At 32.3% G+C, this 72,089-nt stretch overlaps 1 protein-coding gene across 1 annotated transcript; it reads left to right on the top strand.

The window, feature by feature from the left end:
* Positions 1 to 27,611: 27,611 nt before the first annotated feature.
* Dbp73D (putative ATP-dependent RNA helicase Dbp73D) lies at positions 27,612 to 71,050 on the top strand. Its single transcript, XM_035354773.2, has 3 exons — positions 27,612 to 27,756; positions 41,966 to 43,798; positions 70,868 to 71,050. The coding sequence occupies exons 1-3, from the start codon at positions 27,716 to 27,718 to the stop codon at positions 70,962 to 70,964; spliced, it is 1,971 nt and encodes a 656-aa protein (XP_035210664.1). The 5' UTR covers positions 27,612 to 27,715; the 3' UTR covers positions 70,965 to 71,050.
* Positions 71,051 to 72,089: the final 1,039 nt, after the last annotated feature.

The following is a 72,089-nucleotide window of genomic DNA, read 5'->3' as shown; positions in this document are numbered from 1 at the left end:
AGAATCTAAAACTTTCATTAAAAAAAAAAATGCAACCTGTGACTATTTTTTAGATAATTATCTGCTATTAATTTCAGGTTAAATATATTTTAAATGATTCTTTAATAAATTACAATATTGTGAATTAGTCAGAAATATCACTTCTTAAAGGAAAAACTGGAAAGTACACCCAACAGGTTGCTAAGAAAACCTAAACAAATTCTATTTTTAAAGGCTTTAATGTTATGCACCTGAATTTAGATTTCGAACTATTTCTTAATGATTTTCTGCACGTAGTAAATTACGGATATCATCTTTATAACTTTGAAACAAAAAACTAACAATAGCGAAGTATTTCATTATAAATTTTATATATTTTTAGTGGAAAATGCATGCACGGAACAGCTTAAAAACACGTACGTTTCACTGCCCTAATGCAATGTTTTGAAGTTACAAACATGGGCGCCGCTTGTTCGGTGGAGTTTCATTCCCCGATAGTGGAGGAAACTGCGAACCCTCCCTCCTTATATTCTAACCTCCTTGGTATAAACTAGTTTTTGTGATCATACACCAAGGTCCGTAGAAAGAAAAGGTTAGCTCCAAGGAGGTTAGAATAGATGGAGTAAGCCTTCCCCGTATGTTCCCATGCAATGAAAATGAAGCCATGATACGTCACGATGCGTGACGTCACGACTGATATGTGTGAGTCGTCAGCCATGTTTTTGCGACCCTTTAGGGTTGCAATTTCGGTTGGGGGCCAATCTTTGGCTCTTTAGCCGTATTAGTTAAAACTTTAATTATTTAACATTTTAGAGGACCTTTTAGAGAATCTTAAGTTCCGATTTTTCGCACTCATATAGAGATGTGTGACTTCTCTCTCGTAGTTTTTTAAAATGACGGATTTCTCATATGATTCATGATGCGTTTTTAAAACATTTTCACATATACTTCAAATTCATATATAAGTTACAAACACTTTTTTGTCAACTTACTTCTGAATTTTCAGTTTATACTTTTACATACATGCATAATGTTAGACAACTCAAAATGTACTTTTTGACAAGAGATTTCCCGCAGCTGTATTCTTAATTTCCATGAGGTTATAATGGGTTTGAAATCACGTTTTCATATTTATGTAACTACTTTTCTTTTATAATTCAAGGTAGTTTCATGTATTATATAAAAATTATAAGCCTTTCAATACAGTACTTGTATGATAATTCTTAATATCTTAACTATACCATTTCAGTACTGATGGAGTTAAGCATATTACTTTTATTTACATTACATGTTAAATTATTTAAAGAACATTAAAGCTGTGGCTACAAATTTGTATGAAGAAAACTTCAGTAATTTTTAAGTTTCTAAAGCTTTTCTTAATCAAAAGTTACTTTTCTAAAATTGTAAGCAAATTTTATATGATAAGTGGATAAATACATGCTGATGCTTTAATATATCTAGCAAGTTCGCATTTTAAACTTCTGAAAAATTTAATAGCTTGTCTGCATAATAATTCTTGTTTTTCATTTTTAATCTACGTCTTGTTTATCATTTTTAATATGCAGTTTGAAGTTTGCTCACATGGAATCAAATGTCTATTATTGCAACAATTTGGTTAAAAATGTTATTTTGTGTGCATATCCAGAAAAAGGTAGCTAAAAGCTTTATGATTTTAAATACTGATTTGAGATATACACCTTTAAATTTTGATGTTTTAGCAGAATGCTATAAAAACTATTTCAATGCTCTAATGGCTGTGGGAATCTATATTTTAAAAATATATTTTTATATAAATTTAGCAATGTAAAAATTCCATATCAAAAATACTATTTTTGTTCTTTATTTAGCTAAAAAGGAAATTTTAAAAATTAATAAATACACATAAATAAATAAATAAAAAATAAAAAGAATACCTTTCCACACAAAATTTAGACACTATTTACCGATACATTTGCTATTGAGAAAATACTTTATACAGTACATAGAAAACTGGTAAATTTATGAATTAAACAAGGGAAAAAACATACATAAAATTTAAAATTTTAATTTTATATTTGCTTTATATGAGTAGAGAATTTTATATTTGCTTTATAGAAATAGTGAATATTTGTTAAATTCAAATTTCATTCCTTGAAGCAATGGCACAAGAAAATTATTAAAATTAATTTAATTTTACTATTTTCTCGTGAAACAATGTTGTTAATATATTATTACACATATCTGAATATTTAATGATAATTCAGTACTCTTCTGTTATCGGGATGGAAATCAAAAATGTATGTATACACACATACATATGCATGGTTCATATATACATACATTCAATATACATCCATATAGAGATTTCTGAATCCGGTCCCGATAACAGAAGAGTACCAATAATTCTATAATTAGTTAATATCCTTATTAATTAATTTGCATAAATAAAAACAAAAGTATTGTTTAGCTTTAAATCTACATCTTTTGATAACAAACATATGCAAAATACTCGTACTTATAGTGAAAATAAAACAAAAATTGTTATTTTTCACTCTTTTTTTCTAACACAGTGCAAGTCATTCCATTATAATCAAATTTTATTAAAACACAGTAACTGGATTTTTTCCATTAAAGTCAACACCTTTATATAGAATATACATAAAGTCAACAGCTTTGTATAGAATGATATAATGCTAGACCTACTTTAATTGAAATTTTATTTATATGAATTTATGGGGAAATGCCAGAATAAATGCAAAAAAACCATCTGAATAAATCTTAGCCGACACTGTTATGATAGTATTTTTGTTTTCAATAAAATGTTTTTAAGGTATACCATTTTAGTTCAGTTTTCCCCCTATTAAAGGAGCTACCCTAAGAGACATATTTTATTTACATATATCTCATTAATATGTTAAAAATATAGCTTAAGTGAGTTTTATGTGCATACTGTAAGGAAGGGGAAAGCCTTAATTCAAAACCTGTTTTAAAGCAGTAAGTAAATAAATAAAATACATTGCTTTTCTTAGCATCTCAAAAAATAGTGTTTTGGCTTCTAAAAACAAATCCTAAGCATCACATCATGATAGATAATAATCTTACGTAAGAAGAAATATCTGATTAGGAATACATTCTTTATATTTATTTGATAAGATCAAAACGTATATGCAACATCACATTATGAAAAATCCTGCGAATCATTACAACACTGTAAGACATTGATTAGTAAGGTAAACATCAGTTGATCATTCTTTCACAGTAGCAATAAATTTTTCATTCAAATTCTTAAAAATATGCCAAAACAAATTTACGATTGGTGCTTAAGATTTAAGGTCACACAAAAGTAAATTTGATTTAGCAGAGCTTGATATCTTCCATAACATAAAAGTAACTGCTACATGATGGAAGTTTTTGTCAACAAAATACAAACATTTTATAAATACTTAACCTTAATGACTAACTTCAAATTAATCCAATAATGATGGAAACAATAATGTAATTGAGTACTGCAAATTTACTTTGTATGATATTTCTATGTAAAATCTGAAATTTATAATAGGTGAAGGACTTTACATTATTTAAACAATGAAGCCCCACTTCTGAAAGCGAGGACTTAGACAAGACATATAGGACATTAAAACATACATTACCATATTATTATATTACTCAAAATTATTACTTTCAATAATACTGTTCTTTTGCTTACTTAATGCATATTCCTATATATATGTAAAATTTAAAATTAAGCAAAAAAGTTATTTTAGTTTAATCCTGATTTTGAACAAACCTCTGTAGACTTTGAAGGCAATCAAATACAGGTTTCTCTTTTTTAGGGGCAAATCTGAAGAAATGAGACCTGTGTCTGATAGGCCTCGAAATCAGTAATTTTAATCAAAAACTATATCAAATTGAGGTTGCTTTTATGCCTCATTTTAAATATGATTATTATAATAAAATACACATTTAATTATATATATATAACAGCAAAATTTAAACAGTATTATGAATTATTATCTATTAAAAATTTCTATTTTTAATCTATTCTTAAGCACTGAAATTAAAGCTTAAATCATATAATGCCTGAATTTCAATATTTTGATTTATTTATAAAACATATTGGTCCATTTTTAATATGAAACATTTTTTATGAAAACTATAAAACTTAAAAAAACATACATTTTAAAAACTGGATATCATTGAATGGTAGTTTGGTAAACCCAATGCCTTTTACATGCTGTGGGGTCAACAGTTGTGTTGGATTAGGCACATTAAACAAGGCTTTAGTTTTTTAAACCCATCTTTCCTAGAACATTCAAACTGGTTTTCTTCAAAATGCACCTTCAAATTTAACAAAAGCATGTATGAAGTTTAACATTAAAATCAAAAACACTAGTATTTAATTACAGTTGCATGTACTAAATGAATTTAATCACACTATTAAGAATGAAATTTTGTGAAAAATTTTAACTTTTATATGAAAATAGGACAAAATTAAGAATAAATAATTAAGTTTATGAAGCTTCCTGAAGGACACAGAATATATTTATCTCACTATACAGAATAACCTAAACAATTTATAATTTATGTTATACTTACCAATTTTTAAGACTGGCGCCAACTGATATATTTGGCGACAATACATCAGAATCAAAATACAGCATAGACCTTTAATACACTATTCGTACAGTAAAATTTAAATAAAAAAACGCCTATTACAATTCCAACCGAGACAAAGTTTACATGAAATATAGAATACAATTTTACAAACAGTATAAACTATTAGCAACGGTAAAAAACAGTATTGGCGATATTACAGTAATACAATTATAAACAAAGCTTTCGTCTTATCCGTACGCTACACGGCAGCCATGCTGGCTCATCAGTCGTGACGTCACACTGTCGATCCTTCCTCGGCTTCAATTTTGTGACGTCATGCTTACTCCATCTATTCTAACCTCCTTGGTTAGCTCACTTGGGGTAAACAAACGAAAATGCGTTCTCACCGTCTATTGGCTGTGACGTCACTGAAGTTCTCTCTCCTCAGATCAACAGAGATTTTCGCATTAAGCTGAACGTAAGCTTATGATCGACTGTGGAAACTCATTAGTTCTTTTTTTTTTTTGCTCTCAAATATAATTAAATTTATATAGTATAATGGTTGGTACACGCTGCGCGATTGCATTATGCACCAATAATGCAGGCAAAATAAAAAATAATCAGCAAAATGTATCATTTCATAGGTATAGAAACTTATAGTGTGTTTTGATTTGATTTAATGTTTAAATAGTGGTGATATAAGTTCATTTTGAATTTTCGGGTTACTTACATTAATGCATTCATTAATATATGTAGAACTTCTATGCATTGTATTAGGTATATTTAAATGCCAATGGTCTTCAATATTGTTGTGAATTGTGACAAATGCATATAAATATAAAGCATTACTTATCAAGTAACAACATTTTTACTACTGAAGCAACTCCCAGCTATGGCTGCATAATGTTGAACAGAAATGTTTAGTGATGCATGTATCTCCATGGAAGCCATGACCAGGGTCTGAAGTGGCAGAACAGACAGCAGCTACTGAATTATTTTAAAAAAGGTTACATGGGCATACAAGTCCTAGTTTTTATGCATATCATTTTAGATTTTACGATCAGAGTTTTTATGGAGGTAAAAAGCATCAAAACATGTCATATACTGCAAGGAATACAGTATTAGGATAATTATATAATATCACATACACTTTCAGTAATCCAATGTAAACAAAAATACCATAAGCTTAGAAAAGCATAATAAAGAAAACACTATATCATGAATAACAGGGAAATTTAAATCTATGTTAGTTTATTACAATTTGACTAGATCACATGAAGTTAATGCGATACTAAAGATACAGTATCGCATTGATTGAAATTACACTGGTTATAAATGCATCTATGGCTAAAATCAAAATTCACAAAATACAGCGAGTTCAAGGGTGTGTAAGTACAAATCTATTAAAGATACATAGTTCTAGTAATCTGCATGTTTTACCCCGATGCATACAAGGGTGTCCATCGAGGGAATGGAGGCCTTCGTGAAGGCCTTTTTAAGAGAAATTGCCTTTTATCCCTATAACACATGAAGAAAAACATGAAACTCCCATGCAGCCAGCCCATTCATCAGGATATGAACCTGGGTTGACCTACCAGTGTTAGCAAGTTAAATGCTGGGCCACAGTGGGCATTGGTGAAATGTTGCACATACTTACAAATACAGTATATGTAATAACACTCCATACATAAAATACCATATGTACGATTATGTACAATAAGTAAGAAAACATCTGATACAATTCCTTCAGTACTCTTATGTGCAAGCATGTTATAATATGCATTGCTTGTAAGTGCAAATAGCATTAATATATAGCATTACTATATATGTACAAACAGTAATTAAACTAATGCAATTTGTAATATTATAAATACCATTATTATATTTACAGAAACTTTACACTTGAGTTTGAATATATTAAATGCAAGTGATGCTATGTACATAAATGCACTGAGTGTTTAAATAAAATAATTGTAAACATTGTGTACCATTAGTATAGTATCAGGTAGTCATAATTCTTTATGTTTAGGCCTTTCTCATTTTATAATAATCAAAGTACACAGTAACTTGTAGACTATAGCTATACTTTAGTGTTGTTAAACTGAATGTAAATAAAAATATGTAGAGTAGAGATAGATATAAATAATATTACATAAAATACACACAGTACCAAATATGCTTAAATAGTTTTAAATAATGTGTATGTAACTCACTGCATTAACTAACTTTTGTTACACATGGAAAAACTGCCATGCAACCAGCCTATTCTCCAGGAATTGAAGTCAAACCACCAGTGTTCAGCTGATGGGCCTCCTCAATTACTTAGAATTTGAGCCTATTGTACTGTTAATAAGGTACATACCAGAAATAAAATATGAGTGATACACGGGATACATGTAAGTAATAAGAAGGACTAACAACATTGCAGAGTACAGAAAACAACATATTAGAAGTCCACAATTCAGTTGGCGAGCAAATTAAGTTGTATTATTATGCTTAAAGCTATCAGTTCTGGATAATTTAGTTACAGTAATTTTGCAAAGCTAGTAAAGCAGTTCCTTCAGCAATCTTAATTTTCTAATTATTAAGGCTTTTTTCTTTCATATTATTTGAAAACAGAGTAATACACAGCATGCATTTAAACTTAAAGCTATTACATAAAATATACCACACATAAATATATTCAACTTTTATAAAATATATATGAAACCTTATTGTATTAAGTACTATTCCAGGAAATGCTAATTACATAATATCTAGAGTACAGTAAATACATGTAAAAGTTAATGCATAAAACAGGCATTAAGGCCATAAACACCTAATACTTCAACATCATATACATAACCTTACCATTTAAATATTTAGAACACAATTATGTACATTTAATTATATACTGTTATAGTAATGCAATGCCAAAAGTGCCCATTATCATCTCCAACAAATGAATCATCACCAGTGGCTGAAACTTCTGAAGATGCTTTAATGTATCTAGCTGGATGGATTGCTAGAAAATTTAAAATCAAGTATCCTGATCTTGGGCAGATAACTGGCAGTCAAGTAACAGACCATGACTATGCACCACCACCCCTTGGATTATTCATTTGTCCTATGGTGGCTTGACTATGCCATCACAAAATTTTAAACATAAAATTTTGCACTTAGAAATGCTGTTAAAGAAATTGTGGAAGGATGAAATTCCTAAATGTAAAGTTATACAGGGCACAGTAAGAAAATTAGTTGAGAAAATGGAAGGAGAAGGTTTAGGAAGAGATGTAATTGAAGCATTTGTAAAGCAGAGAATGTTCATTAGAATGAAATATAAAAATATGCATGAAAAAAAATTTAAAATTGAAGCAAAAATTTAAGAAATTATCAAAATTTAGGAAATGTATAATTTAAGAATATAGAAAAGTTTAAAAAACAAATATGCCAAAATTCTCTTGTAAAATATAAAATTTCATTTTCCATCTGTACTTATACTTTGTAATGATTTGTATTATGAATGAATAATGTAACTTAAGCAAATATTTTATTTATTATAGTTTTAAAATATGCCTTCCTTGACTATACAGTGCATCATGATATATTTCATTTATAAAATTAAGATCCATATTTACTAAGATTTTGTTGAATGTAGTGTTTAAAATTTAGTACCAATTTTGACTTTTGCATTTAATTATATAAATTTACCAGCAAAATGTGCAAAATATATTTGTTGGTATCTACAAATGTAATCATTATGTCTGTGGTGATATTGTATACAGGTCATCATACTAAATAAACATCCACCCTTTTTCCACGTGTTCACAGAATGTACAATGACAGTCAAATGATGTTAATATAAATTGCATAATGTTTTAATGAGTGCATTTAGCGGTGTATGAATAATATTTGTCCCCAACTAAACTGATAAACTCTAATTTTTTTTATTCATAGAATGGATAAACTGAATATGTTAAATGAAATGTAATATTTAAGTTATTATATAAAAAAATTTCTTTTTTAATACCAAAACAAACACATACAGCATTTAGTGCTATTAATATCTAGGATTTACTTCCCTGAAATAAAAAATGAGGATAACAATTCAGAAAATGACTACATGCTTCATTTCGTTATTATTTTTATACATTAAATAATACATAAGTGAAATAAATATAGAAACCTAAAAGATAAAATTCTAAATATACAGTATTAATAACAAAAAATAATAGAGGATATGCAAATATTCTTTGAATATCTTTTACTCATATTTTTAATATAAAAAGTTAACATCTTCTATCTGAATACTTTTGGAAAATTTTATTTTTTATGCTTGCTAAAAAGTAAAATTCAAAGGATTAAATGTAGTCTCAATTTTTATATAGAATTACGTGATGCAGCTGCTGAATTTGCTGATTAAGTATTACACTTCCTTTCAGTTATAGCTTGAATAGTTCATCTGTCCATGTTTCTTGTTGCTGCTTTACATCAAGAAATTACAAACATGCTTTAGAATCTAGTGACTTATAATTTTATGCAATTTCTTTTTTACCTATTAAAATTAATCATATATTACAGGAAAAGCTTATGCGAGTTAATCTGAAAAAAAAAAAAAAAAAAGCCACAAGTAAACTAAGATTTCTAAATGAAAGAAGTACTGCAGAAACAAATGGACCCAAAGTAGGCTTTAGCAAATTAAAATAAATTTAAATTTCAGCCAAATTAGATTCCAAACATTAGGGACAAGTTTGTAAAGCTTTATAGAATAAATGTTCTTAATTTGAACTTCTTCTATTGCAACATTTAAACATCATTACGTATTTTCCAGTTCTTGTGAAATGTGGGTTTTCAGTCTGTTGAAGCTAAAATGAGTAACGGTATAAACAGCTGAATCTTTAGCAAATTCTGTAAGGAAGTTTGAAAGACTTTCGATGAAACAATAAATTACTGAGAGAACTTTTCGTAATTAAGACTTATTCTACACAGTAAAGAATATTTTAGGTAGTTAAGTTTCGACTCCAAATATTCAAATTTTTACTTTTCCGATGAAAAACAGAAAATGTTTTCAAAAGGAAATACGAAACTACTATTAGGAGATGCTACAGTGAACTTCAGTGACGTCACAGCCGAACGAGTCGCTGGCTTTTCGTTTGCTTACTCCAAGTGAGCTAACCTTTTCTTTCTACGGACCTTGATCATACACCCTCTTGTCGTCGTTTGTTTATAGTGAGAAGTCTGTGGTTTTGCATTTGATAGTTTTCAACTTTTGGCCACATGATGAAATGCTGATCTCAATTTATTTTTCGGTTTTGTACTTGAATCTTTTGTGGCTCTTAACACATTTATTAGAACTTTTTACTCTTTTACAACTATTTATGCACTTTGTGAAGATTGTTTTTAAACCTTATTTTGATTTTTTTTTCGTTGACTGAATTATCACTATAGCCTGGGCCGGACTTTTATTTAATTTAGAATTTCATACATTTTGATATATTCATTATAAATTTTGAAGGATTGTATAATTGTAATATTTTATCGCATTGAATAGTATTTCGTTTGTATAATACATTATAAGTTTGTAAAAAGATATTTTTGTAAATGTTATTTTAAATTGCATTTGTTGTATAGGTTTGTATTTTAAATGGGCAGAATTTAAGCACACATAATATTGTTCCGTTTTTCTTTTCTGACACCAATTGGTACGTTATTTTCTTCCTTCACGTTCGCAGATTTGGAGTGAATAACGACGACTTGATGAAGTATCGAAACACACTTTATTTACCAATATTAATCAGATAGCTCCAAAACCACTTTTAAAGTCGTCGAACTGTTATAGACACGTTGACACGTTCAGCGACACAGCTTTCACACTGTCAGGCAATAACGATGGAGACAACTTCACTGCAAAGCACCAGAGCATAGCTCCCGACTCTTCGGGTCAGTCGTTCCCGGAGCTCAACACACTCTCTCGACGAGGCACTAAACGCAATACACTAAGAGACTTTTCGATGCACTCGACAGCCAACTTGGCGCTAGACTTCGACACACTCGCTCAATGACTGGCTATCAGCTCGCTAGACGAGGTACACACTAACTGACTGCGGACCAGCAGGGTTTATATAGCTTTCGGCTTGTGTTCGAGAACATTCTGGGCTAAACCGGTAAGAATTCGTTCCAGAAGGTTCTCCATCTGTCCATGGTATATCCCCAATTTTGTCGCCGAATATGGCAACCCTGCCTTCCCTTGCCATTTTATGACAACCCTAAAACTGCTTTGCGGGGAAGTCATCTTACCGCGCCTGTACATTTCGTAACAATATGTTTAAATTAATTTTGTTTTTAGAAATAGTTGTTTTTAATTTAATAATTTTGGAACCCGGCTACTTAAGTTACATTAAGGTAGAATATGCCTAATACTGAGTGTCGTGAAGAAAAGAAGGAGGAGGAATGTGTTACAAATGATGAGGATGATAATGGTATATTAATTGTGAATGGCCTTCTTAAAGTGGTAGACAGAATTAGAGCTCAGCGTAAAATTGGATGTGCGTTAACGGATAAATTGACGTTAGGATTAAATAAGATTTTGACTCTCTCTAATGATTTCAATGGAAAAAAGGGTTCTCAGGCCACTTGTACTCGTGTTTGTGAAGACGGAGTTGATTTAGCGGCAGTAAAAGACGAGATATTTAAGTTGAGAACTGATACGATAAATAAATTTGATAAATTACGAGGGGATGGCCCTGACATTTATGCTAAAATTGCTGCTAAGGGTATTGATGAAATTACTATCAGATCTATGGCTCCGGATGCGAGTGCTTATGATAAAATTTGTGGAAGAATTAAGCCTGAAGAAATTGGAATTAAAATTAAGAAGTCCTCTCTCGGTGAACATGGTGCACTAAGATTGAGATTAAGAGGAAGAGACGAGGTGAAGAAACTGGAAGAGGCCATTGCAGGTGATGAGGGCTTAGAGAGATATTTAGTCATAAGACGAAAAAGATTTATAAGCTCGCGTATTATAATATATAATGTAGATATCAGTATTACAAATGATGAGTTGACGACTCTCTTAAAGAGAAGGTCGTCAATGTATAAGGAATTGCGTTAAGTCCCTTTTCGTCCTGCCATTTAGAGCCCAGAATACTACACATCGAGTATTTGTTGTTAGTGGACATTGTCAGGTTAGGTTAGGTTATTTAATTTCGACAAAGCCTCGATGGCTATTTGCCTAAGGGAAGGGATGCCTTCGTGGAGGACTTTCTAAGGGAAACTGGTTCGTATACACGTTACACATGGGTAAAACCATGAAAGCACCCATGCAGCCAGCCCGTTCGCGGAATTCGAACTTCGGACCAAAATACCAGTGTTCAGCGACTTTTACCGCTCGGCCGCTGGTGGACTGGACATTGTCAGAGGGAATGTCTTAAATCCAAGAGTTTGAATCGTGGATGGAAAACCTTTGATCTCAAACTTTTCTTAAGAGCCAGACAATGTACTAAGTGCCTTTCCTTTAACCATTCAAGGAAAATTTGTCACTCTGAGATATGCTGTCCTAAGTGCACAGGTGAACATTTGAGTAAAGATTGCGGGGTTGTTGAGTTGAGTTTTATCAACTGTATTTATTCAAATGATAAACTTAAAACCACGTTTGACACGCATCATCATGCAATGGATAAAAATTGTCCATGTATATTAAATGAAGTAAACTTCTTGAAGGAACATTTGGACATTGAAATGGAATTATAAAATTTGTTTTGTATAAATATTGTTGTGTGTGTACGGGTTCGCTTGAATTGAATACACAAGTCCGATGAAAAATGAACAAAATTTATTATTATTACAACAAAAATGCTTAATTTTCCTCAGATATTCCTTCAGTATAACAATATCTCACAGTAGTTATCTTTTAGCTACTCAAATGTTCAAGAGAACGTAATTCAAAACAGCTAAAGAAAGCTAATCCGCGAATTCGCTACAGTCAACAAGAGCAGTTTTCTAAACAAATTCTTAAAGCAATAATAAACAAACTAAAATCACTACGAACTGAGAGGATTTCCTCCTTTTTATAAGATTTTAAATCGCGTACGAGAACTTTCTCGAAATAAATAAAAAAAAAAAAAAAAAAAAAAAAAAAAGATATTTATTTAGGTGCTACTTTGGTAGACGGTTGCACGGATTTTTGGCGATTTACGTTGGCGCGATTTTTACAAACGTCAGCCATCTTGAAAAACGATGTTTTTACGCATAGTAAAGTATTCGAAGCTTAAAAAATAAATAAATAAATATCGTTAAAAGTAATTGATTAAATTTTTGTTGAAAATGTCGTTTTTTTAAGATGGCAGGCAAGTGTAAATAAATACATTTAGTATGAGTATAAAATACTAAAGAAAGGTTATTATTACTTTCATATAGCAAAGAAGAGAATAAAAACACCGCTATAAAAACATTGTGCCAAAGTTTAATTAGATTAAAATATTACTGAAATTGAATATCGAATTAAAAACCATCATACCAACATTTAAAAGAATAAGAATATTATTAAATTCAGATACTTTAAAATACGCTTTATATAGAATATAATTAACATTAAAACATATGGACAATAATTATCTCAGCAATTTTTGAAAATAGTGTATTAATTTTTTTAACAAAAATTGAAGTATACAATTATAAAATAAAAGAAAAATATGTACTTACATTTTTTTAGTCATTTAACCTATTGCTTATTGATAAGTACCACAAAAAAAATCGGAATCATAATTTAAATAACATCTTTGAAGGAATTCGAAGATATGAATTAAATTTTAAAACGGCGCGGAAATGCACAAAATGACCAGTAACCAATCAGGGAGCTGATTACAGCTTGTTAATGCACAAATATTCTATAACCAATCAGAGAGCTTATTACATCACTCCTAGAATTAAAATTATTTAAAAATTCATACATAATAAAATCATTTTTTTAAATGCAAAATTAAATTGTATTTTAATATTTAACATCCATAAATAATGTTTAAAACATTAGATTAAATTTATACATATTAAAACCAATTACTTTTTAAATAAGGTGACGTCATTGATTACATCAACCACAATATAATATTTCATAAAATATGATAAACAATAAAATTTTTATTTCAAATAAAAATGCAAAATTAAATTGATTTTTAATATTTAGAAGCCATAAATAATGTTTAAAACACAGAATTTATGCACAATAAAACACTTTATTTTTTAAATAAAATGACAACAAAGTATCGGTTACCATAAATAACTTATTCAGCAATGGGTTTACCATAAGTTGTATTACTCGCCAAAAGAAAAATCGCCAAATTCCGTGCAACCGTCTACCAAAGTAGCACCAAACAAACTAAAATCACCACAAACTGAGAGGACTTCCTCCTTTTTATAAGATTTTAAATCGCACGCGAGAACTTTCTGGAATTTTCTCGAAATAAAAAAAAAGAGATATTTATTTATTAAATGTTAAATGTACGTGCTCTTGTATTTTTAATTTTCCGGCTTAGCTTTCCTTTAATATTCGTCACATGCTACACTGCACGGGGAATAAAACAATTTAATTTATAATTCAACTAACATTAGCTATTTAAATACCAAATCCGTAACACTGCCCCCTTCCCAAGGGCTACACGTCCCGGGCAGTGGAATCCCTGGACAGGAACCCAAACTTACAACTATGGCATAAATGCAATAACTAAACCAAATCAAATACAAAATACAAATTAACCAAAATACTAATCAAATACTAAATACAAGTCAAATCAAATACACACTTAGAAACAAAAAGGATCATGGTCTTAAACTATTTACAATTATTTACATTACGTACTATGGCCATAGTAATGAGCTAACCTGTTTAGGTGAACGACTTTAGGTTTAGAGTTCGAAGACTTACGGATCCGAACCACGACGTCATTCAGCCTGTTCAGGACTGTGTACGGGCCATCCCAAGGTGACTGTAGTTTTGGTCAGAGTCATTTCCGTCGAGTTGGATTCCATAACCACATCTTGTCTTTGTTGAATTGATCCTTTAATATTCGTCACGTGCTACACTACACGGGGAATAAAACAACTTAATTTATAATTCAACTATGTAAATTAAATGGTTTTCGCGTGACGAATATTAAAGGAAAGCTAAGACGGAAAATTGAAAATACAAGAGCGCGTGCATTTAACATTTAATAAATATCTCTTTTTGATTTCAAGAAAGTTCCAGAAAGTTCTCGTGCGCAATTTAAAAATCTTATAAAAAGGAGAAAAACCTCTCAATTCAGTTTCCCTTCGTCATTAGCTCTTGCCCTTCTGGACTCACACTTCAAACTTATTCTCTTTTCAGTGCCCAAAGAGCAAATATCTGATGACAGCCGGAACACATCAAACAGAATGTTTGATAATCTCGGCATAATTGTAACTTGGAACTCAATTCAGTTAGTCAGCTATTTTAGTTAGCTTGTTATTGTTTTAAGAGTTTGTTTAGAAAACTGCTCTTGTTGATTGTAGCGAATTCGTGGATTAGCTTTCTTTAGCTGTTTTGAATTAACGTCTGTTGAACATTTGAGTAGTTGAGATAACTACTGTGAGATATTGTAATACTGCACGATAATTTGGGGAAATTTTTGTTGTGATAGTAATAAATTTTGTCCATTTTTCATCGACTTGTGCATTCAATTCAAACGAACCTGTACGCACACAAGAGTATGTAGTTGGGTTCCGTATTTTAATGTATTACCTTTTTAATTTGAATATACGTTTTTAATTGTATATAGTTTAATATTTTATTTTTTTATGTATATTGTTAGTATAAACTTCAATCATTGCACACTTGCTCAGACCCAGCTCCAAGAGTTGAAAGATATAATAGGATTCTCACCTGACAATTTATGCATGCAGGAGCCCTATGCGGTTCATCAAGAATTGGCATTTATTTAAACCAGCCTGGAGATATCCTTACAATAGGGATGGAAGGACTGGTATTATTGTAATAAGATCTGACACTGATTTTACAAGAGATTATGAATGTGATATAATTACAGCAATTTTAATATATGAATCTTTTGGTAGATTGGGTATAATTACTGCATATTTTACAGCGGCCGAGGACATTAAAAGTCGACTTTTTTAGGTGGAGACTATTATACAGAAATATGATCAATTTATAATAACAGGAGATTTTAATTTGAAGTATACATGCTGGGGAGCTAAAAATATTGATGGTCGAGGAAGAGTTGTGTTTGATTTTATACTTTCAAATAATTTGATTTTATTGAACGATTTTAATTCTGTTCCAACTTTTAAGTCCACTGTTGGAGAAGGCTGGACTGATCTGGTCCTTGCTTCATCTGGCTTACGCTTTGGTCCTGATGCGCTCGAGGTGCTTACTGAGGAAAGTCTTAGCAATCACAGATATTTAAAACTGTTTTATGATCATGACTTTCGCGGCGTGTCGAAGACAATTTTAACGAGAGACATTTATCGTATTACAAGATATTGTAAAAAGCTGTCCTTTAAGATGCAGAAGTTTAAATTGGACATATATGAATTTATATGTACTTCTGCCAATCTGGAGAACTGTATTGAAGAGTTTTTTGGGGAGCTGTCGATTGATGCTGGGCGGAAGCTTCATATTAAGCAGAAGGAGAGTTCGTCGATTTCGTGGTGGACTCCATATTTGACTAAATTATGGTGCCGTATACGTTCCTTAAGAAAGAGCTCACAGGTTTCGGGCTTGCCACTAGAGGTTAGATCCCAAAGGAAGATTAAATATAAAAAGGAATTAGCTTTTTTTAAGCGTCAGATCAGGAAGACTAAATATGAGACCAGGAAGAAATATTTTTTGAATAATACCCATTGTTATGATGGATTTTATAAAATTGCTTCGAATAAGATTAAACGGACCGGGGCATTGCCTAATACTGATAGAACTGGTGATCTGGTTGAATTGAATCCACGTGCCATTACAGAAACATTAAAATTGGGTGTTCCGGCTGAGATCTCTTTGAGTGATGAAGATTTGATATAATGTTCGGAAGATAATGATGTAATAACCCAGGTAGAAATTGTGTCCTGGACCGCTAATGCGGAAAAGTGCTCCTGGCCCAGATGGTTTTAATCCGGTTTTTACACAGATTTTAATTTATATGTACTTAGATGTTTTTATGATGCTTTTTAACAAGTGTTTCAAATTTCACCTTTTCCCAAAGATCTGGGAGGAGTTATATTTATCCCCAAGCAACAGAATAAGTATAGCGTTATTGGTAAGGTCTATGAAGAAATTCTTATTGAAAGAGTAAATATTATGTGAATAGTAAAAATCTCTTAAGTCGGCATCAGCATGGATTCATTGCTGGACGTTCAACAGAGGATGCTCTGTTTGACGCTGTGGAGTATGTTAAACGTCACCGAAATTCTCTACATGTTGTATTTCTATCCTTGGATGTTTCTGCTGCTTTCGATACAGTGCAATGGGACTCTATATTATATACGTTGATTGAACTTAAATTATTAAGACAAATCAAGTTCCTAAAAACTTGATTTTGTCTTATGCCAGTTATTTTCATAATCAGAGAATTTCTTACAATGCCATTCAGAATGATAATGCACAAGTGAATCTTGATATATACATATATATGGAATGTCCGCAGGGTTCCTGCAGTGCTCCCCTGCTCTGGAATATAATACTTAATAAAGCATTAATATTAGATTACCCCCAATGATGCACAGCTTATGCCTGGCAATTTTGTTGAAAGATGATTCTCTTGAAAAACTCAAAAGACTTCTTTGGAAATATTATGAAGTTATTGGAAGAATGGAGAATCAGAGAGAAATTGAGTTTTAATATTTTAAAGACTTCTGCAGTGTTGTTTCCTCAAGGTGCTAAGAGAGTCTGAGTGCCAAACTTCAGATATAATGGACAAAAGATCAAATTTACTGATTCTATACTTTATCTCGGAATTGTCATCGATAACAAATTGAATTTTGTGGATCATTTTCGGAATGTCCATCAGCATTTTGATAATATACTTACTTGTTATAAGAGAACACTTACAGCTGATATTTTGTCAAGTAAAGACCAGATCTTAAAGGACATTTTTAACAATGTCATCATTCCAAAAATTTTCTACGGAATTGGTGCTTGGGGTTCCAGAGTGGGGGAATTGGTGAGACTACAAAATAAGTTAGATTCGATTCAGCATAGCTGGTGCTTAGCTATTATTAGATGTTTTCCCACGGTATCAACTGAAGTGCTTTGTATTCTAGCTGGCATGCCGCCCTTTTCAGTTATGTACAAATTTTATTATGAAAATTATTCATTTAGAGCACAAATATTAGATTTTAAATTATATGATAACGTATTGTTAACTAAACACATGTTTACAAGATTTTACAGATTTTTTTACATCCTGCCAAAAATTGTGTTTTTTGTTTTGACCATGAATTACAGGTTGTTGGAGAAATTGATATATATACTGACGGGTCGGGCAAGATGGCAAATTCGGAGCAGCGTTTGTTGTTTACATTTATTGTGTTGAAATTGCTTACAAATGTTTAAGTTGAACAGTTATAACTCTGTGTACTAAGCAGAATGTTGTGCCATGTTTAAAGCTTTACAATGGGTAAATAGAAATTTAAATTATGCAAATAATATTCATGTTTATTCAGATTGTCTTTCTATGTTGCAGTCTCTTGCCTCGGTCCGTACTGTTAATATGCTAATTTATGATATTAAATGTTTGTTGAAATTATTATCACAAGGCATGGAAGTGTATCTACATTGGGCTAAAGCCCATGTGGGTTTTATTGGAAATGAAAGAGCGGATGTGCTCGTTAAATTGGCTATTGCTGATGAAAATGCAATCTATTTTGAAACCCCTGGCTCAAAGCTATAAAATTCAAAATGGGCATGAATATTATTAGTGATATCGACCTGAATCAATTTTTAACAGGACACGGTCGCTTCTCTGCATACCTCTCAAGATTTGGCTTACAGGCCCCAGATTATTGCAATACCTGTTGTGTAACTGGAGATGTTGAGCACTTCTTAAAATTAGGGCTTACACATGCCCATATTTGGTGGAAGATCACGTTATTCAAAATTTGATGGCTCTGGGTACTGTTGTTTTATCACAATGTGAGAAACATACATACATTACGCAGATTCTGCATTATTTAATTTGTTTAAATATAACACAGGAGAATAATATTTGGTGGCAACAATTTGAAAAGTGAAACAACATTTAAAGTTTTCAACGGAAAATGCCAAAACAAACTTAGCCCTTCTGGCATAATGCCCTTTAGGCTAAAAAAACATATATAAAAACCAACTGGACTTGGAATATATTAAAAAAGAACATATATGAAAACCACAATGGTTGCTTGAATTTAGCATATTCAGAAAATTTGATGAACTTCACTAAGCTGCTCGCATTAGTACAGTTATTTATGTATCAGGGCACATACATAAATATTTCACATTTTAAGCACTTATCCTAAAAATTAATCAATAAACCTACTTACAACTGGGTTTCTGTTTCTTTTGTTCAGGTGGGAATCTTGTGACGATTGGTTTAAAAATAAGTTCAGGGAAACAGTTTCCTTTACTGAATTTCTGACAAAATACTGCAAAAACTTTATTTCAGTTTTTACCGTTAAAGGCAAATCGAAAAACTGCATATATTAAAATTAAGACAAAAGAATATCATAACTTGTCTTAAAAATCCTCAGAACTTCAAATAATAAAAAATAAATAAAATGTCAAAACTCTTTGTTAAAAACTAAAGAAGAACTGCAAAAGTGACTGGTGACTATGACCATAACCTATTTGTTATAGTCACAGTTGCCATAGTTGGAGACATTCTACACCTTCTACTAAAGTAATTTGGTACTTACGTATTAACGCAACCAGGCCAAAATTTGCATAAATCGCCAAATTTGGCGACCCTACTTACGGCAATTCGTAAAGAAATTATTTTTCTTACTGGTTAGATTAAATGCCCTGAAATACTTTAATTTCTTTTTTGCAGAATTACTTTTTTGGTTACTGTACCTAACAGAAGCGCCCGTTACCCTCATCGAAAAAATTTGCGAAAATATCAAGGAACGAAGCATCATTTATTCGGATTGCTGGAAAGGATACAATACAAGTGAGTTCGAAAATGCTGGATTTCTGCATGGAACTGTTAATCAGAAATATAACTTTGTGGATCCCAACACGGGCGTTCACACACAACATGTAGAGTGCAGGTGGGGCTCAGCCAAATGGCGCAACAAAAAAACAGAGAGGAACAGCCCATCATCATCTTGACTCATACCTTATCGAATTTATATGGCGCCAAGCTCAAGCTGTTAATGGCGAAGACGGTTTTCAATTAGTGCTAAAAGCAATAGCCAAAAGATTTCCGCTGAAAAAATAATTCTGCAACTTATTCAAATTCGAAACCGGAAGTGTTTAATTGCTATTTTATATTTTAAAACAAAATAATATAAAAAACTGTATTAAAAATTATCTGTAATTAATAAATGTACATTTTCTTTCTATTCACACTTTTTTACTCAAACTTACAAATCGCGCCAACCTGGTTGCGATAATACGTAAGTACCAGTAATTCTGCTAACATAATAGAGGGACCGGAAAGTAACGTTGTTTCTGTGCATGTCGATATTTAATTGTCATTTGCCAGTTCATTGTATTTCTTGAAGGCGTGGCAAAGTCATTTTAAGGTTATTGTGACTTGCTCACTTCTAAATAATTCAATATTACACTTTTTTTTTTTTTTCCAGTTTGGAGTAAAATGAATACCAGAACAGCATACCCGGCATTGTATGCTTTTTTAGTTTCGCAAGGGTAGTAATGCAACAGTTGTGACCAAAAGCATTTCAGATGTTTATCCATGTGCATTAGATGTTCGAAAATGCCATAAATGGTTTTCCAAGATCAAAGTTTTGATCTCTCTGACTCCTATTGATTAGGAAGACCAACAACATTAGAGAACGACATGCTGAGGGCAGAAGTGGAAGCAAATCCATGTCAAACAATCGAGGAAACACCCTTAACCAACCTTTATCGACCATCCAAGAACATTTCAAGCAGTTTGAAAAAATAAGCAGTGCAGGTGTTTGGGACCCCCCACAATCTGTCAGAAGAGAACACAGCCAACTGATCCATCACATGCAATGTATTGCTTCAATGGCGCTATACAAAACCCTTTTTTGATCGTTTGATTACTGGAGACGAAAAAAAGGGTCCCATATGATAATCCAAAATGTAAAAAACAGTTTAGGGATTACAATGGGTTTACATCCTCAAAAGGCACTTTTGTGTGTTTGGTGGAGTATTTGCGGAATTGTTCATTTTTAATTGCTAAAACCTGAACAAACTGTTAATGCAGACCTTTATTGTGAACTATTGGATCGAGAGAACCAATCTCTATTAAAAAAATATCCGGAAATTGTCAACAGAAAAAGCATCTTGCATTGTTTGCACACGACAATGCAAGACGAAAACGGGAAAATATTCATGAATTGAGGTGGGAGGTACTGCCTCATCCACCATACTCGCCAGATATCGTACCCTTGGATTTCCATTTATTCTGATCCCTACAACATTTTCTTAGTGGCAAAAAATTTGAAAATTTGGATGATGTCCAAAATGGCATTTTGAGATATTTCACTCAAAAATAAATTGATTTTTATCGGTCCGGGATTGAAAATCTGCACACTAGATGGCAAAATGTTGCTGATAATGAGGGTGATTATAATATTGATTAAAAATAAAAACTTGTTAAAAATTTATTTGTTTGAATTTAATGTAAGAAAGCGACATTCCTTTCTGGTCCCCCTATTATAAATATCAAAACATGACGTACTAAATAAAATACAAAATTATGCTTGATTACAGAAAATACGATATTTACCGTGTCACAAAAAATGACTGGACAATTTTTAGTTTCTGAAAATAATGGTAGAAACTTTAAGTGCATTAAACTGAGATAATAAAATATGGTTACCTTTAAAGAATATTTTTAGCTAGTCTTCTTTGTATTCTAGTATTTTATTATTAGTAAAATGCTTAAAGAGTTAATTTAAAGCATACAATGATTTTTTATATAATGTGGTACACAGTCTGATACCGGACACCTCCAGAACACCAACCAAAAGTAGAAAATTCCAAAATCCTCAATCCTAAAAAAATCCCAAATCCTAAAAAATAAAATTAAAAAAAAAAAAAAAAAAAAAAAAAAAAAAGTTTAGAAATGGAGAATACAACAGAAGAAATGTGAGCTTGGTAAAATGAAGCAGGTATGCCATAAATTTGATTTTTCTCCTGATTGAGATTCCTGCATGTCACTTTCAAACATAAGCTGGCTAGGGAGTTGCGGAACTACTCTGATATGCGCCCTCAAGTCGCCAAACATTTTTGGCAAGAACTCCACGCTGCCATATTGCTATCTAAATTTTTTGTCTACATTTCGAACTTTAAGCCTATAATGTCTCCAAAAACACGGTTTTCGCTAATGCAAAAACCACGTTTTGAACACACAATTTAAGCTAAAAATCCGAAACAAAAACAAAAAATTTAGATAGCAAAACCATAAAGTTTCTAACGAAAATTATTTGACAAGAGTTTATGTACACAGCGATATGTTTTCACTTAAAAAAACATCTACGGATGGCACAATCTAGGAAACGAACGAATCTACGAACTACGCACACCTCGCTTTAATAAATTAACATAACAACAATAAATTTCAAAGAATACCATGTACACAGCATCCAGTTTCAACTTAAAAAAACATCTACAAATTGCACAATTTAGACAACAAACGAATCTATGAGCTACGCACACCTCACTTTAATAAATTAACATAACAACGATAAATTTCAATGAATACCATGTATACAGCATTCTGTTTCAACTTTAAAAAACATCTACGAATTGCACAATTTAGACGGTACTCACTAATCAACAAAATAACTAAAATAAATTTCAAAAAATTAAAAAAAAAAAAAAAAACAGAAATTCATACTAAAAAAACAATGAACATAACATTCTACAAAATAAGAACAAGAATAAAATAAAATGCACTTACCATGAATTAATGCTTTTTCGAACAGCAAAAATACCAATTTCATACCGCCTTTAACATGCTGCCATGTAATCACTTTCGTATTTATATGACAGCCAGACACACTATCCAGAAAATTCATACTATGGTTTACAAATAAGTAAAATAATAAATAATCACAAATCTCTACTTCTATCATGCACAACCACTAAAAATAATCTCCCAGACCCTCTTTCCACACCTCCAAATACCCACTGCCCCTCAACAGGATGGCCATGACGATATTTCCTTTTGCCAAACTTCAATTCAACAACTTCCACCATTTTATCTTTCCCCCCCCCCAGCTTCTCAGACACAGAGCATGACGCGAACCAACGAACTCCAGCGAAAGATTTTTCAACATCAACAGAGTTGCCATACAACATGCAATCGTGCCAAAAACCAGTGCAGAACACATATCGCCACATTTGATGAAATTAGGGTGTATATCAGAGTTGTACCGGAGTTGCATGGTGACCAGTAATAAAGCATTAACTTACACTACATTGATGCTGGTCAGGATAACACTTTCGTCTCTTGAGTGGTTGTATGTGGACGGGCAGGTTGGGTGCTACACATTTTGTCATACAGCGCGTAATCTTTGCGAGTCCAAAATTCTGTTGCCAGGTTCCTCCCTAACAGATAAAAGTTCTTCCATCTCTAATATTAGATGCTTGGTGCTCCTCTAATTAAAAAAAAAAAAAAAAAAAAAATGTTCTCCCTAAATCCCGATACCCAGTGCAGCTGCACCAATTTCACCTGCTTTGGTGTGGGAGTTAGCATTTTTCTCTCTGACTTAAACTATAAGTGCAGCTCTAATGTTGCCATATCTACATGTCATCTCACTAGATTTAAACTGATGATCTAAAATACAAAAATTTCTGAATTCTGGAATCACCAAAGTCCCGACGATTCCAGATCTCCAACTTTGTGTTACAAATTCTTATTTAAAGCACGGCAGAATTAAATTGAAAGTAGACTTGACAGACTATCAAATTGTCCTGTGGAATACAGCATAACATAATATTTCAGAAATCAAATATTAAATACTTTCAGAAATGCAGTAGAAGATTATTAAATCATATGGAATAACTGCTTATCCAAGGTTATCAACAAAGCAATCCAATTTGCTGGTTATAATGTTCAGGTGCAATGGAAAAACATTTTATGTCAGTTAAAGAACAGAAAATTTTCTCAAAAATCTATGAGAAATAAAAATTCTGAATATTTAAATACGACAATATTTACTAGAGAAGGTTAATTTATAATCTTCAAAAAGGAAGGTAATTTTATCATAGAAAAGAACCAAACAAGAATTTCAAAAGTAGACTACAATGTAGAACATGATGGAGAAGATGTTACAAATGCGACTACACGTCACCACTGAAACTTAAATTTATTGATACTGTAATGGACTAATACCAATATCCAGACTGTTTGAAATGAATTTCGTAAAAATCAGCATAAAAACATAGCTTGTAAGAAATTCCAAATGAATTTCTGCTATTTAATTAACTTTAAATAATAAAAGTATCTTCTCAGCATCCAGACTAAAAGATTATGAAATATATTTGGCAAGAAGCGAAATATGAAATTAAAAAAAAAAAAAAAAAAACTGTTATCACACAATTGAAATTAGCACTGCATGATAAGCATAAAATAAAATTAGATCTATATACGAAAATCCACGAAATAGCCAAAAATTTTTATATTAAATATATAGAAATCTGACTATAATATCCACGAAATTAATATCAGAGGGAAAATGTTTGATATTTCCTTATGTTGTAATCATTTAATTAGGTTCATTATGAAAGTAATAATGTCTGATTACTTGAAAAGAATTTACATGATGGGTTTTTCTTGAAATGATTAAAAGATTTCATTATGAAATAAAGGAGAAATCATTCAGAGAAAGTATTGTATTAGGTTAGAGTAAACTGACTTGTATTATCGCAAAGTTGTTTCATTTATCGCCAAGTCAAGGAAGTGTGCAATGCCAAGTTCCTGCAATTCTCTGATGCATTTTTAAGTGAAAATAGGTTGACGTGTACATGAATAAAATCAAGGGAGTGCGCAATGCCTAGTTTGTGCAATTCTGTGATATTTTTTGAAGTGAAAATAGATCAGTGTATACATGGATATCGAGTTTGTGCAATTCTTCGACTTGTTATTTTGTGTTTGTGTAGTGACGATTTTTAGTGCTAAAATCACCACTACAGAAAGCCAAAATAACAAGTCAACGAATTGCACAAACTCGGTATCCATGCATCACCAAAAATCGCCAAGGGGTACCCGTAAATATACTTTTACATCGTATTATGAAGAATTTACACGGAATAATTAAACATAAAAACTAATTTTAAAAAATTATAACAGACTGATGTCAAATATGCATTTTTACAGTTTTTTCTTTATCTTAACTGCATACAATTTTCATTTCTGATACAGATTCTCATTCAAAATTATTAATAGCTGCTAAAGCACAATACGAAGTGATGTCAATTTCACTCCTGATACAGATTCCCAAATAATATTATTTTACACAACTTTTACTCCTGATACAGATTCCCAATAAAGGGTTTTCATCCGCAGAGAACCCGTTGGCGCTTCGGGAAAGAACCCGTTGGCGCCGTTGCATTTTTACTCGCCAAGGATGAGCTGAGCCGTAAACGTGGTTTTTAGTGTATGTAAATTCAAGTTAGCAGACAATGGTAGTAAAAATTCACAGATAATAAGTATGTAGATGTAAAACTAACAGGTTAAACGTGATATACGAAAATAAATTTGTATTAAATTCAAGTTAGCACAGAAAACAATGTATTAAGCATAACGGGAAGTAGAAATTCATTTAAAAAATAAAAATTAGTATTGTTATACTTACGTTAACATTATACTTATATGTATTTTCTCTAATTCATATAGAATACTAATATTTCTATTACAAGTGTCATTTTTCATTATTAAGTACTTGGCCTGTTGATTGATGTATTTCGGTAAGAGCCATGCCCATGTTATAAATTAATGAATGCATGACCTTTAATACATCCATTTTACATAGTTTTCAGTATTTTTTTTTTTTTTTTTCAAGTTACTTGCATACAGCTTAAAGCATTTTACGTTGCAACAAATACCTGTCCTTTTTCATAATATATTTCACAATACAAATAACCTTCAACAGTAATGAAATTTTCTTCAGTAGCATTGTTAAGTTAATAAAACTAGAACTTTATACATTTAAAAATTATTTTAGGATTTGGAACCTCATGGTTCTGCGTGCTTACAGCTGTTAATAATTAAGAACATAACGTGAACAGCATGTTACAAATTAGCATTCACCCCTCCCGCCATATTTTCTTCCTTTGATCCCGAACTGACGAGCCTAGAACTGGCATCTTTCGACGAAAACTTCTTTAATTATGCGAAAATATTTCTATCTATTCGTTGTTAAAAAATTCAGAAAAAATAACAATAAATAAGAGAAGAATAATATAAATCTCCAAATGCGAACAACGACAACCTTCGCACAAGCGAATAAGATGAATTAGCTAGGTTACCATGTTTGAACTATTATCGCCAAAGTTGGCAATGTTTACATTTACCGGGTTCTCTGTGGAAGTGCTTCCAATATTATTTATAGTTGTTACAGTACAATTACTCTAAATCTTCTTTCACATAGAAAATGTATTTTGTAATGCATTATTTTTAACTACAACATCATTTCTAGATATTTAGAAAAAGAGGCTAATTAAATGCTTTTTTTACAAACTAAAAATTTGTTGTAAAAAGTGATTACACTTAAATAGATAATAACAATGTTAAATTAAGAAATTAGTTAAATAAGTGTTAAGATACTTTTAACACTTATTTTACAAATTATAATATTAACAAATTACTATTTCAATTGATATGATGTTCTGTCTATCATATATACTAAATTTGATTAGCTACCTTTTATATACCTGAAAAAAGAATGCATTATTTCATATTTATTTCAAAGTTTTATATCAGTGAAGATTAACAAATAGCTTAAAAATCTAAGATGACATTTCGTTATTACCATACATACACAAATCGCGTAAATGAGTTCGTTTATGTCGCACAAGAGTACTTTTATCAGCGAATGCTTTACTACATACTTCACATAAATAAGGTTTTTCTCCTGTATGCGTCCTCCTATGAATTGTCAAGCCAGTAGAATTATTATATGCTCTGTAACATATATCACAAACATACGGTTTTTCACCTAAGTGAATTCGCATGTGCCTTTTAACACTATTTTTATCTTTAAATAAATTATTACAAATTTCACACATATGGCGTTTTCTGTCTGTGTGAGTAAGTTTATGTTTAGTCAAAGAACTTTTATCACGGAATGAACTGTCACAAATATGACATACAAAAGGCCTAATGTTGGTATGAATTCGTTCATGCCTTTGCAATGTACATTTATGACGAAAAGATTTGCTACATTCACCACACACAAATGGTTTCACTTCAGTGTGAACAAGAGAATGTCTAGAAAGAAGATATTTCTTTTTGAAAGTTAAAGGACACTCACTGCACTGAAAAGGTTTTTCAGTGTTCTCATCTATAATGAGATTCATTGTAACTGAAATAACTAATTTTTGGTACAGGTTCTAAAGAATGAAAATTATTGATGAAATTATTCTACATAAGCTAACACAGTTACAATAACTGACAATGAAAGAAATATATCTTTCAAAACAACAAAATAGATGGTTAATTTTTTACGTTGAATGCAAAGAAAAACATATACAGGTTAAGGTTTTCGGCCTGATGGCAAGAGAAAAATGCTTTCTTCAAATTCAAATTTTTAAATTTTATTACTCACTGATTTCCTCTAAAAATCCTGTTTTAATCCTTTTTCCCAGCTTTTAAGTAACAGCTGCCAAATGTTTCGTGAATGAAAATCTCTCTGTATTTCATGCCAAACAGCCATCAATCACTCGCGATACAACTAATCTTTACTATCCAGCTTTTGCACGTTGGATTGTTTGGTTACGAAGGCGACAGTGCTTAAGGGACGTTGAGCAATGGCAAGTGTTTCTGGAGAAGCTTTATTTTTAATGCAAAGGTATGGGCTCGAAAAACTGTCTTAAAATATGAAATATTTATTATCCTTTTGGGTTTTTGTTTTGTTTAATTCTGACGTTTTCCTTTGCATTTCTATATTACTTAGAAATTGTATTAATGTGTGGTCGTGTAATTGAAACTTAGGTCATAGGCAGATATTTAGTTGGATTACTTAATTTCTGAAGTCTGAACAACACTTTTCCGAAGCTAAATTCTTTTCACGTTTATAAGCCTCGAACATGTAAAAATCCTGGTTTCAACAACAGAAGATCGCAATGAATTATTCAAACTATTTCGAACCCAAAATATAATCATTATGTCGTCACTCACAAATAAGAAAGACCGATTAATATCTTAATCAAAATTGTAGCTCTTATTGCTCTTAAAGATGATGTTGCAGCATCCCTCACTGATTTAGGATACTGTTTGTAAAATTGTTCATAAATTAATGATTTAGGATACACTTTTCATAAATTCATTCGTACTGACTAAGAAACTTGGCAGTTGAGGCGGATTAAATTCAATTTTTATTTAAATTGACATTTGTGGCCACAATTCACTTGGCACTCTAATCGTGACTTTCCAGAACATTTACATTTTTTAATTCTATTGCAACAAGAAGAGAGCTCACTGAAATTGCATTCAAGTAGCGCAGAGGGTGAAGCTTAAAGCATGGAATTATCCAGTATGGAAACTCACTAAGGGAAGGTTTTGGTTTAGGTTAGAAAGGTTTCAGTTCTCATGTTTTGAATCAGCTATGTCATCGGCATTATGCAAGCTGTGTGACATAGATTGATATAGAAATGACACAATTTGCAAATATTATTATCATTATTGAATAAAGAGGAAACGACCAAATTAAAAAAGGAATTAAGCAGCTGGAGTTATTAGCCCAAAGGGGCAATTTACCCAGAAGGACTATTAATGTCGTTTTGGCATTTTGCATTGATTCACTATAAATGTCGAATCACTTTGTAAATTGTTGCCACCAAATATTAGAACCCTGTATCACATTTAAAGACATTAAATATTGAAGAATCTGCATAAACATATGTATGTTATAAAACAACAGTACCTAGAGATGTCAAATTTTAAATAACGCATGTCCTCACTTGAATATGGGCATCTGGAAACTCGAATTTAGAATTTTATTATCTATTTCAGATTTTGTAAAGCATTTACGAGTTTTTGATTAAGAAACAATTTCAAAGAGAGCAATGGCAACAGTGTATGGGGGGGATTTTTTTCTCCAGTGCACGAGACTATGTGTTGAAAATTCTAAAGATATGCTCTTTTAAATATTTTGTGATATTGCTGTTGAATTGAATTTTATGGTTCAAGTGTGAAGAACAAGATATTTAATAAAGGTAACACAAAACGTTTAAAAAAAAAAAAGCCCCTTTGAGCATAATATTGTAGAGGCATTAGGTTATTTAAATACAGAAGACATGAAAAATGAGGCTTGAACCTCAGACTTCTCGAGTATGTGCTGATCGTGTTGACCATTACACCAAGAAAGCATGCTAAGAAGGGAATGCATTTTGCTTGGTAGCCATACTGACCTTCACATCTTCCAAAGGAGGTTCAACCTCCAGTGCCCACTATTGTAATGAGGTTCTCTTCTCTTATATGCATCTTTTCAGTGGTGATGTGAGTCATCAGTTCCACGGATGACAACGCTCCACCTCATTGCACAGTTGCTGTTAGAGAGTGAGGATATTGAATGCATGGATTAGCCTGCAAGGTCTCCAGATCTAAATCCCATCGAGCATGTGTGGGACAGTCTAGGGAGATGCGTAGCAGCACATAACTTATCCCCAGTAACAATTCCGGAACTGTGATTGGTGCTACAATAGGAATGGGCAGCAATACCTCAAGAACTCGTGGACAAACTTGTACAGTAGAACCTCAAGAAACGAGTTTAATTCATTTCAGCATTGACCTCGTATAGCGAATTTCTTGTATCTAGAAATAAACTTCCCCATTGAAAATAATGGAAATCCAGTTAATCTGTTCCACATCCCCAAAAATGTCATGGTAAAAATAAATTTTTGTATTAAATAACACTGTTAAATAATATAACCGTAGTTTATCCTTATGAAGCGTTCTGACTGGCGATAGGAATATGGGGAACACGAAATGGGTTACTTTGAGGATGGAAAGTCCCCTTCTGATTCAGGAAGGCTGTCTCTTCTTGGGAATTTAGTCCCACTGGAAGCAGATTCTGGGTCAGAATCCCTTAACTGTCTTTTACTTGCAGGTTGCTTTACCAGAAACTTATCTAATAACACTTGCTTCTGTCTCCTTTTTAAAATGCAACCTACTTTGTCATTATACATGTTCATGGTGCATCCACACACTGGTTTATTAGGGTAATTTCCTTCAAAGAAAATTTTCACTTCTTTCCACTTTGCCAAAACTTCTTTAATCTTACTGGAAGAGAGGGCCTCATCTCCTCTTCCCCTAACGAAAGCTCTTCTACCACCTCTTGCTGCTGCTCCTTGTAAAGTTAAGTTCGTCTGTTGTACATTCTTCACTTTGCTCCTTCACTAACTCATCCAGATCAGCACCATCCACATCTAGAAGCATACTTTTCCTCAGAGATAAATTTCTTCGACTTAGCTGCACTCAGGGTTTGTACGGTCCTTAAGAGTCCTTAAAAGTCCTTAAGTTTTTTAAATCAATTTTTGGTCTTTAAAAGTCCTTAATTTCGGCCAAAATAGGCAGAAGGTCCTTAATTTTAATCATCTGAAATTTCTGTTTGTTTTTATGACTGTCATTTGGAGTGTGAATTAGCATTTTGGAGGAATATTTTTGGCGATTTGCTGACAAATATGGTCTTTGAAAATATCTTTTGAATGGGTAAATGCATTAATGGGTTATAATTTGTTCCTATTTCTAATATAAATGTGGAATAGAGTTTCTGAGCAAGAAGTCGGACATAAGCATTTTGAAATTATTTCATTTTTTCTAATGAAGAACACTTAAACAACTTTTCGCTTTTGAGGATGTAAATTCTTTTATTTTCTTTTATTAAACGGTTGTAAATTTGGTGACATATCAACATTTTTACGATTTTAAGATCAGTTTCTATAGAAATATTTTAATTCCAAGATCTGGGAATTTTTTGATGACTTTTTTAGAACATTATAACATTGATGAATTTCATAAAAATAATGGTAATATATTGTAATTATATTTAAGAAATAACATTAAAGTAAAGCATTTTTATTTTTCTGTCGTATTATAAATTCCATTTTGTCCACTTATTATACAATATTTTGAATCTGATAAATAAGCAAGATATAATGCCATAGCAGCGCAATTTACGACACAGCTCTTAGCAATAGCAAAATAGCTATGTAATTAATAAAAAATGTCTTTTTAATTTTTCATGGTAAGAGTTTAACCATGTAATTGTCTCAGAGTATGCATCAGTTTTCTCTGTAAAATTAATTTTACACTTTTTTCTTCCAATTTTTTTTTTTTTCAAAATATTTTTGTCTTTTTGCTGTTATAGAATTAGTAGGGGTAATTTTTCTTTAGGATTTTATACATTGCAGCTTAAAAAGTTAAGAAAGATTTGAAGGCAAGATTTATAAACCCACGATTCTAGAAGATTTTAAAAAAATGTGACAAAATGGAAAATGTCTCCATGGTATTAACACATAATGGTAAGAGTATAGTTTAGGGTATCCCTTGGCGAAACTTAACGATTTTTGGCGGTGTATGGATACTGATTGTGTGCAATTCTTTGACTCGTTATTTTGGCTTGCGAAGCGCCGATTTTTGTGCCAAAAAAAATAACAAGACAAACAATTGCACAAACTCGGTATCCATGTACACATCGACTTATTTTCACTTAAAAAAGAAAACCCCGAATTGGAATTGCCAAAAAATGGCATTGCGCACTCCTTTGACTTTATCCATGTACACGTTGACCTGTTTTCAATTAAAAAAAAAATCCCCGAATTGCACAAAAATGGCATTGCACACTCTTTTAACTTTATCCATGTACACGTCGACCTATTTTCCCTTAAAAAAATCCCAGAATTGCACAAACTTGCATTGCGTACTCCCTTTACTTTGTCCATGTACACATCGATATATTTTCACTTAAAAAGTCAAAGGAGCACCAAATTCTACAATATAGGCAAACAAAAAATACATAATCTCAATTTTTGAGTTCACTTCGTACACCCAGAGCCATGTAAAAACCAGAGAGGATAACCCTGCTGTGTCCTGTATGTTTATGTTTGCTATAGTTTTGTATTTTTAAATGCCAATATTTCTAGAATAGATCTTAAAAAGAAGCACATAAAAAATATTTTATTAAAAAGCATTCACCATAATATTTTCGATTGATGCCAAATCCAACAAGCTTGATTAATCTTTTATAATGAATAGATAGCATTGCCAAATACTGACAACTAAATTAGTCTTTTTTAAACAAATAGAATATATAAAGTTTGATATCCAGATTTGTTGGGACTTCGATTCTGGATTTTGGATTTCTCCAGATGTTAGATCTTCAGTTTAAATGTAATTAGTAAGATGAAATGTAGAAATTTTTAAATTAAAGATATGAAATAGTGTTTTATGGAATAATAAAACATTTATGACCTTAAGGGAAGGAAAATTTACAAAAAAAAAAAAAAAAAAAGTATATGTATTTTGTTTGCTTTATTAAACATTTATTTCAATGTAAGTTGTTTAAGTTGCTTCATTTTTTTGCCAGTAGATAGACGTAATTTCTTGTTCATTTGCAAAGTTCCGTTCTTCAGGTTCTGTAATTGTCCTATGGAGAATCCCCATTAAATTGTCAGTCAAAATACTATTGTTCTCAGCAACATTTCTGTCGCTTTCTTCATTATTGGGGGCGACATTTTATGGATTTAGAACTATAATGCAGATTTCACTATTTATTGGTTGATTGATGATTGGGGCATTGCCATAGCAATTGAACTCATCTAATATATTGTTACAAAATGTACAGGTGCAGTAAGATGGCTTCCCTGCAAAGCAGTTTTAGGGTTGCCATAAAATGACGGGATAAGGCAGTGTTGTCACATTTGGCAAGAAATTGCTCATTTGGCAACAAAATTGACGATATACCACAGACGGATGGACAACCTTCTGGAACGAATTCTTACCGGTTTAGCCCAGAATGTTCTCGAACATCAGCCAAAAGCTATATAAACCCTGCTGGTACGCAGAGAGTAAGGTAGTATCGAGTGTGTGGGCCTCGTCTAGTGAGCTGATAGTCAGTCATTGAGCGAGTGTCTCGAAGTCTAATGCCGAGTTGGTCGTCGAGTGCATCGAGAGTCTTTTAGTGTATCACGAATTAGTGCATTGTTGTGTTTTGTCTTAGAATGTGCCTTGTCGAGAGGGCGAGTCAGAGTGTGTCTCGAGAGTGCGAGATAGTATCGATTTGGTGTCTCGTCTAGCGAGTCGGGCAGCGAGTGCCGAGTGGGTCGTCGAGTGCACCGAAGTATCTCTTAGTATATCGCTGTTAGTGCATCGTCAAGAGAGCGTGTTGAGCTCCGGGAACGACTGAACCAAAGAGTTGGAAGCCGTGCTCTGTGTGTCATCGAGTGCATCACGAGTTGTAGTGTGGAGAGTCTCCAGAGTACGTGGAGTTCTGAGAACGACCAAGCAGAGTAGGGAGCTGTACTCTAGCACTTTGCTGTGAAGCTGTCTCTACCGTGATAGCCTGATAACGTGGAGGCTGTGTTGCTGATCGAGTCAGCGTGTTTATAGTAGTTTATCGAACGACTGTAAAAACGTGTTTTAGAGCTGTCCTGACAATACTGACCAATAATACTTCATCAAGTAGTATTGGCATTATTCACTACAAATCCTCACGAACCCCGTACGAACATGAAGCAAGCAAATAACGTAACAACTGGTGTTAGGAAAATAACAGAAAAAAAGTAACAATATCATCTTCATTTATTACCACTTCTTCGTAAAGTCCATTAATTGGAAAATTTCAGGTTTCGTTTGTGATATCTGAAAACCTTCAATTTTGCACTTATCATCATGAAGCTTACCTACTGTCAGCTGTACATTGTTGGCAATGTATCATAAGATTAACAACTAAAAACATGTTGTTCTGCTAAATTTTGGCTTGCTTCTGTCATTCACTGATGAAGTTTAGCCTGAATTATCTTAGTTTAGTTGTTTATTATACTTATGCCTATTTCCCAAACATGTTTAGGCCAGGGTTCATAGAGTCCTTAAAAGTACTTGAAAGTCCTTAGATTTTTTGGAAATGATTTTTGGTCTTTAAAAGTCCTTAATTTTGGTCAAACCACTAAACCTTAATTTTAATCATCTGACGTTTCTGTTTTTTTTTTTACCACTGGCATTTTAACGCTGCGGCGCGCAATGAATTGGAAGTTGATCTGTCAGCACTATCCTTATCTTCAGGTCAGATGTTTTTATTTTATTTGGCTTATAATTCCTTACTAAATGTAGTATTTCATCTCGATGTACTCCGTCTTTGAAATGATTTAAATCAAATTGCTCGTCATTATAATTCGCTTCCGATAGTGAAGAATGTGACACAGAGGTTATTGAAAACGAAAAAATTTCGATTGACAAATTAGTCGGTATTTTTGACATAGCGATTATAGGACTGATGAGTCTGGATTAACGACTTTTGACTGTATTTATTTGTTTACTTTATTAAACATTTCTTTCAAAACGTGCATTGGGAAAGCATACATTACACATAGTTGAAATTAGAAAGTTGCAATCAGAAAACTATTTGATGTGTATTCGTGATATTTATAATGACGAGGAATTTGATTTAAATCATATCAAAGATGGAGTACATCGAGATGAAATACTACATTTAGTAAGGAATTATAAGCCCTGAAGATAAGGATAGTGCTGACAGATCAACTTCCAGTTCATTGCATGCCCCCCCTTTGCAGAGCAGCGTGAAATTGATAAACAGATTTTAGAATGGTTAGAAGAAACAAAGGATATGCATTTATCCATTTTTTGCAGCTATTCCACTTTTTGTTTGATGGACATCAAAACATGCTTTCGCTTTGTAAATCCTTTGGCAGCTCTAGAATCAGAAATTCTTTTTGACATAATCGAAAGTTCAAGCTTACTTTTATAAAATTGCTCTAACAGTCTGCAAAAAATAATAAGCCAGATCCAATTAGAAGATTAAGGAACAACGCAATCTGCAACATTAACTCAAATAGATAATTTTAGCTTAGCTTATACCATCCGTTATACATTAAACGCGCATGGGTAAAGGTATGATGGGCATGCGCAGAAAGTTTGTAGTTTTGAGGTCCGTATTATAGATCATTTTGGATTATGGACATCCGGATTAAAGACATTTGACTGTATTTATTTTCCTTTTATTTTCTTATCTTTCCACTACACACAGGCATCAAAGAAATTGAAAACCAATATTGAATGAAAAAATTCATCATCTGTGTCTCAGTGCACCATACCTACCTGAGTGTCTGCCCTAAATTCTAAAAAATTGGCCGTAAATTTTGTTGCTCGATGCTTCACTTAATTCCATCTAAAAATTCTGCCACACTGACTGCAGCGGGGTCTTGACCTTTTATCATTTATTTTCGGTGCTCATAATATAAAGAAGTGCAATTAGCAGTTTCTTCTATGTATTCTAAGTAAAAGCAGTTCTTTAAAATAGCAAAAATCTTTAATTAAATCTGAAAATTTTAAAATGAAGAGAAAGTTCATCGAAAAAGAAATTGGTTTTATAAAGAGAGAAAATTATTCTTTAGAGGTACACTGATGAAATATTTATAGTTTCAATAAGCAATTATTGAAACTATAATATTCTAGCTATAAATAAGTTACTTACCCAATACATGCTCGATTGGCCGATGAGTAAAGTGGTCCGTCCATTTGAGTGATATCTTCTGTTTGCAAGTATTCTGACAACCACATATGCTTGTTTAGGCCTAGCATTGTCATCCATTAGCAAAGCTAGACAGCATCCCTAAACAGTCTAACTTTGGGTTCCAATACCTCATCCGCATATTTCCAAGCAATTACGAAATCTCCTTGAAATATATGCAGCTCAGTGCAGCCATTTGTCGTGATTCCTTCCCAAACCATTAAAACGCAGTTGTGGGAATGGAATACTTCATAGACAAGGGAAGGCAAGTTGCATGTTCCTTTCTCTCTCCAGATCAAAGTACATCTAGAATCACTGTTTAGACTATATCTGAACTTATCAGTAAACAGTACTTGGGCTCAATTCTCTAGGCTTTATTGAATAACACAACGGCACCAGTTTAAATGGTCCCATTTGGAAGCTGGAGTGAGTGGAACACAAACCATTGGTTCTCTTGCATGCAGTCCAACCTCATTAACCCATTAAGGACCAGCATCATGTACGCGTGATACAACAATTCCACTCTTACCAACCCAGCGTCACGTATGCGTAACTTGAAAAACGGAACAATATTTTATAATTTTTAAATGCCAGTTGAATGCTGCCAAATGGTAACGGTTTTAGCATTGTTTAAGTCATGTGTCTTTTTACCTTCATGTATGAGCATCAGTTTCTGTTCTGTGCTTCTGGTTTTGATAGATTTATTGGTGTAAACAAACTGGAAATCGCAGCTCTTTAAGTTAAAGGGACATGTTTGTTAATTTCGTTAGAATTTTTTTGTTTTTATGTTGTGTTCATTTTTATTTTTTGCATTTTTTGTTCTTAGAATGTGGGGAAATGCATCCAGCTCAATATTGTTTATTATTATTATTATTATTAGGAGAATGTAAGAAAGCACAACTAGCTGACTGTAGCAGGTGTAATGTCGCCAAACTTCCATGATGGAAAAACTCAGACCAGTTGTCCTTTTTTATATTTATTTTAAAACTTTACATAGACTTTCTTGGTTAATTGAAAAGTAACTTTACAGCATTATTAAAGAAGGAGAAAGATATCAGTTTTCCCGATGCATGAATCATCTTATATGCTCGGCATATGCTCAGCGAAAAAAGCCGTTATCGTCCTGTGCGACTTCTCGTTTTGAATTATTCCACACACAGCAGAATTATTAAATTGGAATCTAATTACCTACAGATAATTATTGCTTAATTTTCTTTTACATTTCGTATTTGTAATTTTGTTTTTATATGTATAGTATTTATTTTCATGCTTATGGTTATAATTTTAGTATTTCACATGTTTCATTTATTTATAGTATTGTGACATTCTTTATATAAATACATATTAATAATTAGTATATTAAGTATGTAACTTAAAAAATTGAGGTCATTATATTAAAATGCTAAAAATGTGTGGTCCGATAGCAGCGTTCCATTTCCAGGGGTTCGGTCCGTGGCTACGCTTCGTTCTCCGTGCATTGGTCCTCAAGGGGTTAAGCTTTCATGCAGCAGTAGAATGGCTAATTTGAGGTCCTGTGGCAGCCTGAAGGTCTAAAACCAAACCTCTTATAGTAGGCTGTTGAGTACGCTGTTTATCAACTGATCTAATGCTTAAAAAGTGGCTGCAAATTCTTAATATGATGCTTTGGGGGATATTCAAGTCTTGGGAGACCTCCATTTGTGTTTGACCTCCCTCAAATCTACCAATTAATTGGCACTTTTGACATTCATTGACATGATGCCTTTGACCCGTAACTACTGAATACTGATCCCTCTCAGAAATCTCAGTCATTCTAAATGACACTATAGACCAAAATTCCAACATGTGTCCATTGTGCACCAACCACATAGTTAATAATTGAATTTGCATTATTTCAGGCACTAACATATGCTCGGAAGCTCAATTTTGTGTTCAGTTGTATTTAATTAACATATGTACAGTATCGGGCACTAGTTGCAACATGAACTTAGAGAGCATATTTTTTCTCTTTATCCTTTAATTTTGATGATAAGTGTAAAACAGAGAATTACAGGACTATTGCAAATTAAAGTTAGTATTTTGCTTTACATTTTTTTATTATTATTTTACATATCCCCCCTTTTTCAAGGAGGAAAAGACTTAGTAATAGAAAAGCCTATTCAGAGAGAAAGTGAAGGAAATATAATATGAAAAATGTAGACCACACAATTTTGAACTTACAATAGTTTGAACATTAATCTTGAGAAGTATATTTTTACAAATAATACAATTTTTAGAGCCTTGTTAATATTTCAGTATTTCAATCCAATCTCAAGAAGCTCTTGTTTTTGGAAAGTACAAATGGTGATTATTATTCTTCCGAAAAAACTCTTGTAACTTTTCTCACAGAATAGCACAAGTATACAAATTTATACACCCAATATTTAGCTTGATTATCATATCAAATATAGGAAATTTATAGCACTAATTTTCACATTTATAAGCAACATTTTAACATCATAAATATTGAAACATTCTTATAGAATTATGATTTCATTCCTCTAAATGCTTATTTTACCCATATGAAAGGCCCCGAAAATTCTTTAAATATAAACATTTCTATTATGTTGGGCATATCCACATTAACTGACATGTTAATTCATCATAGGTTAAAGGGTTGCTTGGCAATAACTTGTGAAGGCCTGCATTCCTCACATAAGGTAACTTGCCTTTGAAAACTGCTCTTAAATATTTCATAATTTAAAAAAATAAATATTCATAAAATAAGAGCTTTCAGCTTTATCTTATATGAGACTGTAAAAGGAACAGGTTATTTATTTATTATAAAATTCATTTATCATAAACTCAAATTATTTTTTCTATTAATTTTGCTTTTTAATTTTATTTATTATCCATATACAAATTTATTATAATTACTCATTAAAAATATTAGAATTTCTTACATTCATTGTAACACTATTCACTATCATAACATTATCAATATTATAACTTAAAACACAATTTTATACCATTTTTCTGTTCTGATTTTCATAATTATTTTATTCATATTTTATAATCATCCAAGTCTAAAAATAATTAGGAAATTTATAATACTAATCTCATTCTCAAAATAAATATATAATAATTTAGGAAAGTTGATAATTCAAGTACCTTCTATAAAAAAGAAGGAACCTGAAGTCATGCTGATGCATTGTATCTGCAAAATGAGGAACTTACAATCATCTGAATTTTAGTATTTCCTTTTCATTTTATTTAATATATATCTGTGTTTACAAATAACTTGCCACACTAATTATGCCTCATCCACAACTTTTATTTTTTTTAATACTGTTGCAGTAAAAAGAGAGCAGCATGGCAACATTTTACATTTGCATCTCTAAATTGCAAGAGAAGTAAAAAGCAAGTCTGTGTTTGGTTTGAAACCTTAGTTCTTAGTGAGGTAGTTTTGATTTCAATATCATTTGATTGAATAATCAATACGGTTCTGGAAATTATTTTTGGCTGGTAGAGGTTTAGTTCACAAAACCATCTATGTCATCGTTGTACAAAAAGTCATATAAAATGACACAATTTACAGAAGCTAAAATGGCACAGCTTAGAGATGTTTATTAAGCACTTATGCAAATTAGTGATACAGACTTCACATTTATTGCATTCAAGAACGAATTACAAAATGAATCTCACATTCAGCGGGTTCTTCAGTTTTCTTAACATTTTTAATGATCACAACAAACTGAAAACACAACACAGATCAGTTGGAAGAGCATTAGTGGAAAGGCAAGTGACAAGGAATACTAGTGTGCTTGCTCTGAGTGTCAGCAGTGCTGCAGTAGCAGAAGAATGAAATGGAACTTACTTTCTAGATATGCATGATATTCTTAGAATAGAAAGGGGAAATATCCAAATTAAAATGAAGAGTTAAGGAATTATTACAAATTAAATTTAGTTTTTTAGATATACGTATTTTTTATTTTGGAGAAGACAGTTTAGGCCATCTAAAATAATATTTGACACATATGAAAAAGAAAATATAAAACTAAAATATTCAAAATGCCAATTGCTGAAGAAAAGATAATTTTCTAGGAAGGGGGATATGTAAGATAAAAATATATAAAGCAAAATTCTAACTTCTTCAGAGCCAAATTATATAAAACAAAATTGTAATGTGCAATAGTCTCATAACTCTTCATTTTAATTTGTGTGCTTTGCCCTTCTGTTTTAAAAAATTGTAATTACTTATAATAACATTTCAAAATTATGAGTTTATATATGACTTTGCCATAATGCTGGTGATGCAGACGATTTTGCAAACTGTATGAGGTATTTCTTCCGCCTTCTTGGTGTGGTGGTCTGCACACTGCGTGCGTATTCCAGAGTTCCGCGGTTTGTTTTGCTGCAAAGGCATTGCTAATTTTTCATCTTGCCTGCTTCCAAAAAAATCCTAATGCCTCTACACTGGTACCAGAACTAAAAGGGTGTTGGATGATGATTCTCCACACCCAGGATTTGGCGATTTTGTTCCCCAAAAAACCCCAGTCACCCTTTAAAAGGAGGAGTATATAAGGTATTTCTCCCACCTTCTTGGCATGCCTTCGTGGTGTGATGATCTGCACGCTGGGCACGTATTCCAGAGGTCCGCGGTTCGATTCCTGGCGAAGGTGTTGCTAATTTTTCATCTTGCCTGCTTCAAAAAAAAAAACTTCTATCTCTACAACTTAAACTCTCAAAGAGCTAATAATAGTTTTAGAGCATTATTAATCAGTCAATCAAATGATATCAAAATCGAAATTTGCTCACTGTGGACTAAAATTTCGTTTCAAACACATTGCATTTGCTTTCCAGCTTTATTGCTACTAGGTGTGCTGTCGCTGCTTCTCTTCTTACTGCAACAATATCTAAAATGTTGAAGTTTTTGAACAGGTGTGTTTATTACATCAAGTTATTTGTAACTGCAAATGCCGATTAAAGTGAAAAGGAATGTTTAAATCCAGCTACGACTGCAACTTACTCATTTTGCATTTGCAACATACCATCATTACTTTAAGTATCACTATAGAATGCTACATCATCTACTTACAGACATTCCAAATTATTGCAGGCATATGTACAAAAATCAAAATTATTTAAAATAAAAACTAAATCATAATTTTCTAAAAGCAATCTATGAGCAAGTTTATAGTCTATGCAGTGAAGCGTGTTTGTGCATTTTAAATTATGTTGAGTTTAGAAGGATGGAATTATTTAATTCTGTTGGTATAAGTTAGATTTATTTTATAATAGGATATTTTATCATGAAAAGATATTATGAGGGCAATCCCAAAAAAAAGGTCTCCTATTTTTGGGGGACGTAGAGAAAGTTTTAATACGGTTGTTGGCAACACTGTTGTGCGTGGTGCTTTCTCCACTACCACATAAGCACGCAGGCGCTTTGCTCGGATGCTCCGTCTTGGCTTGGCAGCCATTCGAAATAGAGCTCCCGATAAACGTTACCGCCAAGTGCAAAGTGCGCGCAGTTATTCGATTTTTGAATGCAAAAGGCGTTAAACTGGTTGAAATTCACCGCCTATTGACGGAAGTGTATGGACAGTCGTGCATGGATGTCAAAAAAGTTCGCAAGTGGTGTAGAGAGTTTACAGCCAGTCGTACTGAAATTCATAACGAAGAAAGGAGTGGGAGGCCGTCAATTGCCGATGAGACAATCACGAAAGTTAAGAAACTTGTGCGTAAAGTTCGGAGGATCACTCTGGATGCTGTCTGCATTTTGGTTCCTGAGGTTTTCAGAAGCACCATGCACAGGATTTTAACGGAAAAGTTGCAATATCGGAAGGTGTGTGCAAGATGGGTGCCGCGTATGTTGACAGAAGACCACAAACAGCAACGGGTTTATTCTTCCCGCGAATTTCTTCGCCGCTATGGAGACGAAAAGGACAACTTCTTGGACTTCTTGGAAAGTTGAGGGTCAACACTTCCTGAAGGGCATGGCGGCAAGCTGGTATGACATGGGCATTGTAAAACTGCCACAGCGTCTACAAAAATGCATCGATTGAAATGGCGATTATGTTGAAAAATAAAGCATTCTTCAATCTTTAAAGAGATGTAACAATTATAGAAAATAAATGTTTCTTTGTATATCTAAAAATATAGGAGACCTTTTTTTTTTTTTTAGGATTGCACTCGTAAGTATTAAAGGTAAAAGTCATTTTACACATACATCAAATTACAGTGCTTAATTTTTATTCTAACATCTAAGTTTATTGTAATGGTAGTGAAAAATGTTGTTATTATAATAATGATTTTGTATTTTGTGTGTATATTTTTAAGTCTTCTTTTACAGATATTGGGGAAGTGATGATGAGGAGCCATTGAAAGTGTTTAAACAATCAGAAAATTTAAGTGCTGATACTGAGCCTTTGAGAAAAAAAAGAAAACAAGAATCTACTGATTATTTACAAGGAAAAAATGATGGTGAGAATAACATTTTAAAAAAGAAAGATATTGAAGAAATTTATTTAGAATCCAGTAATTCATCAGATGTAGAACTGCTTGAAACAAAAATTTTAACACAGAAAAAAAACACAGAAAAAAGCAGTGAAAAAGAACATAAAAAGCCAAAGAAAAAACTAAATGTGGAAAATGCAATTCAGCCAAGTATCGATGAGTTTGATTCTAATCCACGAGATTTATCAGGGAACTTTTGTAAAATAGGTCAAATAAAGAATAAAAAAATTGAAAAAACACAACGAACTTTACCAGAATGGTTAAACAATCCAACATTTATTAGCAGAGATTTGCAAGAAGAAAAGTCTCTTATTTCTGAAATAACGTATTTAGATGCTGTAATTAAAAAAAATTTAGAAAAGGCTGGTATTCAGTATCTTTTTCCTGTCCAGCTTGCAGTAATTCCATGGCTAATGCAGTGCAATCAACAGTGTCTTTACATTCGCCCATGTGATTTATGTGTTTCTGCTCCCACAGGTAGCGGCAAAACACTTGCATTTGTTCTTCCTATTGTTCAGTGTTTGAAAGATAGAATTGTGTGTGCTATAAGGGCAGTTATAGTTTTACCTGTTAGTGAATTAGCTATTCAAGTCTATAAAGTGTTTGAAACATTTGTGAAAGGTACAGATCTAAAAGTCATTCTTCTCACTGGTCACAAGTCTTTTCTTGCTGAACAAAATGCACTTGTTAAAAAAGGAAATCGTGGATTCAGAAGTCTTGTTGATATAGTAGTCACTACTCCAGGCAGAATTCTTGATCATATTCATAGGACTAAGGGCTTTTGTCTTAAGAGTTTACGTTATTTGGTAATAGATGAAGCAGATCGTATGATGGATGATATACAACAAGGTTGGTTAAAACAAGTAGAAGATTCTGTGTATAAAGAAAGCCTTTCTCCTTCATGTGTTTGTTTTGATTTTAGTAACAAACGGATGTCCACTCCTCCATCCACAGCTTGTGGCTTTGGATACATTATGCAGCCAATGCAGAAGCTGCTATATTCTGCAACTCTTTCTCATGATCCAGAAAAATTACATACACTTTCTTTGCATAAGCCAAAATTATTTACAGCTGCATTACCATCTGAAGCAGAAAATGGGTGGATTGGTAAATGTCCTATACCTGATGAACTACGTATGTTTGAAATTATCTGTGAGGATGCAACAAAACCCATGGTTCTCTGTCATATTATTAAACAGAAAGCATTTAGAAAAGTATTGTGTTTTACTGAGACAGTAGAACGTGCACAACGATTGCATGTAATACTTGCTGAAATGGGTCTGTTGCAAGTACGTGAAATTTCCTCATATAATCGACCAATACAGCGTAAAATTGTTCTAGAGCATTTTGTTTCTGGGAAAGTAAACATTTTGGTATGTTCAGATTTAGTTGCAAGAGGAATTGATATTGAAGATATAGACTGCGTAGTTTCATATGATGTACCTACATTTGTTAAGACATATATCCACCGAATAGGTAGGACTGCTAGAGCAGGTAAGAAAGGTACAGCAATAACTTTGTTATCTGAAGCTGAGATTACATGTTTCAGAAAAATGTTGAAAACTGCAGAAATACCAACTCCTGAAAGAGAACATGTTGACTCTCAAGACCTTACCACATATGTTCCTTTATATCAGAAAGCTCTAAAAATAGCTGATGTAAAAATCAAGTAAGTCTCTTAATATATTTAAATTTATTTATTCATTTTAATACTTTATTTACCTTGCCTTAAACACACCTTTCGTCTTTTATGTATGTTGTTGTGTATGATATAATGGCTATCAGAACCTGATTGATTCATACACCTATAGGTTCCAGATAAACCATAGAAATTTGTGACTAGTATCATTTCAGAATAAATGCATTTAAAAATCTGTATGCGTCTAAGTCCTCTCTTCTTAAAGTGCACATACTATCTACATGTATTCATCAGCGATATATTCCTATAGTAGTTGATAGTCATTGAATATGAGAGGATCTTAGGCTTCATGTAATTAAATAATTCATTCCAGAGTGAGGAAGATTATTATTTTCATAACAATATAGTACTGGCTGCTTATTAAAATCACTTCTATTCCAAACAGATTTGAGTTATTAAGCGGCTGAGCCTAATAAGTGGTGATTTTTGTATTGCAAACCATGATATCTGTTTTAAACTTCTCTAGTAAAATAATAACTAACAACTAAATCCAATAACTAATCCTAAAATAACAGTTAAAAGTTAATGCTGAAACTAAACTGTTTATGCAGTTTTGAAATTTATTTTTTATAACATACTTGATGAAATTAACTTTTACATTGTTCTAAACATGTCCGTTCCTTTTGCTCATCATCAGTTTTTCAGTTGTATTCTCAATTTTGTAAAACTGTTGCTGGTAGCTTTTCTGGTCAGTAACTTTCATTCAAAAGTTTTTATTAGAATTTGCAATGCTTTTCTAGATTCGATTAATGCTGGTATGTCATCATATTTTTCTGTACTTCTCTCATTATCAGTTTCTACTCACATTTTCTCAGTTCACACATATTCTAAAAATGAGTCTTCCATCGCCGAAATATTTTAGTTGTAGCTTGCAGTTCTTCTGAGGCTTCTATATAAAAGCAAAATTTGGAAAACATTCTTATCTATGTTTTTAGGTATTAATCCCCAGCATTGATTATAGAATGCATAATTTTTAGCACATATATTGACTTGCTCATCTTCTTTGCTCATTTTTGAAAGATTCAGTTCTGTTTATTATTTTCTATATATCATTTCTGTAATGAAATTTGCGAGCTTTAATAACATCCTGTAAGAACATGTATTCGCAGGAAAAGACACTGTTTTCCAAAAAAGGATCAGATATGTATGTGCTTCACTGTTTTCCAAAAAAGGATCAGATGTTTGTGTGCTTAACAGTTATCTAATTAACAAAGCTGTTCGACGTCTCATAAAAAAAAAAACTGCTTGGTCATTCATGAGTAATTGTTCTTTTATAAAGTTAGAGGTAAATTTTTTAAGTAAATTACACTATGATTGATGAAATTCACAATTTAAATGCAATTTTTCACTAGCTGCCCTTACCAAAAACATAAAGATCTTTCAACAATTTATCTTTTTTTTTCAGGCTTAAGTCTTTTCACATAGGCATTTTCAACGTGTTACAATTAAGTGCGAAATAAATTTTAAAAATGGTCCTTTTAAGGATGTAAGCAATTTCAAAAATCACGTTTCTAGCCAGCAGAAAGATTATATTTAATCTGTTAACTTGGTTTGTTTGTTACTTCATGATTACAGACCCTTTTTTTTCAGGACTTTTGTTTTCCTTCAGCCTATAGTTATCACTGCTTTTCAATTCAAAGACTGTTAAGATACAGTAATGCTAAGAAGCAGTTCATGAACTGTTTTTAAGATATCTCTGTGAACATAATCTGTATATTCCAAAGGGAAGATTTTGAATTTTGTGAACCTTCAAAGATTGACTGCAAAAATTTTACTTATTATTATCAGTTGGCATTCGAGAAAGAAGATATTAATTTAAAAGAATGTCCTTGTTTTTATTAACCTTAAAGTAAGAAAATTTTTTCTCTCTGAGCTGGAATGTAAAAAGGAACTCTGAAAAAAAAAAAAAAGTCCTACATTTAGTTACAGGTGCAGGAGTGTAGAAAAATTTTGGACAAATCCATTTTAATAAAGCACTACATTATTAAGCAATAAATAAGCCAGGTTTAAGGTCATAGTTTCCTGTACTTGCCCAATCAGAACTAAATTTGTGCAAAATTATATGCATCTTCCATGTGTTTGCATCTTGTTTATTATTCCATGTGTTTGCATGTATCTATTTATAATCATTCATGTATAAGGTGCATCCCTGATTTTCACGTACTTTCTTGTGACAAATGTGCAGCTTGTACATGTAAGATAGAGTAAGGTTATTTTTAGAGTGTAATTCCATTTGCTGTAAGTTGTCAAAATAAATGGCTATAGGAATCTTCATACAGAATAGCACCTGTTGAGAAATGCATTGAAAAAATGTAAATTTTTTAAATAGAATATGTGTATAGTAGTAAATGTTTCCTAATATAATATAGCTTTAATAAACATAATACAGTACAAAGTCTGAGACCCTGACTTGTCGGGACTGCACGAATTTTGGATTTGGGATTTTTCCGGATATTAGATCTAGTAAAGATGGCATATAGAAATTATAAAATTAAAAAGTATGAAATCGTGACTTATGAAATAACGAAGCATTTATGATCTAAAGGGTTACAAAATATACAAAACGAAGCATAATATTTATTTGTTTACTTTATTAAACATTTCTTTCACTGTAAGTTAAGTTGCTTTTTTTGTGCTAATATTTTCTCTCTAATTCTCTAGACAGATATAATTTCTTATTGTTACAAAGTTCAACTGTTTAAGTCCTGCAATTGCTGTGTCAATCAAATTTTTTTGTTTTCAAAAACCTCTCTCACTTTTCTTCAATGTCGATAAAGGTGTTTTCTGGATCTAGAACCATGCTGCAGATTTCATCATCCGTTAATTGATTCATGATTGGGGTTTCATTGCAATAAAAAATTTCTGTTACATCATCTTCATTTATTACTGCATGTACATTTCTTTACGAAAACCATTAATTGGAAAAATTCACTTTTGCTTTGCGATATCGGAAAACCTTCGAATTCTCGGCTATCATCTTCATCATCTTACTACGAAATATGGTAGCTGGCCATAAATTATGCCAAGCACTTTTTAAAGCATCTGGAGACACATCCTCCCATGGTCTAGCGATGCTCCACACAGCAGGTTTTATGCTAAAATATTCTTGAATAGTCTTGCCATTATTGAAGAAATTTAACATGAATTTTAAAAATGCTACTTTATGTTTGCATTTCAGCACATGCACTATTCTAATATCCATAAGCTGAATGATGGACGTACAGTTTGGAGAAAAGAATAATACGGATGCATTATCTTTCACCAAAACGTAATTGAAGTGTGAGCCGAACAGTTATCTATACATTCAGGGCATTTTTGTGTCATTAGGTAATCCAACTGAATTCAAATGTTGCCGAGCCTCGGGTGGAGATGGATTACAAACAAATCATTCATTAATGCTTGTGTCATTCATGTTATTTTATTTGCACAATATATAACGAAGAAAATCTGTACTCCTTTAAATGCTATAGGTCGTGTATTTTTTCCAATTATACAGAATTTACACTTGTGTGTTCCTGTAGCATTTGCGCATGCTAAAATTGTTGGTCTTGCTTTGGAAGCTTTAGCGGCGTTCACACTGGGACATATCGGAGCTAATGAACACATCCGACGCAATCAACACAGCCGATCAGCTAGAAAAAACCAGTTTTTTGTCACTACGAACCCAGTTGAAAAAGCTGAACTTCATGCAAAACGGAGCTAATCGACACATGAAACCAACTAATCAGGAGAGTATTTCAAATCATCATCAGCAACAGAAGCATGCTAAGTTCAATAAACAACATGGCTGACGACATGAGCAAAGATTGTAGTCTAATTGCCAAAATTTAGTGACATTCCGTTATATGGGATAATCGACTTAGAGACTATAAAAATAAATTTAAAAAAGAATGCGCTTGGATGATGATTGCGGATTGTTTCCATTGGAATGGTAAGTAATTTTCTTTTCTCTACATTTTTGTGTTTCGATTTTGAATCCGGAGTATTAATTGAATTACTGATATCAGTGATCTCAGATAATATATCTAATTGTATTACACAGTTGCCAACTCTCCCAATTTAGGCAGGAGACTCCTGATTTTTAACCGCTCTCCCGCCAACCCGATTTACAATATATTTCTCCCGACTTTTTCTTATTCTTAAAATATCTCACGATTTTCATTGAACTTGGCTTAATACTTCGTTATATGGAGAGAAAAAAAGTGATTTTGGACGTGTGAAAGCAATTGAATTTTCTCTAGATTATATCTAAAACAAAACCTTGCAAATCAGATGAGAATTTCTGCTTTGTGAGTGAGAGCATACGTATCCAGAAACGCCGTTCTCCAATGAGCATCGAGCTCCACTGCATGTCATCTGGCGTATATTAGCCAATGAACACAAAGCAAGCTCAAGGCTGTTATTTGGATGTTCTTTAATTATTTTGTTCATCTTGTTCTGAGTTGTGTGAGTACACGTGCCTTCAGGAAATAGTTTTAGAAATTATCATCTTTTGGTATGTCTGCGAGAAAGGTGAAATACTCCCGTACGTTTCAAAAATAGTACACAGTTGACTTTCCTTCCATTATTTCCTCAAGGAAATGTAATAAATTTGCGATGTGTACCGTCTGTCATTGCAATTTTTCGATTTCGCATGGTGGAAGGGTGGATGTTCTCAATCATGTGTGTACAGAAAAACACAAGGGCAACGGGAGTTGTTTTGAAAAAAATGAAAAATTAAATTTTTCTTCGGAAACAAAGGACCAAAAAGTTATTAATGCAGAATGTCTGTTCTCTGCCTTTTTACTGGCGCACAACCTGCCGCTGAATGCATAGGATCACGCTGCAGCTTTATTTAGAAAAATGTTTTTCAATAGTAAAATCGCTAAGAAATACTCAATAACAAGGACCAAAACAGGTGCAATTGTTAAAGAAATGGGTTTGAAAAATAAATCTTCAGTTATTGATTGCATTAAAATAGCTCCGTTGTGCCTCTCTACGGATGGAAGAAATAATACCGATTCAAAACTGTATCGAATTGTTGTTTCTTTTTTTAATCCAGAGTCTTCAGAAATTGAGTGCAGTTTACTTTCTGTTCCCACTTTAGAAGGACATTCGACAGGCTTTAATATAGCACAGCTAATTATTAAAACTTATACTTATATGAGTTGCATTTTCTTTGAAAAGAAAATGCAGTCCCTCTGGATAATTCCTTAGCACTTAGTGCCGATAATGCACAAGTAATGGTAGGCTTGAAGACTGGTGTTGCATCTTAAGAAAGAAAAATTCAGATGTGCAGATTATGAAGTGCACATGTCACCTCTTAAGTTTAGCAGCTGAAAAAAGGGAAGCTTCTTTACGAATAAATGTAGATGAACACATTGTTGATATTTATTATTATCTTGAAAGGAGTTCTAAAAGGAAGGAAAAATTGAAACAGTTCCAACAGCTGCATAATACTGAAATGAGAAAAATTTTGAAATATGTGTGTACACGCTGGCTGTCTTTAAAGAAATGCTTATCTAGAATTCTCGATCAGTGGAACCTTTTTGCATTTTTTAAAGAAGAATTAAATGCTTCGAGAGTTAAGATAAAAGGCTGTATTGAAAGTTATAAAATACCTAAAGTAAATGGAGGTGTAGTTACTTCTTACATTGTTAAAATAGGTTTGAGAAAAAAAAAAGTAATTTCTGCACCTTTCAGCAATTCAACTGGCAGTTCTCAAAATAATACTGCAAAATATAAGCATAAAGCTGATACAAATTTCTCTCAAAATAAAAAAATTGCTCAACAGACGAAACATTTTCCGATTACTGTAAGTTTAGCTAAGCACGAATCTGCCACTGTTCATAACAACATTCTGAATACGAAAGCAAAATCTGCCACTGTTCATAAGATTTGTACGAAAACTGATTTTTTTTGTTTTGTTTTGTTTTCTTAAACGATGCAAGTAATAAAAATGTTTTTTATGTGTAAGGTATTTTTGTGTTGCTTGCATTTAAGAATTAGTAACTATTTAAAGTTAATTCATTATTAAAAACTATATTTTTATCATTTTGTGAAAAATCTCCTGATTTTTGAGTGTCAGAGGAAGTGTGGTATTATAAAGTTAGCAATGGAATTAAAAGTAGTAAAAGCAAAGCATAGACAAAAGCGTTTATGTAATATTTTTCTTTCTTATAAACTTTTCTCATCATGAAAAGAAAGGTACTGTTTATTGCCTCATATAATAAAATGAATCCCATTAACTTTATAAACTCGTGCATTCCCCTAATCATTTGGAATGAAAATAACTGATAATAATAATAATTAAATAATAACAATAAAGCATGTTTTTATTTTTCAAAATAATTTTTGATGATTTGGAACCTGTCTACATAATGACCAAATTTTGAACAAAAGGAAAGTATAACCCCTTGCCATACTTAATTGGTCAACCCAGAAAAGAATAATAGTTATTATATAATACAGATATTTATCATTCACATTTTTTTCAAGTAATGATAATTATCTTAATATTTTAACTTTTACTTCTTTGAACTAAGTTCTAAAAACTGTACCTAATTGTGTTCCAGCCATTTCCTAATTTTCCCTTGTAAACAGTTTAGGACAATGCTTTTAATTTTTAATACGTCCTTATAATTCTCTCGTAGATGAGGTAGCAAAACAGAATGATGGCCATGAATTGCTCTCTGCAGGTAAATGGATTTCACCCACTCACATTGTGACGTTTTTACTAAAGTAATACATATGCTGCAAGAAGAAAACTCCGCAACAAAATACATTTTCATTGTTTTCTACTCACTATACATTTTGGTTGAACCATTTTTTAACAAAAAGTTTTCGCTCTGTTGCTCAAAGATTCATGGCAGAAGACTGCTACGAAATGTTAACAAATGAAAGCGTGCTTCATCATCTACTCAAATTATTGGCTGTGGCTAGTAGATGCTTCCAGTAAGTGTGAACGAGCTAGGTTAGGTAGAGCCGTGTTCCATGCGTCGGTTAGCTTCGATACATCGTTGAGTACCAAGTGGGAATGGCCCATTAGACATCAGTTAGAGCCTTTTCTGTAGAAGTAGCCAAGGTGTTTCATGGTACCACTTTATGGCCAGAAAAGACCAGTTTCATCAGGTTTTCACTATTAATGAGTTAAATGAATTCATTTGCAAATAGTTCAGCAGCTTCAAAATCAGCTAAAGCTTAAGTTCATTTCTTCATGAAATATTTTGACTTAAGCCATTAGCATTGGACCTGTCAATGGCATGCACTCGCTGCGACACTGTCTGACCATCACTTTTAGTATAATGAATAATTTTTCAATTTAATTTGTTAAATTTTTCCTGTTTTCACTGCGAGTGGGGTGTCGGAATACCCCTAAAATTCAAAAAGTTCCTTTTTCTGTTTTCTTATGTCATATACAGTTGATTTTCCCATGCTATGCTACTCGAGATTTTAAGATGAATATACCTTTATCCATTTTTTGCAGCAATTCCACTTTTTGTTTAATGAACATTGAAACATGCTGTCATTTCGTAGATTCTGTTGCAGCTCCAGAATTATTTCGGCATAATCGAAAGTTCAAACTTTAATTTTCATAAAAATGCTGTAATAATAACAACCTGCAAAAAATAATGAGCTGGATCGATTCAGAAAGTTAAGGAACAGTGCAATTCACTACATTAACTAAAATTCCTTGGAATCAGTTAATTATAATTTTAGCCTAGCTTAATAGCGTCCGTTATACATTATTGGCTATGTATCATGAGATTGGCAACAGAAGACGAGTTGTTCGGCTGAATTTTATTTTGCTTCTATTGCGCACTGAGACAATTAAGCCTGAATTTTATTAGTTATTTATTATACTTTTGTCTATTTCTTACACAATGCTAATCCGAGTCCTGAATAAATAAATTTCCACATATATTTAAGGCTTACAGAGGGCTGGCAGTAGATATTTTATTGCCTGATGCAGTCTCTGCGGGTCTCAAATTCTGCTACCAGATGCCTCTCTAAGTTCTAAATTTTTGTCGCCTCTAAATTTCGGGTTCCAGTACTTTCCCTAAATTCTAAAAATTTCATCATCCCTTAATTTTGTTGCTTGGTGTTTCTCTAATTCCAAAAATTTTTCTTTCTCTAAATTCGAAAATACGATCTCTGGCGCCGGTTCTGGGTTTATGTGAAAACAAATCAGTTATTCTTAATTAAAATAGCACTAAATCTTATCTTTTGGTTTATGAGTATCGTGAATAAAATTTATTTTTAGCATATGGAAAGAAACGTTTGTTAAATTTTTCCTTGTCAACATTTCCATGTGTAACGTGTATACGAGCCAATTTCCCTTAGAAAGTCCTCCACGAATGCATTCCTTCCCTTAGGCAGATAGCCCTAGTGTGCTTTGCCATAATCTTAATAAACCAAACGTTGTCAACATTTCTTAGAGCATTTAACTTTAATCATCGCCAAGTGTAATGTCAACATAAAAGGTTACCATACTCTTTGTTATTCAATTTCTGATATAAAAAAAAATTATGCATCGCTGCAAGAGTCATTACTCAAGTTGTCATATGCTGATAAACATGTGGTGAAGGAAGTAAAATATAATAAATAATGATTTGCCAGGTTGGCATCAGGAATATAAAATATTAGTAGTGCAAAATCAGCGATGTTTCTACGTAGAATGTTTTGGTTGGGGATGTATGCCAAGCAGATGCGCAGCTACGGAGCAAATTCTTGATTACACAAATTTATGCTAAAATAATTGTTTCTTTAAGGTATCCGACCTTGTTTGGGTACCATTTTTTTAAAAATGGTTTTTATTTTAACTATAAACATATCAATTTGAAGATGAGCATATTAATGAGTGAAAACAGTTTAAAACGTTATGCTAAGTAATTTTAATTTTGAAAAATAATGGGAAAAAAAAAAAGAATAATCTTTGCTTAAATTTTGCCTTTACGGCAACAACCACGGTGAACAATGTATATATAAATATGCAGTTTTTTAATTTGTATTTATGTTTACACTTGTTTTGTATGCAATGAAGCAAAATAATTAAGAAATATTCATATAAAATGTATAGTATTTACTGTATATTTTTCTATTATTGCATCCAAAATCTAAAATAAAAAGTAACAATTCAACTTCTAATTAATATTTCTAAAATCTTCCGCTTCAGAGCATGCATCAGGTTATGTATGAAACATGTATAGAAAGTATCATTTAATTTTATCCATAAAATTTTGAGTTAAGGCTGTTACCATTGGCAATATTTACAGGAAAAAACATGTTTCAGAAAACAAGTTTAAAGTTTTCATAAAACAATTTCTTAGTGAAAGAAGCATCCCTGATAATTAAAATCCTCCTGCTTTGTAACTGACACCTTGTTTTTTCTTCACACACTTTGCACTTTTTCTTTCGAGAAAGCGTAATTTTTGCTGTGTGTTTTTTGTAAAACTTGTGGAATGCCGCCAAGAGTCATGATTTTGCACTTTATGAAGTTTTCGAATTCCCTGCTCAGTGTAAAATTCAGGACACATACCTAACCTTGAAAACGCTTCAAGAAAACCTATAAATCCATCATTAAATAACACAACACTTACATTTGCTCCAAAGATTAATGTTTGCAAGTTTATGAATGTTTCTTTCGGAACAATTTGCAATAAAATGCCATTAAAACGTTCCTTGATATTTTGAGTTTTGCCATGTATGCACTTTTTTAATAACTCTTGTTTATGTAGTCAACTCCATATATGTAGGTTTAATTAAATTCAAAATATATGTTGGTTTTTGCCGGATTCCCCCCCCCCCCCCCCGATTTCTGCAATCGCACATTCATAGTTGCACCAACTCATTGATTGAGGAGGGCATTCATTGGCTTCGAAGAAGAGCTACAATGGAACACATGGCTAGTACAGTGTTTCCCAACCTTTTTTGTGCTATGCCCCACCTAATCCTCTCTAAAAATTTTAAGCTTCCCCTAGCATATACATAATTTTTAATATTTAAAAATCGAAATTTTCATGAAAGAAACTTGAATGATGGCTTTTAGGAAGAAATGACTACGAAATTTTATGAGCAAACACAGTAAGTGAACTTTCAAAACATGGAGAACTGAAATTCAAGAAAAAACTGATTTTAGTGAAAGTTTTTTTATTTTAAGTATTAGTCATTTTTATTATTTAAATTTAGCGAGTTTCTTGCGCTTGATACTTGCTGCAAAGAAATTTTATGTCAGATTCCAATTTAGATAACTTGAGTCTCAAGTCTCCCCGTTTCATTATATCCAACCGATTTCTCTCTTTTTTTTTTTTTTTTTATTATTATTATTATTTTATTATTATTTTTTAATTTTTTAGCAGCAAATCATTTATGGCACTAAATCCGCATTCAGTAAAATATGAAGATGGAAAGGGTAACAATAGTTCTCTTGTAAATTTTGTTGCATTTGGATATCTGATTTTGGTTTCCTTACAAAGCTATGTCATCGCTCCTTTTATATTAAATAAAGTTTTAATTGACTCATCATTTTGTATTTCTGCGAGTTCTTCTTTTTACTGCATATTTGAAATGTCAACCAAATCCACTAGCATTGGCTGCATCATCCAAGTTGGAAAATCAATTTGTCTTAAGTTACAAAATCTTTTAAATCAGCCGATAAAATTTTCAGATGATCAACAATAACAAGTATAGCGGTAGTCGCGTCACATTTTTGGAGCCAATGAGACTTTTAAAACTTTTTGTGGTAAATAGTATATGCCTGACATAATTCAACAAAGATAATGAAACCAAATATTTTCCTTTTGCATCATAAGTTTTATTTGCTCCTTGAAGTTGTTTATTTAATATATTTAATTTTTCAAAGATATCAGCTAAATAACTCACAATTGCCTTGTTATCATCCGTTGACGGATTTTTCATTTCAGGTTTGTCCTTTAAAAAATAACTAAGAGTATCAAATAGTTCCATAAATCTTTCCAAGCAGTTCCCTTTCGACAGCCGTTTTACTTCAGTGTGAAGTACAAGTCTCATATAGTCTTCATTTTGTTCTTCATAAAATAACTTGAACATTTGGCCCTAGCTTTAATAGCATTGATACACTTTATAACTAAATTTAGTACTTCATTTAGAACAGGTGAATTGTTTTTAGCTACCAGGTTTTTCTCTACGAATAACACAATGCACAAGAAGCCTTTCTGTATTCTCATCTTTTATCAATTTTAAGCAACCCTTTTCCTTATTTCGTGCTTTACTTTATTTTTCAACTATTATATTAGGAGCACCATCTGCAGTACAAGATGTATGATATTTCTTAGCTTACTATAAATATCTTTGGAAGTAGTGGTGCTTTCTAATGATTTACAGAACATTTCTTCGGCAAAATCTCCTTTATGAATATATCTTACACAAGTTACAAGTACGGCCTCACTGTCTCTCAAAGTTGGTTCATCCATTTGCACCGAAACCTTTCTTGTTTTCAGCTTTTCAACAAGTTGTATTTCAATATCCTCACTCATTTAATCTTTCTTCTGCAAATAGTATTGTTATTTAGTGGCATAGCTTTAACGTCTTTGTAATTTTTTTCTAGAACAGTTTTAAATGCTGGTATTGATTAAATTCTCCCCTATAGTATGGCTTTTCCCAGATTAAGCGATGAGTAATGAAATCTGATAAATAGCCTCAAGAGCACGATTAACAGTTGCTTTATGAGTAGTAAATAGACACTTTAATATTACTCTTTTTTCAAAAATTTTCCTTAAAGTGTGAAAATAATTCAAATCTGAATTAATATCAGCATTATGTTTCACCTTCAAATGTGCCTCAAGACGACCTAGTTTCATTGATTTGTTGGTCAAGCATTATTGGCATAAAAGGACAAAAGTTGACCGTTTATGGACCGGGTATGAAACCAAATTTTAAATATGCCTCCGAATACTGACGAACGTTTTTTCTTGCTTGCATCCCTCATTTCACTAAGGGCTGAAAGAAATAAATTTAAGATCAATATAAACAAAGCTGAAAGCAGCTACTGTTGCCATTCAAGGAAAGAATAATATACCGGTTGCCATTCCTACACTAAAAGTAAATTTGTTTGCTGAAATGTGCGAGAAACGTCTGGAAAGCATAATGTGTCAGTTATTTAAATGCCTTTAAAAGCATTTAATGTCCATGTCTACAGCAAGAACTCTTTATAAAATATTTAAAATGCACCGCAAATTAAAAACTTTATTTCATATACATCATACTTATATTTTTCTTTATTTTGGGGAATAAAAAATGAAATTTCGAAAAATTTTGACTTCATGAAACATATTTAGAAAGTCCTTTGTCCCCTTAAAATTAGCATGAGTCCATTTTCGAATTGCCCTCCTTAACAGTCGCATTGCCCCCTTGTGGGGCGTGGGCCCCACGTTGGGAAACTGCATCTCAATTAAGTTTCCAATATTACTTCTAATTGCAATCCCTAATTCTGCAGTTTATCAATAAAAGAATCAGTCAGTTTACCTTTCCCTTTCAATTCAAGGAGTGGAGTTTCTTACTTTTCGTAGTCTACTACCAACACTTTTCTGTACATGTCCAATGCATTCCAGTTTCGTGCTGAAGATTGTATTCCATTCTGTTTATTTTGTTGCAAATGATGCAAAAATGTGATATAGCTTTCAAATCAAGCACTTTGTCAATGCTAATCGACAAAGCAGCAACACATCTATTCAACATCGAATACCCTCTGCGCCAAACTAAATACGAAAGTAAGGGAAAAAACTATCGCCAGATTCTTAAAATGTATTACAAAATATCTAATACGCAGGTTTATAATTTACAAAATCTTGATGATAAATAAAGTTTCTAAATAGGTATATCTATTTAAACGCTCACTTCCAGCCCAGAATATTGGAACTTCCGGTTTATTACGTTACAGAAAAGTGCTTATAACTTCAGTTATAATTAACCTATCAACAAGCAAAAACTTGTATTTGATAGCTAAAGATGTATTCTTTAAGATAATGTAATAAAGTAAAAATCGAAATTTTGACCGAAAATCGTGTTTTATACGAGGTCGGAATACCTTAATATTGACATATTTTATTTAATGCCGAAGTGAAATTAAGAATCGGAACTCTCATGTTTTATTGTGGGAGGGGAAAAAAAAATCAAGTGTGCATGGGTAAAGCATACCCCCCCAAAAAAAAAAAAAAAAAAAAGTTTTTGGTGGCTTTGAGGTGCGAATTTTAGATCGCTCCGGATATTGGATGTTCGAATCTCGGACTTTGTACTGTACAACTTTAGCTGTAACTAAAGCTGTGTTGTGCTGTCATCACTCTCAGCAATAATTGAGTATTTCCAGTGCCTGCACTAAATAGAAATGTCCTTGATGATTGGGCACCTTTTGACAAAGAAAAATGGAAACATTCATCAGCTATGGATTTTAGTATTTCGGAAGAATGAATTGGTATTCCATATAGAAATGTCTGGAGCAAGAAAATTAGAACAGGAGTATGATGGTATAGAATTCTTACGGTAGCTATTACTCCCATCTCTGTTGATTGCTCTTTTCGGAGGGGAGTATGAAATCTTTCAGCATCGGATGTATTTGACCTTCCAAGAAAGATTCACTCACTTTTTTCAGTAGCTTTCGAAGTTGGAAATGCATGAAAAAACTCAGGTATTCACACATGTATATTAATATTGTTCATGTATTTATAACTTTCAAAAGCGTGCTGGAAAACTTACTGTGTTGTGTATCTCCAAATTTTTTTTTTTTTTTTTTTGTTTCTGCATATAATTGTATCAGTAGCCCTTAATATGCAACAATATATGCTAGGATTAAAGCTATGTTGTTTGAATGTTTTAAAGTATAAAGCATTTTTCTAATAATCTCATGAAATCATTCTTCTAATAATCGTATGAAAGGTAGGAAATTTATACCATATTTAAGAAAATGTTAACAAAAATTATGAATGTTTCTAAAAATTGATTTATAATTGTGCAAAATTCTAGAATTAAGGAAGTTTATTTTGTAGGAATTAAAATATAATTGAAAAATATGTATACTTAATATATCATTCACAAAACATATATACCGCACAAATTTGTGTAATTCTGTACATTCATATCAGTATGATGGTAATTATATCAAATAGAAACACTTAATGGGGAAAATAGAAGCTTCTTTTCCTGAAGCCAAAACTTTTTTTTTTTTTTTTTGAATAAAATGTGTGTTTAGCCAAAATATGTTCAATTATCTTCGAAATAGAAGCTTCTTTTCCTAAAGCCAAAACTTTTTTTTTTTTTTTTTTTGAATAAAATGTGTGTTTAGCCCAAATATGTTCAATTATCTTCGAACTTAAAAATATATGAAAAATTCAAATGACTTTATGCTTCTTTAATCAAAATAAGTAAGAAAAATCTAGTTTTAAATTAGGATAATTCTGTGGATAAATAAGAAATACTTGTTATACGAAATTTTTAACAAAAATATTGAAAAGTGCACACAGAAAAAAATCCTTAAATACGTATAAATATCAGTTTTAAAAAATTGTGTGTAGTGTTATTTCCAAGCTGTATCAAATACATATCTTGAGGATTTGATTACTGTCCATTAATGATGCCAAACACGTTTCAAGGAGAAGAAATAAAAAGGATTTTAGTGATCATTTGTATAGATACATATTTACATACAAGAATATTATTCTTTTAATTTTAAAGCTGTATAGTTTCTGCAAGTATGCTATCAGGATCTGTTTTCTGTAGGGGCTAGTAGGGTATGTGCCTTAGGCCTCCATGTATTAGTACAGTATTTAAAACTAGTTGTACCCGTTCACACGTTGCTGTGTTTGAACGAAAAGGCAGTTTTGATACCTCAAACATAATTTATTAATGATCAAATGTATACAATACATCAAAATGAAAATTAATAAAATTATCCCTACATACGAATGATGATCTCCGATCTCCGGCGCAAACGATAAAGTCGCCAATAATGGTACAACTGATGCCAACGGAATATTTTCGCTGGTAACCTTCTACGCCTAATTTTCAAAACAAGTCGCAACCATTTCTTATCAGATTGATTGTGCCTTTCAATACTGGCATACAAGTACATAGAATATTTACAAGATTGTTAAATTTTATGCCCTAAGACGATTCGCGGTAATTAAGTTAATTAGAATGTAAACACACCGCATCCCCGAAAGCAAAAATATAGAAAAGGCAAAATCAAGGGTTAAATTCATCAGTTCTAAGGAAAATGCACTAGCGATGTAAAGCACTACTGTTTTACATAATTTCTGAGTAAGCTATTCGTACGAATTGAAATAATTCTTGCATTTAAACTTGTATTCCAAATTAAAATTTAACTTGAAATTAATGTAGATAATTACTGAGAAAATTAGATTTTTGTAGCTTAGTTTACGTGAGATGATATCACTTGGGGATCACGTGATACGAAACGGCGAATCAGGATTCACGGCTTAAATTCATTCGAAATTCTTAATGTCTTTTTACAAATTTATTGTCTTTATTTATCGGCATTTTACAAAATTTTAAACCGTATTAAAATATCTTCAAAATAAAAAATTCTTAGAACTAACATTCGTTAACATTTTTTATGTGTATACTGTATGTTGTCGCCAACAAAGTCTGCTTGGCGAGATTTGCGCGGGCAAAACGGAAAAGTACCCGCAAAATATATTACAGTTAAATACCGAAAATACGCCGACCTGAAATCCGCGTTGCCTCTCAAAATATAAACATTCAGTTTATAGGTTCCGGAAACCGCAACATGGAGTACGAAATATCGAAGAAAAAATACTTAACCGAATAATGACGTCATAATTACCGAATAATAATGAGTCATAACGGAAATACAAATTACTGGCATCATGATAAAGGTTTTTTTTCCCTTTAATCTGCATCGAGGTAAAAAAGCAGACGAAACTTTTCTTTCAAGCACGTTGTATTTTCTGAGCTTTGTTATTTCACGAGATTGTTTAGTGCTGTCGTTTTTTTAATCCGGATATTTTGTGTATTTTTTTAAATTTCAGCGCATTTAATGCAATGACAGATAAGAAACGCGCTCATGATTTTACTGCTTGCAACGTTGAAAAACGTAAACACGTTGCATTGACGTAATGCAAAAAGTGCAAATTCTGCAAAAGATACTGGCAAGTGCTACTCCTGGGTTTATAGCAGAATCGTACGGAATTGTGACACGATTGTGTATGATATACGGAAAAGTAAAGAAAAGCTGTTGAAATTATACAGCAACAGTGATTCTAACACCGGAAATCTTTGCATGAGGCGAAATCGGCAAACCTCGATGCTGTGTACATATATAATACAATAACATAATCAATTTATGTATGTAATAATAATTTAATGCATGTAATAAATTATTACAATAATGTATATAATAATTTAATTAAATGTATCTAATACGTCTTATTTATTTTGCACTTTTATTCTGAATATTATGATTTAGCTTTTCTGTCCTGAAATCCGCAAAATCCTTAAATCCGCACAACCTCTGGTCCCAAGCTTTGCGGATTTCCGGACTTCTACTGTATTGCAATATTGCAAACGAATTTCAATTGAAGAATAATTTTGTAATTATTAAATATCATCATGAAATGAATGATATTTGATGACTGAAGGTGAACTTTATTTTAGTTAGTGCTTCCTATCTGCTGCAAGAACAAATAAATTTGATGGTTTTCCCAACAGCTGTCCATGTGAGAAGCATGGATTTATCAAATTTAATCCACATACGTGCAATGATTGTCCCTGTGCGTTGTTAATGGTCATTGCAAAAGCTAGTTGTACAGGAAACTGTAGACGTTTGAATTCAAATGGAGTATCCGTTGGTATCATTGGAATGCATGGTAATAGTACGTGTTCCCCTTGGTGTTTTCCATTTAAAATGGTTGTATCAATTATGTTATTAATTTTTTTACTGATAGCCTAGCAGAGTCGTAGCTAGGGTTTTCAGCGCCCAGGGACAACTGAAGATTTCGCGCCCCCTACTACTTGCCAAGGATGGAAAACATTTAATTCTAAAATGTCGTAACATCAGTTTGGCGCCCCTTGGATTCTGCGCCCGGGGACAGATGCCCCCCTGGCCCCCCTCTAGCTACGCCCCTGTATCCTAGTCCCATTGCATAGTCGCGGTGGATTTATATTTCGTAGAAGGATGATTGAGGAACCATTTTCAAAGATAAAATGCGGTGGCATTCCTGGTAGATCCAATGAATCTAAAAATTCTGTTGGATAATTAACTGATTCATCGTGATTGACAACAGTATTTATGGATTTACATGTTGTTTCTTCATCAGGTATTTCATTTTGAATTGTGCAGTTTATTAAATTCACATCAATGTTTTTGGCTGCCAATATAGCACGCTCACTAACCCATTGATTATTTTTATAATTCTGCGATAAATTTGGAAAAACTTTGGCTATCAATTCATCAGTGGATTTCACGATGTGACAAAAGTTTTCTGGTAATGTAATACAGTGCGTGGATTCGTCCATTTCCATTTTACAATTCCCAATATCTAACAATTGTTTTGTAAATCATTCCGAAGATTCATCTTGCTGTAATTGAACATGCATATTGGTCTTTAAAGATATTTTCTCCACATACCGCCATAACGCTGTTGATTTGAGACATGCATTCAATTCATCTGCAGGTGTTGAGCGTGGTATAACTGGTAGAGTTTGTCGAAAATCACCAGCTAGCAAAATGAGTGCACCACCAAAGGGCTGCTCATTTCCTCTCAAATCTTTTAATATGCGATTGAGTGCTTCCAATGATTTCTTGTGTGCCATGGTGCATTCCTCCCATATTATAAGCTGACATGATCTTAGTACTTTTCCCGTCCCAGAATATTTGCTAATATTACATGTTGGAGTTTCAATTACCTGCATATTTAATGGCAATTTCAATGCTGAATGTGCTGTTCGACCACCGTCCAAAAGAGTTGCTGCAATACCAGATGATGCAATAGCAAGTTCAATATTATTTTGTGATCTTAAAGTTACCAGAATAATTGAAATAAGAAAAGTTTTGCCAGTGGCTTTAGGTGCATCTAAGAAATATAAACCACAACTCTTATTAGATATTGCATTTATATTTGTGTCATATGCTGTTCGTTGTTCTAATACCAATTTCGGCAGATTAATTCGAACAAATGTTTGTAATTCATTAACATCGAAATGCGTTTCTCATTCTATATCACGATAGAAAATGTCATTATCAGATCTATTTGGAGCAATCATTCCCAATTCTGTCAGTGATTTGTAGGCTATTGTCAAATATACATCCTCAATTAAAATCAATGCTTCATTATATATATTTAATGTAAATTGAATGTTGGGATTAGCATTTATTCTACGCATGCGGTGTAAAATGTTTCACTCATATGGTCTTTATATTTTTCCCAAAAATCCTTTGGATTAGCCGGAAAACATGTAGTTAGTATGATGGAAAATAGTGTACGTATCGGCTGTGGTTGAGCTGTATTAGAAGCATCAGCGAGTGAAATATCCCAATGAGCATCGTTGAGACTTAATTTCTGGCAAGCCTCACGAAATGTAGCACACACATGGCTATTGACTGTTTTTAATTCTTGAAAAGATGTTGGTCCACAAACATTGATTAATAATAATCTTAGGTAAAAGCATTCTGCGTTATTTGTATGTATAGTGTACAGACGACCTAATGCATCTGTGGAATATAAATTTAGGTGTCCTTGTACTGCTCTACCTTGTTGACGACGTTGAAATTTTCTTGTTGATGTATTCCACGTAAAATAAGTTGGTACTTCAGAGTACAGTAGTGTCCTTTCAAAAGTATTATTTCTACATAATGTGAAAAATTCAGTTAATGTTGTTGGCGATGGTGACATTGTTCTTGCACGTACATTTTCTGATGTAAAATACACACGCTGTCCATTTTCAAGGTGTACTGCTACATAAACAACCGTTGGATATCGCTCATGAATGAAAAATGATAAAATACGTCATACAGCCTCATTGCTACTTATGTAGCATAGCAGTTGATATCGGGTGACTTCATCGTTAGATGCAGTTGTATTTTCCACTCCAAACACTGCCATATCGCTTCCTTTGTTCGCATATTTGCAAATATATTTTATAGCTTTCACTGAATTGCTTACTCAACATTTATATATGGCAAACCTCTTTTTTGTCATTCAATGGAATACATCCAACAGGACGTCTCTCCAAATACATGGTGTTTGACAATAAAATCTATTAAAGATTTTAATTTTTGTTTAAATACACGTGCAGAAATATCATGACAATCTGATGGTGATTGTCCAGTTAATAAAAGCTCCTTTATTTCATCTCATGCTGGGTTGCATGTAAATGTGATGAAAAAAGCTGGACGACCGTATGCATGAACATACGTCATTGCATCTTGTGCATATTCATGCATTAGTCTTGGGCTGCCTGTAAATGTGGATGGTAAAATGACCATTTTTCCCAATTCATTGAGATTGCCATCATTTACAACTGCATCATGTAAATGGATGTACTCTTCAGAACGCAATTTGACTTGATTTAGTCGTATGTAGAGGAGTCTTTCACTTTCTATTTTTGCATACATGCCAACAGCGTATTGATGAAATAATTGTCTATATTTCAATATATGATTATCAGCATTCTCACGAATCATCGTTCGATATGCGTAATAATTCATAGCACTGACCTTTTTGTTAATGCCCACATTAGTTGTAGGATTTCTCATATTAATATTAAAATGATATGCATCCTCTCCTTGCCAAAATAGAATGGGATATTGTAATGCATCATATGAACGATGCGTTTCTGATATTTGCTGGACGTCACCATTTCTACGATGGAAAATTATATTGCGAGAATTAAATTCTTCACCAACTATGACAATTGCCACTTCATCGATCGTTGGTGCATTGAGTTGTCTTCGATGTTAACCAATAGGTGTTTTATCTGCCTTTATTATTACTTTGTAATCGCCAGATGGCATTTGTTCAATGGCGGTTTTAAATAATTTAATTAATTCATTATGTTGTTCGTAATTCAATGACAATCTCTCGTTTAGTACGCATATTCAGTTGACACCGTTTGTTGATTTGTTCATCAGTATTTCCCATAAAATATATCTGAAGATATTTGTGATCGGTATTTGGCAAGGGTAGTAGTGATCCAACATGGTGATAAATTTGCTCTAGTAACTTTAAATGCTGGCATATAATTTGCGCTAACGATTTTTTCCCCCCTCCAAACGATGTCATTTGAAAGCATGAATTGTACTTGTTTCAAAAAAATGTTTGATTGACTTGTTTCACCTGATACTAAAGTTAATAATGATTCAGGTGGTGAACGCAAGTCTGGTAACTTTACTTTTCAACCTGCACAGCACATACCTGATTTTTAAATTTTTAAGCACCACAATACATACACTTTTTATCCAGTTTTCCAATAATTACACTTGGATGAAGACTGTAATTGTAAAGGGGATTGTAATTGAAACCACATAAATTCAAATCAGTATGTATCGTTCGTTTTGTCTGTGTCTTGTGAATTCAATTCCTTTGCTGCTTGCCTCTTCACTCGTTTCTAATGATCGAGCAAGAGCAGTGTGAACTCGATCTCTTTCTTGCCTAGCTTGTCTCTGCTCACTTGTTTCTAATGATCGAACAAAAGCAGTGTGATCTCGATCTGTTTCTTGCCTAGCTTGTGTCTGCTCACTTGTTTCTGAAGCTCGAGCAAGAGCAGTGTGATCTCTATCTCTTTCTTGCCTAGTTTTTCTCTGCTCACTTGTTTCTGAAGCTCGTTCTTCTCTTCTTCTTTTTGCATAATTTGTAGATCGACCAATGGCACTTCGCTTTGGTGGCATAATTGTGGGGTTAAATAAAACGTATTTCCAATTATTTTCTTCAGCTGGAAATCAATAATATGTTTATTTATTCTCGTATTAATAATAATAATTTATGCTCATATTAATAATTGCAAAAGTTTTTTTGACTGCATTTTTGTATTTATTAGAATTTGCTGGCGAAAATTCGAACGACAAACGCATTAATGTTGTTTTTTGTAATTTGAATTAATTTGTTGAAATCTTAAAGGAAACGCAATTTATGTATTTATTTTAAATTTTAATATAATTTGTAATATTCAAACAATAATTGAAAATATATAAATAGAACGATTCAATATTTTACTTACCTTGTGATTTATGTTTTTATTTTTATTACAATTGTTATTATGAGTATGTTATTTTTTACAGTTTTATTTGTTTTATAAAAGTAAATTCTATGAGCAAATTTCATGGGTAAAAATTTAATTTTTCAATTTACTCATGGTTACACTTTTAACAAATAACAAATACCGTACAAAGTCTATAATCCGGACTCGTCGGGACTTCGAAGATTCCGGATTAATTGTTTTTCTGGATTATAGATCATCAATTTAAATCTGGTAAGATGGCATGCAGAAATTATACAATTAAAAATATGAAACCGTAATTTATGAAATAAAAAAGCAATAATGATCTAAAGCAGGGGTAGGCAACGCGGCGCCATGGCGCCCACGATCGATTTTTAATGCGCCGTCGCTGAACTAATGTAAACGTATGATAGCCAGAGCGATTTACTTACTCTTGTCAAACGGCGATATACAGCAAGTCTGACCACGTATTCCAGATCTATGTAAACATCCGGTTTGGGGCGGAAGTGAGTACATCTATCAGTTATGTAGGGGTGAGTGCAGTAGCCCGGTAGACACTAAATGTTCCCTGACCTTCGAGAGGGAAAAATACCTGAGCTTTTCGCCCACACACCCCTTAAATTAAACTGACCCATCTTGGCCCTCAGCCAAAGAATCTCTAAGGAGAATCTAATCTTTTTAGAGATTCTTTGCCTCAGCCAAACTGCTCTCGCTAGCGTGGTTAGACAGTAGTCAGTTGAGTTTAGGATTGTGCATAGATTAGCAGTTTGCTAACCTTGAGCGTATCTAATATTACGCACGTATTTTTTGTTAGTGTGTCATCGTATTTCGAATAGACCACGCTTAGACCGTGCACTTAAAACTACCAAGTAATCCAAAATAATTCTTTTCTTTCAAAACCCTTCATGGATAAATGTAAAAGAAAAAGAACATATTATTTTAACGATGAATGGGAACATCTATATTGTTTCGTTGATTTCAAAGGGAAGTGTATTTGGTTGTTGTGTAATAATAGTGTTGCGATTCCCAAGAAAAGTAATATTGAACGACATTTTAAGACTGTTCATACCAATTTTGATAGTGACTATCCAATGAACTCTGAAATTAGGAGAAAAAAAAATTATTTCTTTAAAATCTGCAATAACTAACCAGCAAAGTTTTTTTTTACTAAACCACTGCAGCAACATAAAGCAGCAACGATCGCGTCATATAAAATATCGCATTTGCTAGCTAAGAATAAAAAACCATTTACAGATGGAGAATTAGTGAAAGAAGCCATGTTAGAAGCTGCTGATTCACTTTTTTGAAGAATTTAAAAATAAAAAGGAAACAATTTCAGCTATAAACACGTTGCAATTATCAGCACGAATTATTACTAGAAGAATTGAAGTAATTTCGGAGAATTTGGAGGCAGAATTAGCAAATGATATGGAAAATCGTATTTTCTTTTCGCTACAGTTGGAAGAATCGGCAGACGTGACAAATATATCACAATTAGCAATTTGCTTAGAGATGGTATTTTCTGATTTTACAACAAAAGAAGAATTCCTAAAAGTTCTGCCATTAAAGGGAAGCACCAGAGGAGAAGATATCTTTTCTACTTTTAAAAAGTATATAACAGATGTAAAATTACCTGTACAAAAGTTATCGTCAATTACAACAGACAGGGGCACCAGCGATGACTGGTAAGAAAAAAGGATTTATTGCCTTATGTAGACAGGATTCCATATTCCCGAAATTTATTTCTTATCATTGCCTCATACATCAGGAAATGTTATGCGCAAAAACAATCGGTTTTCAACACGTATTTACGATAGTAACAAAAATTATTAATTCCATAAGATAGGGAGCTATGCTACACAGATTGTGTTTTGCAGAGGCACTACACTATAATTCAATAAACTCAGGAACAATGGACTGTATTATATCTCACCTTTATTCTCATTAATTTACATCGTTCATAGCCACTCGAAGCCACGAATTCTCTCACACGCTCTTAGCTCACAATCTCATGTCACAAACTCTAAGAGCTCAAGGAGCATGCGCCGACGCTAGTAATGAAATGCGCGCGCAGGCGCTATAGATTGTTTAAATTACTTTTAGAAGATGAGGACGTTCAGTTCACAGATCTTCTTTTATATACTGAAGTGAGGTGGCTGAGCAGAGGTAAAATACTTGAGCGGTTTATCATGCTTTTGCCACAAATAAAGGAATTTATTGCATCAAGAGGCGAATTTTATGAGCAATTAGAAAATAAGGATTGGCTAATCGACCTCGGATTTCTGACAGATATAACGGCAAAGTTGAATGAATTAAATTTAAAAATACAAGCATATCGCTGACATGATTAGCGCAGTAAATGCATTCAAATGCAAGTTAGTGTTGTTGAAATCCCATCTATTGAAAAAATCATTATCACATTTTCCAAATATAAAATATACTGTTGAGAGTTTAAATTTGAATAATGAAAGTTTTACTGCTACATCATATTTAGAAATTATAGATAAGCTAATAGAAGAGTTTTCTTCTAGATTTGAAGATTTTGCAGCATTAGAACCCGTTCTAAGATTTTTCATAAATCCATTCAATGTTACTGAAGATCATGTTCTTGAAATAGTTTCAGTGTATTTCGAGCTTCATAATATCGAAGACCTAGAATTAGAAATAATAAACTTGCAAAGTGATATTATTTTAAAAGCGCATAGTAATGATGAAATGTTTTGGAACTTAGTCGATGAAAATAAGTATCCTATTTTAAGGAAATGTGCGCTAAAATTTTATTCATATTGTGCAACAACATACAATTGCGAGTCTTTGTTCTCAAATATGAAATATTTGAAATCAAAATACCGAACAAAGCTTAATGACTCACATTTAGATAATTGTTTAAGGACCGGGAACTCTAAATATATCCCCAATTATAAGAAATTAGCTGAAAATATGGACACCCAAGTTTCACACTGAATATTGTATTATATGTATCATTATGTATGACACCAACAAAATAAAGTTATAAAAAATCTGTTTTTTTAATGCCTATTTATACCTGTTGATTATCTGTAAAATATGCGCCCTCGGTGATTTTCAAATTTAGTATTGCGCCCTTAAGGACAAACAGGTTGCCGACCCCTGATCTGGTATCAAAATTTACAAAAACAACAAAACAAAAACAAAACAAAAAAAAAAAAACTTAATATGTATTTGTTTATTTTAGTAAACATTTCTGTCAATGTAAGTTGTTTAAGTTGCTTCGTTTTTTGTGATAATACTTTAATAATTCTATAAACAGACATAATTTCTTCTATGTAATTTTTTCAGTTACAAAGTTCTACTGTTCAAGTCCTGTAATTGCTGTGTCGAGAATACCGACTAACTTGTCAATCGAAATTTTTTCGTTTTAAATAACGTTCTCTGTTACTTTCTTCACTATCGGAAGCACGCATGGGTAAACGCTTTACTGGCTTTACGCGCATACGTAGTGGACGCGCGCATCAAACGCGCATGCGTAAGTTTGTTGCTTTTGAGGTCCGGATTATGGATCATTATTAGATCATTGCGGATAATGGACGTCCGGATTAGAGACTTTGTACTGTATTTAAGCTTATTTTTATTTACGGTGAAAATAAGGCATTTTTACTTAAAGTTGTCTTTTTCATGATGGAGGTTTGGAATTGGAAAGAACACTTTACAGGAGATAAATCTTAGGAAAAAAACACATACTTTTTTTAAATACTTATATTTTTATTTCTTTTCAAAATTCTGCTTTGGTATGATTTATTTTAAAGCATGGAGATAAACTGAGTCCAATATCACAATCAGGACAAAAGTATCTGGTTTCTTTTCTGATATGTTTTCTGCTGTCATTCCTTTTCGAGCAACACACAAAGCCTAAACGAAAAGCAGTAAAAACCTGTCCTTGAACTGGTTTTACAATCCAGTCTCTCCTGGACTACTAGAGACATTTATAAGAAAAAACTGCAAATTAAAAAGTGAAAAGGCTGGACGAATCGGATTGGTGTAGTCCCCTTCCATGGCACCCGAACGTCATTTGGGCAAAACTGTTAAGTAGTTAAACTAAAACCATGAAACAAAATTTTTAAAAAAGTACTTTTTCTGCTTTGTTTAAATAATTTTTAATGAAAATGTTAAATTGTAAGGTTATTTTGTGAAATACTTTATATGAAATATAATTTGTGTCAGGGACATGTATTATGTTGAAAAAATAGAACGGATAGTGAGGGGCTTGTAAATCAGGCTCTGAATGTTGCATTTGTCATAGTTACAAGTTACAGGTATCATCTTCATTACAACAGAATGAAAAATTGAACATTCGCAGTACATTTCTTAGTAAATTTAATATAAAATACATTAAAATCACTTAAAAATTTATCACTAAATCACTTTTAAAGTCATCACTAAAAAATCCATTCATGCGGTGCGTTTAAAATGAGTGCACTTCGCCGACGTATAAAAAGTAACCATTGTCAAATAAATTTTCTATAGTGGAGGGAAAGCTGGGAACATTCCAACCATCTGTGCTAACCTCCTTGGTATGGAGGATATTAAATTAAGTACTTTACAGAGATGTTTACAGAATTCAACATTTTCATGAACTTAATTTTATGTTGTCAATCAAGCTGGTGGACATAACTTTATTTGAAGAGTTAATGTAAAAAAACTGAATAATTTTATGCATTTCAGTGTAAGTTGCATTGATATAACTTTAAAATTTACTGAATTATGAATGTTTAAAAAAGTTAACTTGCATTTGAATTACCATGTAAATTAGCTATATATATATATATATAATTAACATTTTCCATACTTATTTATTTTCATAGTACAGTTTATTTTGATATGTGAAGTTATGCTGCGTAGTTTGTTTGTATTTAATTTTTCTCCTCTTTTTATTTGCTCTTGAGTGATAACAGAAAATGGAATTTAACAAAATGGTGCTAACAAAAACCATTTTGATACTGTCTGATTATCTGCTCAATCATCCCGCTAATTTGCAATCATTGGTGACTAATTTTTTGCTAACCTAACATGTTGAAAAGTAGTTATTTTAAAAAATGGTAGCGCGCTAAAAGTTGCATAAAAGAGCAATGAAATAATTTTTTTAAAAATTAAAAAACACAAGAAACATCCATAATGAAACTGAAAAAAACCTAAAACAAACATCCATAAAAAAAATCTAAAAATTACATGAAACAGCAACAAAAAACATCCACAACACTTAACCTCCCCCCGCAATCTTCTGCCCATGGGTACAGCGACTTTTTTTTAACTTAATAAAACACTCGAAAATTGCCTAAATTAAAATTAACTTCAGAGAATGTGTATTTCTACGCTCTCTATTACTAGGCAGTGTCATATTTCTGAAGAACAACAGACAAATTCTACAAATAATACCAGGGCTGCCATTACAAGAAAAGAAAGAAAACTCCAAGGAGGTTAGAATACCTCCTTGGAAAACTCCACGCCCTAATCACAAGCGGAAACCACAAGCATGACTCTTGAATTTCAAAGCTGTGTGCATTATGTGCAACTATTAGTGGGTTGCCAGATAGATACATTTTCATAAAATTCTTGGTCGTCTACTTTGGTGACATAGTGCTTCTCCCATGATGCCATTCTTGGTGATTCCACTTGCAGTTGAGCAGATAATCAAAGAGTTATCCCATTTCTGTAGCTGTGATGCTAGAAATAACATCCAAATGTTTGTTTAGCTGTAATTTGTGCACAGCAAATAAAATATCAAGAAACTTGTCTTGTGACAGAATAATTGCATACTAATTCTGTATTGTATATTAATGGTGATCTTTGTACTTTCAGGAAGTTTAAAACACCCAAACATCGAAATTTGAAGGGAAAAAAGAAAATCAAGAAAAAGACCAAATTACGACAGTCAGCAAAACGGCAACATAGTTGAGATATATGAACAGCTTTTGTAATATATCATATGTTACCATAAATGTAAGAAAAACTGCATTCTAACATAAATTTTTCTAAACAGAATTGTGGTATAAAGTGTTTGAAACTAAACATTTGGATAATCAGAACTTTGAAATTTTAAAATTACATACAAGCAGTCCGATTTAACAAGGATAATACCAGGGCTGTGGAGTCGGAATCGTAGTCGGGCAGATTTTGGGGTAAAAGGAGTCGGAGAAGGAGTCGCTAAAAACAGGTCGACTCCAGGTTTGTTGGAAAGTTTGAATTTAAAATGAAATTAAAAGGAATTGAAAAAAAAAATTAATGACAAGCTGAGTTATTATTTTTATTTGTGGATTATATACATCAATAAATACTTATTTTCTATTTTATTGACATATTAATAAATATAAGGGAGGAGGATGGATGTGATATTTGCCATTAGTGATTAAACTGATTCATTTAGTTACAAGTCTCACTGGTAAATTTAGGTTAGCATCAATTGATTAACTCCCAAAGTTGATGCCATTCTTACAAAGTGAGCAGGAAAAGGAGCAATTATTGATCAAGCAACGCGATAAGGAAGTTGTTGCGTTGAATCTACCTGAATATTATTTCATTCAGTCGTTCTCGCCTTTAAATTAAATCTGACTCCATTCTATAGCACTTCAAAATAAATATTTTAAATAAACAATAACACTTTCTTGCTTAAGAAAGCCACAACTTTATTTACTTACACACTTAAGGAAATCAAAACATTAATCTAATCTTTCGTACTGTTGCCAAACTACAAAAAACAAAATCTGTCTAAAAAGGAACACAACGGCTGTCGAATATCGTTAACAAATATAAATCATAGAGCTCACAACATACTCCCACTTTTTGATTTTCTTAAAATGGTCTATAAAAAATCAAAACATTAAATAAAAATAAAAATTTTCTGCTCAATCGATTTGCAGAGTACTCAATACACTCACAATATAAATTAAATAATAATACAGAACATATACTTAAAAATCACTTATAACGAGAAGGTTTGAAAATTTTTCTGCTACATCTAGTTTTTATTTCGAAATCTGTTACTTAAAGATCACTGTCCCTTTTAACATCTTTAGATTTATGA

Source organism: Stegodyphus dumicola, chromosome 5 (genome assembly GCF_044657685.1).
Source record: "Stegodyphus dumicola isolate Sdum_Otavi_A_Nest chromosome 5, ASM4465768v1".
In the NCBI taxonomy this organism is placed as follows: Eukaryota; Metazoa; Arthropoda; class Arachnida; order Araneae; family Eresidae; genus Stegodyphus; species Stegodyphus dumicola.
This window is presented reverse-complemented; position numbering and strand designations above follow the sequence as displayed.

Excerpts from the sequence above, each read along its gene's own strand:
- Dbp73D (XM_035354773.2), top strand. The coding sequence starts at position 27,716 with ATGGCAAGTGTTTCTGGAGAAGCTTTATTTTTAATGCAAAG. Across the intron at positions 27,757-41,965 it reads GCTTTATTTTTAATGCAAAG|ATATTGGGGAAGTGATGATG; the intron begins GTATGGGCTCGA and ends CTTCTTTTACAG. Across the intron at positions 43,799-70,867 it reads ATAGCTGATGTAAAAATCAA|GAAGTTTAAAACACCCAAAC; the intron begins GTAAGTCTCTTA and ends TTGTACTTTCAG.